At 36.9% G+C, this 72,089-nt stretch overlaps 2 protein-coding genes and 1 pseudogene across 3 annotated transcripts; 1 reads left to right on the forward strand and 2 right to left on the reverse strand.

The window, feature by feature from the left end:
- Nucleotides 1-29,206: 29,206 nt before the first annotated feature.
- LOC100661163 (mediator of RNA polymerase II transcription subunit 28-like) lies at nt 29,207-29,791 on the forward strand (annotated as a pseudogene).
- Nucleotides 29,792-37,081: 7,290 nt separating this feature from the next.
- On the reverse strand, nt 37,082-44,097 carry ODAM (odontogenic, ameloblast associated). Of its 2 annotated transcripts, XM_064286284.1 has the most exons (10): nt 44,047-44,097; nt 43,921-43,962; nt 43,312-43,359; nt 42,483-42,716; nt 41,831-41,878; nt 39,721-39,831; nt 38,808-38,855; nt 37,946-38,017; nt 37,353-37,514; nt 37,082-37,111 (listed from the first exon to the last, which is right to left on the reverse strand). In XM_064286284.1, the coding sequence occupies exons 1-10, from the start codon at nt 44,095-44,097 to the stop codon at nt 37,082-37,084; spliced, it is 846 nt and encodes a 281-aa protein (XP_064142354.1). The 2 variants fall into 2 exon arrangements, with proteins under 2 accessions (XP_064142354.1, XP_064142355.1); XM_064286285.1 differs by lacking the exon at nt 38,808-38,855.
- A 9,198-nt stretch (nt 44,098-53,295) lies between these two features.
- LOC100669582 (phosphatidylserine synthase 1-like) lies at nt 53,296-55,135 on the reverse strand. Its single transcript, XM_064286286.1, is given in 1 exon segment — nt 53,296-55,135. A coding segment is annotated over 1 exon segment (1,404 nt). The 5' UTR covers nt 54,700-55,135.
- Between the last annotated feature and the right edge of the window lie 16,954 nt (nt 55,136-72,089).

Genomic DNA, 72,089 nt, shown 5'->3' on the forward strand with positions numbered 1-72,089 from the left:
TAAGAATATAGACTGCCAAAAGAATGAACAAACCTATCTTGGAAGAAGTACAACCAAAACGCTCCTTAGAGGCAAGGAAAGCAAGATTACGTCTTAGGTTCTTTGGACATGTTATAAGGAGGGATCAGTCTCTAAAGAAGGACATCATACTTGATAAAGTAGAGGGTCAGGGAAAAAGAAGAAGACCTTCAATGAAATGGATTGACACAGTGGGTGCAACAATGGGCTTAAGCATAACAAAGATTGTGAGGATGGTGCAGGACTGGGCAGTATTTCATTCTGTTGTACACAGGGTCGCTATGAGTTGGAATGAACTCGACGGCACCTGACAACAACATAGTGTGTTCAGGGATATGCTAATTTTTTCAACTTTTTTAGATGAGTGGGTAGGGATTGTTCCATGGTCAATTCAGTTTAGGAAACTTAGTTGGGCTAAAAGAGTTTTTTTAAACTGGCAATTTCCAGAATGTTACCATATGTATGTGCCTTGAAAATTTCTAATAGAAATATTTCCAAGGAGAAATATTTATATTTTGGGCCACCTGGTGAGATTAGTGGAAACCCTGGTGGCGTAGTGGTTAAGTGCTACAGCTGCCAACCAAAAGGTCGGCAGTTTGGATCCACCAGGCACTCCTTGGAAACTCTATGGGGCAGTTCTACTCTGTCCTATAGGGTCTCTATGAGTCGGAATCGACTCGACAGCAGTGGGTTGGTTTGTGTTGGTGAGATTAGTGCTTTAGGAAACACACTTTGGAAAACAGCACTTAAAAGGATCCTGTACTCTTAAAAGGATCCTGTACTCATAAACTAATACTGTTGTAATGTATCTTATTCCCATAAATTAACATTAGATTGCAAAAGAAAATGATTTGATTGACAAGTTTATTGGTATCTGTCCCCCAAATCATAATAATAATCAAAGGTATCGGGACAATGACTGATGCTGTCTAAATTCACTGGGGGAATATTAACTAATTTTAATAGAATATAATTTGCCTCACAAATCTAGGACTTAAAACTAAATGAGAGGATTATGAATAAATAAATAAATAAGACGAACAGACTTGCTGGTGTGAAAGAAACTGGAGAATCCCTGAGAGTATGGCCCCTGGACACATCAGCTCAGTAATGAAGTCACTCCTGAGTTTCACCCTTCAGTCAAAGATTAGACAGGCCCATAAAACAAAATGAGACTAAATGGGCACACCAGTCCAGAAGCAAGGACTAGAAGGCAGGGGACAGGAAATCTGGTAATAGAGAACCTATAGTAGAGAAGGTGAGAGTGTTAACATGTTGTGGGGTTGGTAGCCAATGTTACAAAACAATACGTGCCCTAATTGTTTAATGACAAGCTAGTTTGTTCCATAAACCTTCATCTAAAGTACAATTTTTAAAAAAAGAGGACACCTTTTTTATTTTCTCAGAAAGTAACAATGACAGAATTTGAGGTAGAGTAAATGGAAGTTCTAGGCTAGGAGCTAAGGACATGTATTAAAGACTTAAAATAAAAAAAAAATAGAGAGGGAGACAAAAGGCAATCACTTGCAAAACTGGCCCTCCCCAATTCAAAGCAGCCAAGGTTTGTCTTTGGCCTTTCTTTAAGACCCTGATTTCCTACCTTCCTACCTCCCTCCACCTTGGTTTTCAATGACTGCCCTGTCTCAGACAGCCAAGTAAGCTTCAATTTGTCTGCTGTAAAGTTGGAAAATAATCCCTGTAAAATTAATCTACCTACCTTAAGGACTGTTTGGTCCACTTGCTGTCCTTTTCCATGGTCTTAACTGGATCATTGACTTTGATGCCAAAGAATGAATATTTAAATGTTTAGGGGATCTATAATCCCTGAAAATGGCCAAGAGAGACAGTGGTTTCAATAATTAGTCATGCCAGTGACTCATTAGGCCCTCCTTGATTTGTATCCAACTAATGGATGGATGGAAACACTGGTGGTGTATTGGTTAAGAGCTATGGCTGCTAACCAAAATGGTCAACAGTTTGAATCCACCAGGTGCTTCTTGGAAACCTTATGGGGCAGTTCTACTCTGTCCTTTAGGGTCACTATGAGTTGGAATCAACTTGATGGCAATGGGTTTGTTTTCTTTGGAATGGGTGAATGATGGCAGAATTTCCCTCCTTGATGCTATGGGTCTCAGCTATAAATAATTTAGACTTGAGATGCAGAAACATAATCTTTGTTCAAAGAGATTTTTTCTGATTTCCTGGTAATTAACCCATGGGACAAAGGCTGATATTGTGAGACAATGAAAGACTCATTGTGCAGTATAATCTTGTTGGGTGGCTTTAGTCATATGCTGCAAAAATTTATTTTTATCACCACCTGCTACCTTTTCCTCCTTCAGGAGTTTGTGTATAGACTATTCATTATAGGATTTATGGGAACTGATGGTCAGGACAAATTGTTCCTCACAAAGTTCACAAAGTCTTTGACTTGTACATTTACTCTACATAGAAGAGAATATACACTTGATAATAAATAGCCTCTGAACTTAGTTTTCCCATAGCTAATGCAAATGTTAAATCCTTTAGGACATAATTTGTTTTATGATGTTGGTATTTTCATAAGACAAAGATTTTGTTCATGGCTTGATATTTTATGGTCGCTAAAACTTCTATAGCAGAGTTGGGTAGCCACAAAACTACCCAACTGGTTGTGCTAATACTGCAAGTAAGTTTTTTTTTTTCTCAAAAGGAATCTTTTGCTAGTTACATGTTGAGATGGATGTGAGATATGAAGAACTCTTTTTTTGTTGAAATTTAAGAATTGGAAAGCCTCATTAATATATTCCATTCATTAGGCATTTATTGAGTGCTTTATATTCTGCTAAGTACAGAATAGTTATATCACTGTAATAATCCAAGAGCTTGCAATCTCAAGAAGAATACAGGAATGTAAATCAATTGCTTTACTTGAAGGCAAAGTGAAACTTGAGTACAAACTGGAATAAAACAAAATAATATAAAAAAACTGAAATAAAATAAGATTTTTTTAAGAAGAAAGTTTTTCATGAAGGTCACAACTTTCAACTTGGGTCTTGGAAGATAAATTGGGTTTTCATAGTGAAAAAGAGGAATGGATAGTCTGTGAAAGAAAACAGTATAAACAAAGGAACAGCCATGTGAGAGTGGAGGCCGGTTGTGGGAATGGCACAAGGCCTGGTGTTACTGAGCTGGGATGTAAAGCAAGCTGGGGATGGCGGGGAGGGATAGGAAAAAAAGAAAAGAAAGGTTCAGGTTAGTACGTGGGAGGTCTTGAATATCACGCAGAGGAAAATGGATTTTATATTGCAGGCAATAAGAAGCCTTCTAAGGCATTTGAACAAGTCAGAAAGGAAATTCAGTGTATGCTGACGGCTGTGTTGTCAGTGTGGCAGCCAGGTTAGAGGAGGAGGAGATGACTGGTAGTTACCTTTATTAGAGGGAGTTTGTTGTTTCCTCCTGAAATACAGTGAAAACCGATGGACTTCTAGTTTTTGGAATTACCATATTGGAACCTTGGACTCAGAATTACAGTTTATTTTAGTAGATATGCTGCTGGAACAGGCAAAACACAGGAAGTGGATACACCTTGTTTTGCATATCTTTTTTACCACTTACTTGATGCATGTCTAAAATGTCCACATGACTTTAATGACCTTCACTTTTTCCATATATGAAATGAGATTATAGAGATCCTATGAAGATTCAGTGATACAATGATTTGAAAACAAAAACTTTGTAACCTACAAACACGGTATGCATGCTATTTTTAAGATCTCTCCCAATCTAAGTTTTTTGATATTAAAGATAGTACTTTAGCGTTCTTGATATCCTTTTTCAACACATCAAGCTTAATATTCTGCTGTATGTGAAATACAGACTCAATTACACAAATCTTTTTCAGATTAAATTGAATCAACCTCTGATTCATGTTAATGCAATTGGTACAACTACACAGCAAAAGTTGTTAAACAGTCTTTCTTTCAAGGTAATTCTCAGGATGGTTGTTTTTGATCACCTGTACTTCCCATCAAGAAATGTATTTAAAATCTGGTAAACACATAGTTTGCATTTCTACTAATAATGCACATTTAGAAAATAGCAAATCAAGATCTTTCCTTTTATGTTTATTGAAGAAGCCCACTAAATGTATTGATAAGGAAATGCTAGATGCTAACTCAATTCAATTTATTTTTCTTTTATTAACAGGGACATTGGTTCTTCAAGGAAGTGGCTCACCAAGCAACTGAAACAATCAGCATTCAATTTTACAGTGACCTGAAATAAATGACAAGCATATGGTTATGAATCCCAATGGGCCATTTTCCTGGGAACTTGTTTTTTGTAATTTAAATATAAATACTGCCTCAAAAATATACCTAGTTCAAGAACTGGGACACATTTTCTACTCGAGAAGATGGAGTGGATATAGGAGGGAGGGTAAAGGCCTTCAGTAGTAGGTAATTAGCTGAAAGTCCTTTGTTTCTTAAACAATCTTCTGGTTCCTAATTGAGTCTTTAGTATAGTCTACAATCTCTCAATTCATTCAGTAATTGACAGACCATCTCTTTTGTTTTTGATATTATGAGATGATAGGAGCCTCTATTATAGTTGGAAAATGAATTCTTCAGGATTTTATTATAATGACACCCATAAACTATGTTCGAGGTGTTAATATTAATGAAAAACTAAATGATTTTCTAATAGGCTGAAGTCTACCCTTGACACGAGATTCACAAATATATCTATTATTACCTCTACCTTCCTTAAAGTTTTGCCTTAATAGCTCTCTGATTCAGATAAAAATGTTAGTTGTTGATAATAGTAGCAAATATTAAAAAGTTTTTTGTAAAAAAAAGAAAATCAACAAATAAAAAAAGTATTTGCTTCTGTGACATTAAAGCAAAATGAGAGATTTAAACTGCTTTGCTAGTTTGATCATGAAGGGGCAGATGCACGTACCTATGAATGGAGGCTCCAGTGTTTCCTACCAAGGAAAAACATTGAAACAAACGGGAACTTTATACATGGCAACATCTTTTATGGAAAGCTGCATTCCAACCCACACGACTATCATAAAAAAACACGTATTGTAAGTATTGTTTATACTTACCACTTCTTTCTCGTTTACTTTCCATTAGGACAAGGAGTTTCAGGGACAGACATAGGTATTGGAATAGGAAGAAAATAATATCCAGGCCATAAATATCTCTGTTACGGTAATGGCAGATATGCATCAAATGGATATTGGTAAGGAGGAACATAAAACTGTGGACGTGATTCATTACTTCCACTGACCTGTTGAAAGAAAGAAATTAAGAAGTCTTGTTAATCTTTACAAAAGTGAGATATAAAAATAAGCTTTTAACATGCATGGCTTCATTTTCAAGAAGAAGCTTTAACGAAACCAAACCTGTTGCTGTTGAGTCAATTCCGACTTGACTCATAGTGACCCTGTGGGACAGAGTAGAACTGCCTCACAGGGTTTCCAAGGAGTGGCTAGTGTATTCTAATTGCTGACGTTTTGATTAGCAGCAGAGGTTCTAAAACTATTCACCCTTTTTATGTGTACTAAGAATAGGGATTTGATTAAATTGAGCTGTTTTAGGAAATTACTTTTAGATATCCATGTCCCTGTACTTTTCTATTCATAGTCAAATTTGTCTGGTAATCACATCTTTAACTATAAGGCTAAAGAGGGCGATGAGGGACCATCAAATTTCTCCCCTCGGCTTTATTCAAGGTCTTTGCCAAATCATGTGTAGGAAACAGTCTGTTTCTGTCTCTGTCTTCTTTCTTTCCTCTTTCCCTCTCCATCGATTCATGTCCCTATCAATCTCTGCATCTATATACATGTATATAATTTGGCCTCAAATCCATACTTCCTTCCAACAACAAATCCTTAAACAAACCAACCCTCAAAAATTTTCTTCTCCATAACTGTTTTGGTTCATTGTTTTGACTCAAATGATCCTTTAGTGAGTTTGCCACTGGTTTCATCATCAGAGCTGCCCCACATCTCCTAATTCTTAAGTTTTAGTTATTTTTTTAGCTTCTTTGGAATAAACTTTATAGAGTTAAAGCAGATTTGAGGCATGAACAATTGCAAGCCTTTATTAAGCTATATGTTGTTGTTGAGTGGATTCTGACTCACAGCGACCCTATGGGACAGATTAGAACTGCCCCATGGTGTTTCCAAGAAGCACCTAGTGGCTTTGGTCTGCTAACCTTCCGGTTAGTACCTGAGTTCCTAACCACTGTGCCACTAGGGCTCCATTAAGGTAGATAGTTCTAGTAAAATCTATTATAACTCCCAATTCATCACAGAGTGATTCAAGTTTCAATATAGAGATGCTGAAATGATTACCCCCTACATAAGCAGAGCTCAAATCCCGGAAGTCGTTCCTCTATTAATTGAGTGATAACACCCAAACCTGTTTAGGAATTTCCCTAGATTTTGAGATAAACAAGTACCTTTAACTATGGTTATGAATATTTCACATGGAAGGATTCCATGCAAAGAAAGGAAAAGTAGCTTACACTTTGTTTTTCTTATTCCTGATCTTGAGCGACCTAAAGCTCAAACACAGAAATTAACTCAATTCAGGATGGTGAAAATGCATAAACTGAAGGATATATAGATATGCATGAACAAAATTAGACTATCCTCTAAATAATATTGTTTTAGGTTATTCTTTTTTTTTTTTTAAATCTGGGATATGATTGACCAGAAATTACTCAAGGAACTATATTCCTGAAAAGTATCAATATATACTATTCTAATTGACTCACATTCATTACTGCACCTAGGCTATGTGAATTGGACTATTTATTGAACTGTTGTTGTTTGTCTTAGTCATATAGTGCTGCCATAACCGAAATACCACAAGTGGATGGCTTTAACAAAGAAAAAATTATTTCCTCATGGTAAAGTAGCCTTGAAGTCCAAATTCAAGGCATCAGCTCCAGGGGAAGGCTTTCTCTGTCAGCTCTGAAAGAAGGTCCTTGTCCTCAATCTTCCCACGGTCGAGGAACTTCTCAGGCGGAGGGACCCCAGGTCCAAAGGGCACGCTCTGCTCCTGGTGCTGCTTTTTTGGTGGTATGAAGTCCTCCCCCCGCCCCCCTCCCCGCTTTCTTCCTTTTCCTTTGATCTCTTGAGAGATAAAAGGTAGTGCAGACCACACCCCAGGGAATTTACAATCCCATCCTAATCCTTTAAACATAAAATTACAATCACAAAATGAGGACAACCACTCAGTACTGGGAAGCATGGCCTAACCAAGTTGATACACATATTTCTGGGGGGGCATAATTCAATCCATGATGATGATGTTGTTGTTAGGTACAGTCGAGTCAGTACTGACTCATAGGGACCCTATGTAGAACAGAACGAAACACTGCCTGGCCCTGCTCCCGCCTCATGATCGTTGTTATACTTGAACCCATTATTGCAGCCATTGTGTCAATCCATCTCATTAAGGGTCTTCCTCTTTTTCACTGATCCTCTACTTCACCAAGTATGATGTCCTTCTCTAGGGACTGATCCCTTCTGATAACATGCCCAAAGTATGTGAGATGAAGTATCGCCATTATAGTTTCTAAGCAGCATTCTGGCTGCACTTCTTCCAAAACTAATTTGTTCATTCTTTTGGCAATCCATGGTATATTCAATATCCTTCGCCAACACCATAATTCAAAGGCATCAATTATTTTTCGGTCTTCCTTATTGATTGTCCATCTTTCACATGCATATGAGGAGATTGAAAATACCATGGCTTGGGTCAGGTGCACCTTAGGCCTCAAGCAAGTCATCTTTGCTTTTTAACACTTTAAAGAGGTCTTTTACAGCAGATTTGCCAAATGCAATTGAATAGTATATCATTTATAATGCTTCTAGAGTTTAATACTAAACAGGCAAGTGTTAGGCATGCTTGTAAAGTAGAATTGAATGTTTAAATAAAAACAAATCCAGGATTCATGAATTAGAACAAAATAGGTAAATATTATGTAAGGTAAAAATAAATACTTACAGGGAAACCAACAGTTATTGCAAAGATGGTAGTGATCAGAAGGAGAACTTTCATCTTTTTCTGAAATATATACTTCAGGTCAGAAGAAAGATCTAACAATAAGATAAATTCATAATATTGAGTACTAGTACAGAATATGTTACTAATAGCTCTTTGATCTTGGGCAAGTACTTCAAATCTGAGGGCCTCAGTCTATTTGTTAATGGAAAACATTTTTAAAGGTATTATCAAAGGCTATTTCCAATTTTACAGTTATATTACATCAATTCCTTTAAAAATAAGCACTAACACATTATTTAAGGACAATAATTCTCTGTACATGGTAATAAAAGTAAAGTCTCTAGAATGAAGTAATGCCTCTGTTTATTTGGAGAATGTTAATATGGGTATAAGCAGTTATTTAGTAATCTTGGAACGTTCAAAACATTTCATATAATGAAGTCCATGAAATTAATTTACTTGCCAGAATTATATGTATAGTTTCTGAGGCAACCTCAAACCCCATGATGTTTAAAAAACAATAACAAACAAAAAAACCGAACCCATAGCTATCCTATAGGGGAGTAGAACTGCCTCATAGGGTTTCCAAGAAGCGGCTAATGGATTCAAACTGCTGACCTTTTGGTTAGCATCCAAATGCATTTTAGACATTTAGAAAAGGACATTTCCAAAGTAGTTTGTTCTATATTAATTTCCACTGTAGAATCCTTAGTGTATCAATTTAATTTAGTTGTAAACATTTAATGTTTTGTGATATGCGTTTTTATAATGCATCACATTCAAAATAAATATTTGAGAAATATTTGAGGAAAGAAATGTTTGCTAAAATAAACATTGAAAAAACTGAGTTAATGAAAGACTTAACCAATGATTATATTATGTAGTAGAGAAATAGACAATAAAACAACACCTTTTTGAGTTAAAAAAATATTCAGTTAAGATTTATATTAGCCTTATATATCTTTAACTTTATTTTAGTTTTAACTCTCTTTGGTCTTCATCTTGATCTCATACCATAAGGATAGTTCATACCTCATTCATACAATCATTCAAAGGACTGCAACCTGAAATACCAAAGTTTTTTCTTTATTATTATTTTTTCTTCTTATTTTGTAGTCTTGAATATGAAGTGAGTCAGCAGCTGGGAATTATAAACCTACTAGTTTTTCAGAGATTTTGGTGGTACTACAATTCAATCTGGAGCCCTGGTGGGGCAGTGGTTAAGAGCTCAGCTGCTAACCAAAAGGTCAGCAGTTCAAATCCACCACCCGATCCTTATAAACTCTATGGGACAGTTCTGCTCTGTCCTATAGAGTTGCTGTGAGTCAGAATCTACTCTGTGTCAACGAGTAGAATTTAAACTGCACAATCATCCCCCAGTTTGGAATTTCCAATCATTATTGGATTTTGTTTTTGTTATGTCAGTTCAACAGAATAAATTGGGTAATCCAACATAATTCAGTACATGCTTGGCGTATTTGTGAAAATTATTCACTCCACTGTATCTCCCATTTCAGGAACAAGTGTTCTTTATAACAAAATCTATTGGCAATTAGGAAAATTGTCATCAAACACAGTTGTCCTGGTTGTCATTAATATAATAAGATGTGATTTTAAGTATTAAAGAGGAATTTTCTCTATAGGGTGCTATCGTTAGTCATTAATCCTCTTCTTTGTCATAGTGTGGATACAATAGATGCGCTAGAGACTATAAAGCAGAGGTTTGGGAGAGGCAATCAAGTTGGCACTGGGGATGGGTAGGGGACTTGAAGTTACATTCCATTTATTCATTAATTCTTTCATTTGTTTATTCAAAAATATTTCTTGATTGCTGAGTAACTGTCAAGTACTATTCTGGTTCTGAGTATATACAAAAACCTATTGCTGTCAAGTGGATTCCAACTAATAGGGACTCTGTAGGACAGAGTACAACTGCCCCATGGGGTTCTGAGGATTGGAATGGCTGACCTTTTGGTTAGCAGCCATATCTTTGAGCCACTGTGCCACCAGGGCTCCCTGGCTATACATTAAAAAACAAAACAAAATAAAACCAAACCTGTTGGCACTAAGTGGAAAGACCTTGTTTTCACAGAACTTCCTAAGGTCATGTTACAGATCTATACAGGACAAAGTGTTCTAAATATTATTTAATTTATAGTATTACATTGGAGGAAAATTGCTCATATCTAAAAATACTATCAATATTATTTTTGAAGGGGCTTTGAGGTGATTTTGGAGATTCTGGGGGAATTTTATCACCTCTTGATACTACCAATATATCTGCGATAAGGACTAATAGAAAGTGAAAGAAAAAAGTGTACCAATGTTTTGAAACCTACCTTTATTTTTTATCATATTGATCAAAAATTCTAACTGGATCAAAAATACCAAATGATGTTATGATTTGGACACAATATCACCTTAACATTATGGTCAAGTTTAGAATTATATAGGCAAATTGGCACTACAGGTAATTCACAGTTATGTGATATATTCATGTTCAAATACACACGCATACATAGCATACTTTCTATGTGTAAAGCATTGTGCTAGGTGCTGCCAGGGATATAATGTTCAAGCATGATTTCTGATATCCTGAAGCTATAAAGGCAAGACAGCTACAGATACGTTTCTAAGGCAAAGTGTGATAAATTCTACACATAAAAAACCCAGAAAAAAAAACTACACATAGAAGTTATAAAATGTTGAGAAAGCATAGAAGAAGAAAGAAATAAACTGAGGAGAAAAAAATTTCTGAGAGGGTAGAATTTAAGGAAGGTCTTTAAATAGGAAGAATTTCAACTGATTTCAAGGGTGTATCTAATACCACATCAATCAAAGAGAGAAATAAGCCATAACAAGCAAAGAGATCAATAAGTCACATCACAGATTCTTCCAGGTCATGTCTTGTGGTCTGAAGATAGTAAAATTACCACCTACATATTTTATTGTTCTGCTTCTTACACTGCAGTCCCTGTAGAGTACATCACTGTATGCTGGGGAATAACTGGAGTCTCTTTATAAACTAGATCTATCTTCTTGGAACATCAATTTACTCAAGAATTTGGGAGGGAAATTAAGTAATTTTATATTAAAATCAACATGATATAGACTGGGATGCAAATACTGCATATATTTTAGCATAAAACAAGAGCTCCAAATAAATTGGCACTTGATTTTTATACGTTAGAGAATTCCTAGGAGTGTGTATCCTCTGTCTTGCTGATGGGCAAGCCAGTTGCTATTGAGTCCGTTTTGACTTACCGCAGCCCCATTTTGTGTCAGAGTAGAACTGTGCTTCATATGATTTTCAGTGGCTGATTTTTTGGAAGTAGATCATCAAGCGTTACTCTGAGAAACCTCTGGGTGAACTCAAACTTCCAAACTTTCTGTTAGCAGCGGAGCACATTAACTGCTTGCACTACTTGGGGACTTCTTGATGACTTGATGTCCCTAATATTCAAAATGATGAGTCTGAGACTCTGTTATGGTCTCAATCTGCCACCTTACTAGCACCCCATGCCTACAAAGATAAATTCAACGTTTGGTCAGTCCAAAATACTGCACTTAACTATATAGCAGGATGGTGACATAAAGAAACATTTTTGAAAACAAATATATTTAAATAATTGTCTGATTATTAAATTTACAGATTCAAACAACCATTGTATGCTAGTCTCAATAATTTTAGTATTTAGGGTTTACACAAACATACTCACATATATGTAAATATATATATCATATATTATACATAAAAATTTCTTAATTGGTAAAATATATATATTTTAAAATATATATACGTGTGTATATATGTACAGGTGTGTATAATATATATGTGGGTATATAGATATATGTGTGTGTGTGCATTTTGTATGTGTGTATATTGGAATCGATATATATATATAATATATATACAACATATATATATGTGCAGTTTAGAATGATTTTTAAAAACCTTTCTTACCTCAGACTCTTCAGTTTACTCCTTCTCTCTGATGCTGTAATGAGAACAGTAGGTCAAATGGCTGTGGAGTATTACAGCTATTTTATACACTCAGAAGTGTAATGGAATGGAGATGCCTGTGGCTTGAAGACCTCTCCCATGGGATTACCAACACAATATCTTGAAACTGAGGAATAAACCAAAATGTGCAGTTTCATTGAAACAGACTGACTATGAAATTCCTCTGTTCGTGGTTTTCTTTCCAAATTTTGTATATCTTCACATTATGTTTTTATTTTTTCTTTAATACCTATAATTATTTTAAATTATTTCTTGGGTATACTACTGGAATTGATTGTAATCCATTGGAAAGCATGTTTGGTAGTGTTAAAATTTTAAGAAAATGGAAACTCTTAAAAAAGTTAAAGATAAGATCAAAATTTTTCCCTTGATTCTCTTTACAGCCCTTCTTTGATTTTAGTGATCAGGGCTAGAGCATCTCAGATCAATGGACAAATTTTTTTTTTTTTCAACAAACAAAAGTTTATTCACTCAAAGCCTAGTAGAAGTCTAAATTCAGGGTGTTAGCTCCAGGGGAAGGCTTTCTCTGTTGACTCTGGAGGAAGGTCCTTGTCATCAATCTCCCCCCTGGACTAGGAGCTTCTCCTCACAGGAATCCTGGGTCCAAAGGATGCGCTCTGCTCCTGGTGCTTCTTTCTTGGTGGCAGGAGGTCCCTCCACTCTCTGCTTGCTTCCGTTTCCTTTTATCTCTTGTAAGATAAAAGGTGATGCAGGCCACACTCTAGGGAAACTCAATTTACATTGGATAAGGGACGTGACCTTAGTAAGGGTGTTACAATTCCACCCTAATCCTCTTTAACATAAAATTACAATCACAAAATGGAGGATAACCCCACAATACTGGAAATCATGGCCTAACCAACTTTACACATATTTCTGGGGGACGCAATTCAATCCATGACATCTTTCTTCCCACCTTGTCCTCTATCTGCCGGGTTCCTTCCTCCCCTAGAATAAACAGCTTTGAAATATCACTTATATATACCATAAAGTCCTTCTATTTCAAGTGTACAATTCAATGTTTTTTAGTATATTTACAGAGCTGTGCAACCATCATCACATCTAATTTTAGAATATTTTTGTCACCCTAAAAAGAAACCTTGTCACTCTTCATTCCTTCTCGCTCTTCTCTCTGAAACCCTGGGCAACAACTGATCCTCTTCCTGTGTCTATAGATTTGCCTATTCTGGACATTTCATAGAAATGGTATCATGCAACATGTAGTGTTTTCACTTATCATAAGGTTTTTGGAGTTTGTCATGCTGCGGCATGTATCAATACTTCATTCATTTTTAATGCCAAACAACATCCCACTGTAAACCATCTTTTGTTTATCCATTTAATGCCAAACAGCATTCCATTGTGAACCATCTTTGTTTATCCATTCATCAACTGATGGACATCTGGATTGTTCCACTTTTGGGCTATTATAAATAATGCAGCCGTGAACTTTGTGTAGATACCTAGGAGAGGAATTTCTGGGTCATATGGTAACTCGGTGTTTAACTTGTTTAACATTTTGAGGAACTGCCAAACTGTTTCCCAAAGTGACTGCTCCATTTTGTATTCCCACTAGCAACGTAGGAGAATTCCAATTCCTCCACGTTCTCACCAACTCTAGTTATTTTCATTCTTTTTTCGTTAAAGCCATCCTGCTGAGTTTGAAGTGGTACCTCATTGTGGTTTTGATTTGCATTTCCCTAATGACTAATGATGTTGACCATCTTTTCATGTGCTTACTGGCCATATATGTATATCCTTTTTGGTGAAATGTCTGTTCAAGTCCTTTGCCCATTTTTTTTTTATTAACTTTTATTGAGCTTCAAGTGAACATTTACAAATAAGTCAGAGTGTCACATATAAGTTTATATACACCTTACTCCGTACTCCCACTTGCTCTCCCCCTAATGAGTCAGCCCTTCCAGTCTCTCCTTTGGTGACAATTTTGCCAGCTTCCAACTCTCTCTATCCTCCCATCCCCCCTCCAGACAGGAGATGCCAACACAGTCTCAAGTGTCCACCTGATATAAATAGCTCACTCTTCATCAACATCTCTCTCCTACCCACTGTCCAGTCCCTTTCATGTCTGATGAGTTGTCTTCGGGAATGGTTTCTGTCCTCGGCCAACAGAAGGTTTGGGGACCATGACCACCGGGATTCCTCTAGTCTCAGTCAGACCATTAAGTATGGTCTTTTTGTGAGACCTTGGGGTCTGCATCCCACTGATCTCCTGCTCCCTCATGGGTTCTCTGTTGTGCTCCCTGTCAGGGCAGTCATCGGTTGTGGCCAGGCACCAACTAGTTCTTCTGGTCTCAGGATGATGTAGGTCTCTGGTTCATGTGGCCCTTTCTGTCTCTCGGGCTCTAAGTTGTCATGTGACCTTGGTGTTCTTCATTCTCCTTTGATCCAGGTGGGTTGAGACCAATTGATGCATCTTAGATGGCTGCTTTTTAACATTTAAGACCCCAGATGCCACATTTCAAAGTGGGATGCAGAATGTTTTCATAATAGAATTATTTTGCCAATTGACTTAGAAGTCCCCTTAAACCATAGTCCTCAAATCCCCGCCCTTGCTCCGCTGACCTTTGAAGCATTCATTTTATCCCGGAAACTTCTTTGCTTTTGGTCCAGTCCAGTTGAGCTGACCTTCCATGTATTGAGTATTGTCCTTCCCTTCACCTAAAGCAATTCTTATCTACTAATTAATCACTAAAAAACCCCTCTCCCACCCTCCCTCCCTTCCCCCCTCGTAACCACAAAAGTATGTGTTCTTCTCAGTTTATACTATTTCTCAAGATCTTATAATAGTGGTCTTATACAATATTTGTCCTTTTGCCTCTGACTAATTTTGCTCAGCATAATGCCTTCCAGGTTCCTGCATGTTATGATATGTTTCACAGATTCGTCACTGTTCTTTATCGATGCGTAGTATTCCATTGTGTGAATATACCACAATTTATTTAACCATTCATCCGTTGATGGACACCTTGGTTGCTTCCAGCTTTTTGCTATTGTAAACAGAGCTGCAATAAACATGGGTGTGCATATATCTGTTCTTGTGAAGGCTCTTATTTCTCTAGGGTATATTCCGAGGAGTGGGATTTCTGGATTGTATGGTAGTTCTATTTCTAACTGTTTAAGATAACGCCAGATAGATTTCCAAAGTGGATGTACCATTTTACATTCCCACCAGCAGTGTATAAGAGTTCCAATCTCTCCGCAGCCTCTCCAACATTTATTATTTTGTGTTTTTTGAATTAATGCCAGCCTTGTTGGAGTGAGATGGAATCTCATCGTAGTTTTAATTTGCATTTCTCTAATGGCTAATGATCGAGAGCATTTTCTCATGTATCTGTTAGCTGCCTGAATATCTTCTCTAGTGAAGTGCCTGTTCATATCCTTTACCCACTTCTTGATTGCGTTGTTTGTCTTTTTGTGGTTGAGTTTTGACAGAATCATATAGATTTTAGAGATCAGGCGCTGGTCAGAGATGTCATAGCTGAAAATTCTTTCCCAGTCTGTAGGTGGTCTTTTTACTCTTTTGGTGAAGTCCTTAGATGAGCATAGGTGTTTGATTTTGAGGAGCTCCCAGTTATCTGGTTTCTCTTCATCATTTTTGGTAATGTTTTGTATTCTGTTTATGCCTTGTATTAGGGCTCCTAAGGTTCTCCCTATTTTTTCTTCCATGATCTTTATCGTTTTAGTCTTTATGTTTAGGTCTTTGATCCACTTGGAGTTAGTTTTTGTGCATGGTGTGAGGTATGGGTCCTGTTTCATTTTTTGCAGATGGATATCCAGTTATGCCAGCACCATTTGTTAAAAAGACTATCATTTCCCCATTAACTGACGCTGGGCCTTTGTCAAATATCAGCTGCTCATATGTGGATGGATTTATATCTGGGTTCTCAAATCTGTTCCATTGGTCTATGTGCCTGTTGTTGTACCAGTACCAGGCTGTTTTGACTACTGTGGCTGTATAATAGGTTCTGAAATCAGGTAGAGTGAGGCCTCCCACTTTTTTCTTCTTTTTCAGTAATGCTTTGCTTATCTGAGGCTTCTTTCCCTTCCATATGAAGTTGGTGATTTGTTTCTCTATCACGTTAAAAAATGACATTGGAATTTGGATCGGAAGTGCATTGTATGTATAGATGGCTTTTGGTAGAATAGACATTTTTACTATGTTAAGTCTTCCTATCCATGAGCAGGGTATGTTTTTCCACTTAAGTATGTCCTTTTTAATTTCTTGTAGTAGTGCTTTGTAGTTTTCTTTGTATAGGTCTTTTACATCTTTGGTAAGATTTATTCCTAAGTATTTTATCTTCTTGGGGGCTACTGTGAATGGTATTGATTTGGTGATTTCCTCTTCGATGTTCTTTTTGTTGATGTAGAGGAATCCAAGTGATTTTTGTATGTTTATCTTATAATCTGAGACTCTGCCAAACTCTTCTATTAGTTTCAGTAGTTTTCTGGAGGATTCCTTAGGGTTTTCTGTGTATAAGATCATGTCATCTGCAAATAGAGATAATTTTACTTCCTCCTCGCCAATCCGGATGCCCTTTATTTCTTTGTCTAGCCTAATTGCTCTGTCTAGGACCTCTAGCAAAATGTTGAATAAGAGCGGTGATAAAGGGCATCCTTGTCTGGTTCCCGTTGTCAAGGGAAATGCTTTCAGGCTCTCTCCATTTAGAGTGATGTTGGCTGTTGGCTTGTATAGACGCCCTTTATTAGGCTGAGGAATTTTCCTTCAATTCCTATTTTGGTGAGAGTTTTTATCATAAATGGGTGTTGGACTTTGTCAAATGCCTTTTCTGCATCAATTGATAAGATCATGTGGTTTTTGTCTTTTGTTTTATTTATATGGTTGATTACATTAATGGTTTTTCTAATATTAAACCGGCCTCGCATACCTGGTATAAATCCCACTTGGTCGTGGTGAATTATTTTTTTGATATGTTGTTGAATTCTATTGGCTGGAATTTTGTTGAGGATTTTTGCATCTATGTTCATGAAGGATATAGGTCTGTAATTTTCTTTTTTTGTGATGTCTTTACCTCAACGGACAAATTTTTGAGCCTCAAATCTTCTTGGCTACCTTATGGAACACTATATCCTGTCTTTAAGTTAAAGATGTATTGAATAAATCAAATTGTGTTTGTTTTAAGGGAATAATCATCAATTATTTAGCTAAAAACTAGGTAGGACCTTATAAAAATTCAAGAATCACTCTAAAGAGGGTTACACATTTTCTTTTCTATAGCCAAGCATCATAAAACTTGGGCTTTTAATTCTAATTTGAATGCCCTCAAGATTATTACATCCTTGAGTTCAATTTCTATTTCAACAGAGATGAAATAATCCAAATTATAGTCGTGCGGCAAAGTTCCTTCTTTTCATCTTATTCTTTCCAGGAATCAGTTTTCAAAGGAACTCAGAAAACTAATAAACAATAAAGTTTCTTGAGGATTTTAAGTGCTCAAACATGGACATTAGTGCTTTAATGTATTGCATCCTTAATACAATAAAAAATCCTAAGAGCTAAGTATTATTATCAAAATTACCCCTATTTTACAGACCGAGAAGTACAGAAAGTTATTAATGAGTCTATAATGCCCTAACTAGTACCCTGGCAGAGATGGTTTTGAACACCAGCAATTTGGTTCCAGAACCCACACTGTTAGCTAGTGCATTATGCTCACAGTAGAAGGTAGAAAAAAATCATTCCATGAGAAGAGGAAATATAAAACTTCTTTAGGTATAAATAATGTTCAACCTTATCTCACAGATTTAAAGTGTTTGAATCAGAAACTTAATTTATTAAACCTATTATGTTGTTGCATTATTGGTTTTCATTAATATCAGTCTGAGGTCTGAGAAGATCTCCCCAGAGTGAGAGATGACAAATGTGTATCAATTTGTGTTTATGAGTGTATAAAATACTGTTCATTGCTTTGCCTAACAACCTGCCTTTCGATCTCTTCTACTTATTTGAAATTTCTCTAACAAAACTTGCCATTTACCACTTAATTGGTAAAACCATAGATACTTTTCTGTCCTTATGTTCTTTGACTTTTTGTGACATTTTATTCTAACGACTACTCCAATCTGAAAACTGACTTTTCCGCATTTTTTGTTGTTAGGCGCTGTCCTTCCTTGGATTCTGTTAAACCATTTTATCCTGTTATTTTTCAGCTTTCTAATATCAACTCATTGTAACTGATGACTTCTCAGACTCCACTTGCTCTGAGTAATTTAATCTACTTCTGATTCCCTAACCTGTGCCTTCAGTTCAAGCTCTCCCTTCAGTTCTTAAGACTGTTCGCTCAATTACGTAGTCCATTTAAATGTGTCATGGGCACGTCAAACCCAACACATTCAGAACTTAAATTACTGTAATTACCTACAAATTTTCTTCTCATTTTGATTTAATCCCTCATCTTGGGAGGCGGGTGAGGGGAGGTCACCCAACCCATCAGTCATCCAAGCCAGGAATCTGAGATTCACTTTATACTTTCATTGTCCCATAACTTCTACATTAAATTTCCCCCTCTTCCATATTCCTCTAATCAATCTCTCTTCTATCTATCACTAAATTCACTGCCATTGAGTTGATTCTGACTCATAGTGACCATATAAAAAGAGTAGAACTACCCCATAGAGTTTCCAAGGCTGTAATCTTTAAGGAAACAGGCTGCCTCATCTTTCTCCTGTGGAACAGCTGGTGGGTTCAAACCACAGACCTGTCCATTAGGAGCCAAGTGCTTAACCACTGTGCCACTAAGGCTCCTTCTTATCTTCATTGTTGTTGTTAGGTGCCGTCAAGTCGATTCTGACTCATAGTGACCTGTGCACAACAGAATGAAACACTGCCCGGTCCTGCGCCACCCTCACAATTGTTGTTATGCTTGAGCCCATTGTTATGGCCATCATGTAAATCCAACTCATCCAGGGTCTTCCTCTTTCTCTTTTACACTGGCCCTCTACTTTACTGGATGAACTGGACTACTTTACCAAGCATGACGTCCTTCTCCAGGGACTGATCCTTTCTGATAACATGTCCAAAGTGTGTGAGACAAATCTCGCCATCCTTGCTTCTGAAGAGCATTCAGGCTCTACTTCTTCTAAGACATATTTGTTCATTCTTCTGGCAATCCATGGTAAGTTCCATATTATTTGCCAACACCATAATTCAAAGGTGTTGGTTCTTCTTTGGTCTTCCTTATTCATTGACCAGCTTTAGCATGCATATGAGGCAATTGAAAACACCATGGCTTGGGTCAGGTGCACCTTAGTCTTCAAGGTGACATCTTTGCTTTTTAATACTTTGAAGAGGTCTCTTGCAGAAGATTTGCCCAATATGTGTCAGTTGATTTCTTTAGTTCTGCTTCCACGGTTGTTGATTGTGGATCCAAGTAAAATGAAATCCTCGACAACTTCAGTCTTTTCTCTGTTAATCATGATGTTGCTTATTGGTACAGTTGTGAGGCTTTTTGCTTCCTTGTGTTGAGGTGTAATCCATACTGAAGCTGTAGTCTTTGATCTTCATCAGTAAGTGCTTCAAGTCATCTTCTCTGTCAGCAAGCAAGGTTGTGTCATCTGCATATCTCTGGTTGTTAATGAGTCTTCCTCCAACCCTGATGCCCTGTTCTTCTTACAGCCCAGGTTCTCATATTATTTACTCAGCATACAGATTGAATAGGTATGGCGAAAGGATACAACCCTGATGCACTCCTTTCCTGGCTAAACCATGCAGTGTCTTATCTCTTGGTTCTATTTGAACGACTGCCTCTTGATCTATGTACAGGTTCCTCAGGAGCGCAACTAAGTGCGTTCTCAAATTCCCGTTCTTTGTAATGTTATCCATAATTTTTCATGATCCATACAGCTGAATGTGTTGCATAGTCAATCTTCATTACCATCCCCTTAATTGAATGAATTATACCCATTAGCTGAATTGAATAAACAGTTTTATCTTATTCATGTATTTATCTTAAGAAGAAGAATCTTTGTTAGATCTGTCAGGTGCAGTCTCCTCTTACAGATTCTGTTTTTTTTTAAGTGAGTCTAAGTAAGTGAGGAAGAAAAATGTTTTAAAGAGTAATAATGAAAAAGAAAAGCTTCCACTAAAAGCCTCCAAATTTTCAGTTATACTTGAAATGACTCTTGTGATTCATTTTCAAGGTGAAGCTGCCAGCTCTGGGTTTGAATAAGAATATGGATTCTTTTTCTTCAGAAAAGTATTTTGTTAGAGAGATCCAACCCAATGCTAGCACGTCACTCCCATATAAAAGTGGATTCTAGTGGGAACTTTTTGCTTTGCTGATCTTTGATTTCCCTTTTTGATGGTCTGCCAAACCAAAAAGCCAATCTGTTGCCGTCGAGTCGATTCCGACTTATAGCGACCCTATAGGACAGAGTAGAACTGACCCATAGAGTTTCCAAGGAGTGTCTGTTGGATTTGAACTGCCGACCTTTAGGTTAGCAGCCGTAGCACTTAACCACTACACCACCAGGGTTTCCTTGATGGTCTACAGGTAGTTCTAATTAAGCTAGCTGGTTGCATAAAGCTGTGATTATCCTGTTATTGAATTTCCAGCTATGTTGAGGCTACAGAAATAATGTAGAATCAGGCATGGATACTCCCAAGCTAAATGAGGTAGAAAGAGTTCTAGATTTCACCATCATGTAGATCTGCAGTTAGATTTTTAGATCTTTCTCTTTGTTAGCTAGGAGTAGGTAAGTCAGACTCTCTGAGCCTCAATTTTCTCATCTGTAAGTGGAGATAAAGGTAGTTTTCTCTGGAATTGAGAATTAACTGAGATGACTCACGTAAAAGCACTCATCATGATGTCTGGCTTCATAGATGATGGTTTCAGCAGCATCGAAGCTATTAGCTTAGGACACACTTTGCTGGTGGCTTAGGTATACATACCTCTTCTTGCCATACACGCTAAGGGTTCCTCAGATAAGTAGGTTCCTCAGCTGATATAAAGTTAATATAGTAATTTGAACAAAACAGGTGCTTGAAATGTTAGTTGAATCTTAATACAAGTAGGGAAATTTTGAAGATAAAAATGATCAGAAGGGAATAATTATTTTTTTCTGATTGGTGTTATAAAATTTTCAGTCCTCTTAAGTTGAAATCTTTGATTGCTTTAATTCAACCTGACTCTCTCCCCTTATTCAACCCCACAAGGGTTGGCTAACAAGCTGAAGGTCTGGCTGAATCCGTTCAATAGGAGCTGCTGTGACTTTCTTGTGTTAATCTTAATTCAAATGGCTAGACTCTAACAAACAGAAAAGACCCTTGTCCAACAGTACAAACATAATAGATTTAAAAAATCTCCTTTGTAAAATCTTTACCACATGGTCATTCTTGAAAGGGCAAGGGTAATTCCAGGAAGAGCAAGCCAGGAAGTTTTTCCTGGGAAAGAGAGGTCCTGAGGGAGACGTAAGAGTGCCCTTCAGAGCTTGGATGGGCTGTTATATGAAAAAGGGCTTAGGTTTATTTTTGGTGACTCATAGGGCAGAATGAAAATATCAAGATATTTTAACTAATGTTTAAGGAAAAACTTTAAAAAAATTTGCACACACACACACTTTCAAGGAGAGTTTTGGTGACCACAGGTTGAGGGTCTACAGAGGGCATTTTCAATAGCAAATGGAATTGGTTAGACAATCTTTCTATATTCTTTCAGTTATAATACCCTCAGACTAGGTGGTAACAGGAATGAGAATGTTTACCTGAACAGGCTTAACAATGAGCTTCATAAAAAAGCCCATAATGCCATTACCTTTAAAGGATTAGAATTAGTGGCAGGAAAGTGCAAGCCGTAAGCCACACTATGGGAAGCTTTCCAGTGGTTTAACTTAATACTACTTCTGTAAAAGTTTCCACATATTGTGTCCTACAAAATTTGTTGAAATACAACACACAAATACCTTTAGGCAATTACCACTCTTCTGTGGATTGGAAACCATGAAAATTGATCTCATCTTTATTGGGCTTGCGTATATTTCAATACTAAGCAAGAATTTTTTTTTTTTAAGTCCGTGATGGACACAGACAAATTAATCTAAACCTTAAACCTCTCCAAAACCTCTCCAAACATTACCTATTCAACTAAAAGTGAGCTTAGTGGCCGTGCACTCCTGCAAGTTAATTAGATGCCTGTGTGTCAATGTCGTAGAATCTGAAAGATTGTCATTCCCCAATCTCCATGGCACATTTGGTTCTTAAATGCTAAAACAAAAAGTGGTGGTAGAGTGGTAGAGTGCTCATGCACTCAGTATCATCAAGCCAGAGCCAGAGTTGGAACAGCCCAATGTCCACTGTACTATCTACTGAAATGGGCCTGGCTAACGCTGGTACTAAGTATGTGCTTAATAAATGCTATTGAATGAGCAGATGAAGCACTTCAGAACCTGCTTAGGACATTTCCTGGTGCTCTTTATCATTTATACCATAACTTGAAGACTGAATGTCAACAGCTGAAGAGTTCTGTTTACTAACTTTCCATCACGCTCAAAATGTATCAATTTTACCAGCATATTTTGAATTTCACATAAAATTTTATTAATAGTCTTATATATTTCAGAGATTACAATATTTGCTGTGTATTATAAATAGCCTAAGTAGTCTATTCCAAAATTCTTTTCCCTCTGTAAATGTATAACCTCTTTTCCTAAGTTGAAGCTAATATTGTTTTAAGTAGATAACCTAGAAGGTTGAAGACCAACTTCTATGCACTATTACATTTTTTAGATATAACTGAAACATTTTATTTTATTTTTACCATACTTTACAGAATAAACTAGTTTCTCTTTAAAAAGTTAGCACACATATTGCTTTATGAAATCGGTTAACAATCCCATGACATGTCAACACTCTCCCTTCTCAACCTTGGGTTCCCTAATACCAGCTTTCCTGTTCCCTATTGCTTTCTAGTCATTGCCCTCTTAGTCTAGTTTTGTTTTATGGGTCTGTCGAATCTTTGGCTGAAGGGTGAATCTCAGGAGTGACATCATTACTGAGCTGATAGGGTGTTCAGGGTCCATACTCTCAGGGTTTCTCCAGTCTTTGTCAGGCCAACAAGCCTGGTCTTTCTTTTCGAGTTAGAATTTTGTTCTACATTTTTTTCCAGCTCTGTCAGGGACCCTCCATTGTGATCTCTGTCAGAGCAGTTAGTGCCGTGGCTGGGCACCATCTAGTTGACTCAGTCTAGTGGAGGCCATGGTAAATGTGGTCCATTAGTCTTTTGGACTAATATTTCCCTTGTATCTTTAGTTGTCTTCATTTTTCCTTGCTCCTGAAGGGGTGAGACCAGTGGAATATCCTAGATGGCCACTCACAGGATTTTAAGACTCCAGACGCTACTCACCAAAGTAGAATGTAGGATATTTTCTTTAAAAACTATGTTATGCCAATTGAGCTAGATGTTCCCTGAGACCATGGTCCCCACAGCCCTCAGCCCAGCAATTTTGTCCCTCAAGGAGTTTGGATGTGTCTATGGAGCTTCCATGACCTTGCCTTGTACAAGTTGTACTATAACCAAAACATTTTGATATAAAATATGGTTTACAGTACTGGTACCGTGCTGTATTATATGAAACTCTGTGGACAGTCTTTTTGTGATTCATCCTAAGTAGATATTTTCCCCTGATGCATGTTCCTCACACAGAGGTTACAAGCCTGATCTGCAGAGTTAGGCAGCCCACATCTAAGTCCAGCCCTTCCACTTACTAGCAGTTTCAACATGGAAAAATGTCTTAACCTTTTACAAACACCCATTTCTTCAGCACTAAAATGATAGCAAAAATATTTATGCCTATTTGCTTCATAGCTTTAGGAATATAAATAAAAATGATGTTGTATATATGGTAATGTGTTCAAGTCAAAAGTCTTGAACATGAACTTGAACTGTGGAATTCCATCAGATATGTAGATATTCATCTGGTCTTCTTCATGTTCTTGATCCAGAATTTCAAAGTTTTTTTTTCCTTCTTATTTTTACCTTTGTTCTACTTACAGTAAATCCAAGAGGATCCATATAATTAGAAAATGATCTCTTAGCTCTACATTTTTTAAGGTGATATTTTCAAAATGTTTATGTGCTATGAATGTAAGAGATGCTTACGTGCTATACTCACCCTGCCACCCTATGGAATGAACAATGCAATTATCCCTATTTTTCAGATGAGAAAATCGGGCTTAGAAAGGTATCTAAGATCTCAAATCTACTAAATTGTGTAACTGGAATTATTCTGAATTAGTTCCTAAATACAACACTGGGAACATGCATTAGGAGAAAACCCACTTAATGAATCATAAGATGTCCTAGAGATTTTAAATACTACATAATTTTTCGTTCCACCGCCTGTCTATCAGTATGTTGCACTGTGGTAGTGTGCATGTTTTATGATGCTGGAAGCTATGACACTGGTGTTTCAAATACCAGCAGGGTCACCCTTGGTGAACAGGGTTAGGCAGAGTTTCCAGACTAAGACTAGAAAGAAAACTTCTGATCTACTTCTGAAAACTAGTCATTGAAAACCCTATGGATCACAACACAATATTGTGTGGTATAGTGTTGGAAAAGTGTTTCATATCAAAAGAAGTTACATTCAAACCTGTTTAGACAAAAGGCTACAACATATAATAAAAAGGTAGTCTTAATTTTATAATCTTGAAATAACTATATATTCAAAAAATGATATATTTTGACAGGGGCAAGGGAATTTTTTAACATGCCACAAAAGTGTTTTATATAATAAAAAGACATAAGCCATCTTAGACACCAAATATTAAATATTGTTTCTTTGTCAAAATATATCAAATATGTAAAGTTCTTAATAGAATTTGATATGACATCCAAAGTATATTGGTAGAATTTTCAAATTTTATGATTTGTAGAGAATTAGCAAATAGGAATTCTCAGCCATAGGCCCTTGTCCTTTAAGTTATAAGATCAACGATGGGGCAAAGCAGGGTGTGTCCACAGGAGGCATAAACTCAAGGAGGTTATACCATTCCAAGAAGAGTGAGATTCACATTTATATGGCCTTTCCTTTATAGACATACCTCATCTGTAGGGTTTAGGAGCAGCAAAAACTGAATCAGGAAGTTCTGATGCCTGATACATCAGAGAAGGGAGTTTGGGGATATCAGAGACAGAAAATTCCATAAAGGAGGGCATCTCTGAGGTGGGAGCTTTAAAATCTGTGTGTGAGTTCTGCCCAAATCCCCAGATGATGACTGAAATAAGCATATGCAAGTCAAGATATCAAGAAGCCTGGGGAGGTGGGATTCAGCTGGAAAGCTAAAAGAACTGGGCAGAAATTTCAGCAGCTTTCTACTGCTGGGTAGACTGAGTTAGGAATTAGAGTTCTACCAACTTAGAAGGTCTTGATAAACACCCTGGACTTTCCACTGAAACATGGGAAGAGCAACTTCATAGGTATAAAGATCAGGTTAACAGCCTATTTTTTTCAAGCACTAATGGCGAGAGTGAAATGAATATATAAATAAAAGAATACATCTCCACAAGATTAATGTGATTTTCCAGTATATTAACTTATGTTAGCACAAAACACAACATTCTTTAGAGAAAGATAATTGAATCCAGGATCTCTACGGCATTTCATTTAAAATGCCAATATACAAAAAAATTACTAGATATACAAAAAATAAGGGACTGTGACATGTAGTCAAAAGTAAAATCAGTCCACAGAAACAGATTTGCAGATAATTTAGAAATCGAAACTAGTAGATAAGAACTTTAAAATAATTGGGATAAATATGTCAAAGAATTGACAGGAATATGATTAATACATTGAATGAAGAGTTAGGGAATTTCCAGAGAAAGATGAAAACTTAAAAAATTCAAATGGAAATTGAAGAATTAAAATTTAAAAAAGTATGAAGTTAAAAATTTATTAGAAGTAGATTGGCTATAATAGAAGAAAAGATTCATGAATTTGAGGAAAGTCAACAGCAATTTTCCAAACTGAAGCATTCAGAGAAGAAAAAAAAAAAAAACAAAGGGTCTACTAGCTGAGGAATAGCATCATGTAATCTGATAAACATTGTATGTTAGAAGGAGTCAAGGGAGAAAGTGAAATATGAAAGCAGTCAAAGAAATATTGATAAAAATTTTCCAAATTTGATCCAAAACAACCAACACATATATCCAAGAAGCTCAAGGTGCATGATGTAGAATGACTACAACTATAACCACACCTATATATGCTTAAGAGTCGACTCAATGGTAACTGGTTATTTTTTTGGGGGGGGATACATTTTTTATTTACACATACTATAGTCAAACTGCCTAACACCAAAAACACAGAGAAAGTCTTAAAAGCAGCTTGAGAAAAAAAAAAGACACATCACATATAAAACACAAACTAAACCCATTGCCATCGAGTCCGTTCCAATCCATAGTGACCCTATAGGACAGAGTGGAGCTGCCCCATAAAGGTTCCAAGACTGTAATCTTTGTGAAAGCAGACTACCACATCTTTCTCCCGTGGAGTGGCTGGTGGGTATGAACCACCAACCTTTCGATTAACAGTCAACCAGTTAACCCCTGTGCCACCAGAACATTAATATGAGTGAAAACTGACTTTTCATATGAACTACTGGAGGCCAGAAGATAATATAATGGCATCTTTAAAATGTAGGCAAAAAAAAAAGTCTGTCAACTTATCAACTTAGAATTCTATACACAGAAAAAATAATACATAAAATTTGGGCATAGTAAAAATATCTTTAGAGAAATAAAAACTGAGGGAATTCATAGCCATCAGACATAAACTAAATGAGTTTAAAGACATTTCTTGAAGTCAAAGGGCAATTTTACCAGACGAAAATTCAGATCTACAAGAAGGAAGGAAGGGCACTGAAATTGGTATATCTGTGAGTAAATGTAAGAGTGTTTTTTCTTTTTGTAAATTATTTAAAAGTTAATTGACACATGTAGAAGTAACATGTGAAAAGCAGAAGGACAGAAGGGGTATAAATGGTATTTATTGGTAATTATTGTAAAATAATTTTTTAAACTATGAAGTAGTATAATATTACTTTTGGGTAGACTGTGATAAGATAAGAATGCATATTTTAATCCTTAAAGAAAACACTGGCACAAAGAAATAGAGCTAGTAAGTCAATAGAGGTGATACCAAACCCACTGCCGTCGAGTCAATTCCGACTCATAGCGACCCTATAGGACAGAGTAGAACCGCTCCATAGAGTTTCCAAGGAGCGCCTGGTGGATTTGAACCGCCGACTTCTTAGTTAGCAGCTGCAGCACTTAACCACTATGCCACCAGAGTTTCCAATAGAGGTGATAGAAAGTAAGAATAACACGTTTAACTTAGAAGAAGAGAAGAAAGGGAGAACAAAGAACACAGGAGACAGAGAACAAATAGCAAGTGGCTAGACTTAACCTTTAAGTGCTATGGCTGCTAACCAAAGGTTTGGCAGTTCAAATCTGCCAGGTGCTCCTTGGAATCTCTATGGGGAAGTTCTACTCTGTTCAATAGGGTTGCTATGAGTCAGAATCGACTTGATGGCACTGGGTTTGGTTTTTTTTTTTTTGGTTACACTTCAATCATGTCAATAATTACATTGGATTTAAATGGATTAAACATCTGAAAGACAGAAATTGTGGTCTGGATAAAAAAGCAAGAACTAACTATATGGTGCTTACAAGAAACACACTTTACATTTAAAAAGACATAGGTTGAAAGTAAAAGTATGTTAAGAAGTACATCATACAAACAGTAAACATAAGAAAGCTGGTGTGTCTCCATTAATATTAAACAAAGTAGGGCCCAAAACTTGGCATATTAATGGAGATCACTAGGGCCATTTCATAATCATATAACAGTCAACACATTCCACATCCTCTTCTAAATCAAGAAAAAGTGAGTTCTAGATGTGCACATACCTAAAAGTCATTGGTCTAGCAAAATTCTATCATTTGATCTCCGGCATTGTTCCTATCACCAAGGCCATATTTTCCAACTACTGATCCTTCTTCTTTGTTTCCAACTTTCCCGTTCCAATCATCAGTAATTATCAATGCATCTTGATTGCATGTTCAATCAATTTCAGACTGCAGCAGCTGATAAAAATCTTCTATTTCTTCTTCTTTGGCCCTAGTGGTTGGTGCGTAAAACTAAATAATAGTTGTATTTCCTTTTACGTGGATCTACAATCAACAGCCATGGAAGTAGCAGTCAAGAAATCAAAAGACGTATTGCATTGGGTAAATCTGCCACACAAAAAAGAAAAAAGCCGCAAAGGACCTCTTTAAAGTGTTGAAGAGCAAAGATGTCACCTTGAAGGCTAAGGTGTACCTGACCCAAGCCATGGCATTTTCCATAGTACCGTATGCATACGAAAGCTGGACAATGAATAAGGAAGACTGAAGAAGAATTGACACCTTTGAATTGTGGTGTTGGCAAAGAATATTGAATATACCATGGACTGCCAAAAGAATGAACAAATCTGTCTTAGAATCTTAGAAGAAGTACAACCAAAATTCTCCTTAGAGGCAAGGATGGAGAGACTGTGCCTTACATACTTTGGACATGTTGTCAGAAGGGATCAGTCCCTGGAGGACATCATGCCTGACGGAGTACAGGGTCAGTGGAAAAGAGGAAGACCCTCAACGAGGTGGATTGACACAGTGGCTGCAACAATGAGCTCAAGCATAATAACGGTTGTAAGGATGGCTCAGGATGGGGCACTGTTTTGTTCTGTTGTACATAGGGTTGCTATGAGTGGGAACCAACTTGACTGTACCTAACAACAACAACACATACCTAAAACTAGAGTTTCAAATATACAGAGCAAAAATTGATGGAAGTAGGGGAGAAGCGACTAAATCAACAACCATAGCTGGAGATTTTAACATCTATTTTCACCTGACAGAAAAAATCATTTATAACATAAGAGAATTGAATGGAATTATCAAACAACTTGAATTAGGAGATATGTACAGAACAGAGCATCCTGCACTTCAGAATATACGTTTTTTTTTAAGTGCATGGGCAACATTCATCGAGGCAGCCTGTAGTTCAAGCCTTAAAATAATTATATACATATTTCAAAGAAATAAAATCTTGGGATCTCTTCCTAGCCATTGCATACATGGTGGCGTTGCTAGGTAGCATGTTCTCTGGACAGCCACAAGGGCCCCCGCCACCCCAGTGGGACTCCTGGGCCAGGCTTTGCTTCTTCAGGCCATGCCAGGAGATTAGAAGTCCTCTAACATTACATTGATGGATGAACTGGAGTCCACTTTTGTGACCTGCTTTGCTCCTCTGGTGAGTCAGGACTACATCAATGGCACCGATCAGGAAGAAATTTGAACTGGTGTTGATCAGTGTATCCAGAAGTTTCTGGATGTTGCAAGACAGAACGTTTTTTTCCTACAAAAAAAGATTGCATTTATCTGCCCAGAAACCAGAGCAAGTTATCAAAGAGGATGTCCTGGAACTAAGGAATGAACTGCAGCAGAAAGGTGCCCTGGTCCAGAAACATCTGATCAAGCTGTGGCATTGGCAGCAGGTGCTGGATGACATCAACATGCAGCACAAAAAGCCTGCCGACCTTCCTCAGGAGTCCTTGGCCTACCTGGAGCAGGCATCAGCCAACATCCCCATGCCAATGAAGCAGACCTGATTATCAGAGCAAAATGCCCATCAGCTGAAAAGATTGTCTTAGGCAAAAGCCTACCTGAGGACAGATGTTCAAAATACCCATTCTTGTGGACATGGCGTTTTGGAAGAACTCTTTGACAGAACATGAGATGATTTTTGTTTCTTGCTCTCACCTGAACTTTTCACCCTATTTTTACAAGCTTTTAATTTATAAAATGTCTGTATCTTTGATAAACCATGTAGATCTGTTTCGTCTTTGAGACTTAGTTTAGTGTGGTGCCAATTACAGATGCCTTTTCATGGTAATAAAAAAAAAATGAAATCATACAGAGTATGTTCTCTAATATTGTTATTGTTAGGTGCCATCAAACTGGTTCCAACTCATACTGACCTTATGTACAACAGAACAAAACACTACCTGGTCTTGCCTCATCCTCACAATCCTTGTTATGTTTGAGCCCATTGTTTCAGCCACTGCATCAATTCATCTTGTTGATGGTGTTCCTCTTTTTCACCGACCCTCTGCTTTACCAAGCATGATGTCCTTCTCCAGGGACTGGTCCCTCCTGATAACATGTCCAATGTATGTGAGATGAAGTCTCTCCATCCTTGCTTCTAAGAAGCATTCTGGCTGTACTTCTTCCAAGATTGATTTGTTCATTCTTTTGACAATCCATGGTATATTCAATATTCTTCATCAACACCGTAATTCAAAGGCATCAATTCTACTTCTGTCTTCCTTATTCATTTTCCGGCTTTTGCATGCATATGAAGTGATTGGAAAATGCCATGTCCTGAAGGTGACATCTTTGCTTTTTAACATTTAAAAAGATCTTTTGCAGCAGATTTGCCCAATGGAATGAGTCTTTTGATTTCTTGACTGCTGCTTCCATCGATGTTGATTGTGGATCCAAGTAAAATGCAATCCTTGACAATTTCAATCTTTTCTCCATTCATCATGATGTTGCTTATTGGTCCAGTTGTGAGGGTTTTTATTTTCTTTATGTTGAGGTGTAATCCATACTGAAGGCTGCAGCTTTTGATCTTCACCAGTAAGTGCTTCAAGTCCTCTTCGATTTCAACAAGCAAGATTGTGTCATTTGTGTATTGAAGGTTGTTAATGAGCCTTCTCCAATCCTGATGTCCCACTCTTTTTCATATATTCTAGCTTCTCAGATTATTTACTTAGCAGACGGATTGACTAAGTATGGTGAAAGGATACAACACTGGACACACACCTTTCCTGATTTTAAACCACACAGTATCCACTTGTTCTTTTTGAATGACTGCCTTTTGGTCTATGCACAGGTTCTGCATGAGCACAATTAAGCGTTCTGGAATTCCAATTTTCACAATGTTATTAATAATTTTTTTATGATCCATACAGTGAATACCTTTGCAAACTCAATAAATCATAGACACTGTTGTTGTGTTCGGTTGCTAACCAAAAGGCTGGCAGTTTGAATCTACCAGCCATTCTTTGGAAACCCTGTGGGGCAGTTCTAATTTGTCCATAGAGTCACTGAGTTGAAATCGACTGGATGACAGTGGATTTGGTTTTTGGTTTTTGAAACATCTTTCTGGTATTACCTGCTTTCAGCCAAGATCCATCTGACATCAGCAACGGTAACCCTTGTTGCAGGTCCTCTTCTGAATTTGGCTTGAATTTCTTGCTGTTCCTGTTCCACGTACTGCTGCAAATATTTTTTAATGATTTTCAGCAATATTTTAATTTTTTGTGATATTAATGATATTGTTTGATAATTTCCACATTCTGTTGGGTCGTCCTTCTTTAGAATTGGCACAAATATGACTCTCTTCCAGTTGATTGGCCAGGTATCTGTCTTCCAAATTTCTTGGCATAGACAGGTGGGCACTTCTAGTTTGGATCAGTTTGAAACATCTCATTTGGAATTCCGTCAATTCCTGGAGCCTTGTTTTTCACCAATGCCTTCAGTGTACCTTGGACTTATTCCTTCAGTATCGTTGGTTCCTGATCATATGCTACCTCTTGAAATGGACTAATGGTGACTAAAGCAATTATGGGAACTAGCAGATGAATTTAGTAAGATCATAGGATATAAGTTCAATGTACAAAGCATCAGTTGTATTTCTATACACTAACAAGAACAATTAAGAAATGAAATTTTAAAGATCAGATATTTAGAAATAAGTTTAGCAAAAATTGCCCTTCCTTTACATGGAAAATCATAAAGCATTTCTGAGATAAATTAAAGATCTTAGTAAATATATGACAAGACCATTAGTTAAAATAGTCAGTATTATTAAGACAACTTTAATTGATCTTCACTTTCAGTACCGTCCCAAAAAAACTACAGCAGGGTAGGAACTTAAAATTTACATGAAAATGCCAAAAATATAAAGTTTCAGTAATCAAGACTATGTATTAACGATGAGAAAGATACAAAAGTAGTTAAATGGGATAGACTAGAGAGTTAAAAAAAATAGATACACATACATAAAGTCAATTGATTTTCAAAAAGTTTCAAGGCAATTCAGTGAGGAAAAGACAGTCTTTCTAACAAGTGATGTTGGAACAGCAGTGTTTCTGTATGAAAAAAAAATTATTCTTGATTCCTAACCTCACATTCTATACAAAAATGAATGGCTACCGATCTAAATATAAAAGCTAAAACAGTAATGATTCTATAAGAAAACATAGGAGAAAATCTTCATTACTTTGGGGTAGATAAATTTTTTTTTGATAGGACGTGAGAAACATTAACTTAAAAAAAGATGAAAAATTGGACAACATCAAAAAAAAAAAACTCTTCAAAAAATGAAAAAGTAAGCTACAGACTGGGAAAAGTATTCATAATACATTTATTTGACAAAGTACTTTCACCAAGAATATATAAAGAGCTCTTACAACTCAATACTAAATCAACAAAAAACTTGAACATTATCTTTAAAAAAATCTACAAATATCCAATAAGCATAGAAAAAGATATAACATTATTAGTCATCAGGCAAAATGCAAAGTAAATCCATGAGATGTCTCTTCATACTCATTAAAATAGGTGAAATTAAAAAGACAGACAATTCTAAATATTGGCCAGGAGGTGGAGTAACTGGAATTCCTATACACTGCTGGTCAGAATATTAAATGCTACATTGGAAAACTATTTAATAGTTTCTTATATACCTACCCTATGATTTAGCTCTATTTCTTAGTATTTGCTCAGGAAAAATGAAAACCTATCTTTACAAAAAGTTTTATACAATAATGTTCCTAGCATCCATTAATACAGTATTAATAAAGAAACTGTGGTATATTCTTACAACGGAATATACTACTTAGACAATAACATAGATGTCATGGATTGAATTGTGTCCCCCAAAATATGTGTCAACTTGGTTAGGCCTTGATTCCCAGTATTGTGTGGTTGTCCTTCATTTTGTGATTGTAATTTTATGTTAAAGAAGATTAGGGTGAGATTGTAACGTCCTTACCAAGGTCACATCCCTGATTCAAGGTAAAGGGAGTTTCCCAGGAGCGTGGACTGCAGCACATTTTATCTTCAAGAGAGAAAAGAAAAGGGAAGCAAGCAGAGAGTGGAGACCTCATACCACCAAGAAGGAAGAACAGGAGAGCTTATCCTTTGGACCAGAGTCCCTGCATTTTGAAGCTCCTAGTCTGGGGGAAGATTGACGGCGAAGATTGATGAGAAGGCCAACAGAGGGAGAAATCCTTCGCCTGGGGCTGATGCCCTGAATTTGGACTTCTAGCCTACTAGACTGTGAGAGTATAAATTTCTGTGTTAAAGCCATCCACTTGTGGTATTTCCGTTATAGCAGCACTAGGTAACTAGGACAATAGATGAATCACAAAAGCATTATATTGACTAAAATAAGCAAGGCACAGAAGAGTACACATTGAATTATTTGATTCCTATTAAGTTCTGGAGCAGGCAAAACTAATATATGTTGATAGAAACTAAACAGTGTAGTTGCCTGGCATGACAGTGAGGATACATGACTGATGGGAAAAGGTTAGGAAGGAACTTGCTGAGAATGATAGAAATGTTCCGTATCATGATAGGTGTGGTATTTACAAGGTTATGTAGTACTTATCTACTTTATACTCATATATGTTTGATATTGCATTTATATAATTCCCATTTTTCCAAAGTATCTGTTATTATATCCCCTAGTATTATCAAGCTCTTGACTGGATTATAGCTTAATGCTTAGAGTTTTGTGGCTTTCCCTGAGTTCTGCTCTCTTTACTGTCGCCTCTTGGAAAAATATGTATGCTGTGCTCACCTCTCGAGCCTCTGAATACCCCCTTCCCCTCCTTCTTAACGCAGTGGTTAAGAGCTTGGCTGCCAATCAAAAGGTTGGCAGTTTGAATCCACCAGCCCCTCCTTGGAAACCCTAAGGGCAGCTCTACTCTGTCCTACAGGGTTTGTAGGAGTTAGAATCGACTCAGTGGCAACGGGTTTGGTCTCCTTAAAGAGAAAGTTGAGTTCTTGCTATGTTCCAGGTTGTAGTCTAAAAACTACAAGGTTGTAGTCTAAGCACTCAGCAATTCCTTTTCACAATGACTTTGTGAACTCTTGGGATTTTGGGACACCATGTTACTGAGCTTTATCAGATATCTAGTATATGGATCCCTCTGTCTCGTTCAATAGTAAGAGGTCCAGCAGATTACCTAGAGTTATATTCATTCAACACATAAACGTAAGGAAAAGGGATACAACGTAAGACAAAGGCAGGATAGGTAATTATTGGGTGACTCTTCCTTAAGGGTAAGTAGCAGATTACAGGTTCATAACATTACTAAATCTTGGGGCCATAAGGTGCTAGAACTGTGATCAAGTGTAAAGCTTAGATTACTGACCAAATTTGTTTGAAACCACCTAATATATATCCATTCATTCATTTTTTCTCTCATACACTCACATACACACACTCACTTGCACACATCAACATACACATATATATACACAAATAGATAAAGCATATTAAATATCAGTTTTCCTATTTTTTTTAGAATTTCAGCTGAAGGCCCAAAGCTGAGAAAATAAGTAGCAATAAATACTTCTATAGTCACAAGAGAATGGGGGTGGGGGAGGGAATTAATATTTTTCTCAGTACTTCGTATGAGTCAGGCATCTTACATGTGTTATTTCCTGTGGTCCTTATAGAAATTCTGAAAGGTAGGTATTGCTATCTCCATTTTATACCTGAGGAAACTGAGGCTCAGAGTTAAGTGACTAGCTGAAGGTTCGAAACTACATTCGAAATTAGATCTGATGAGATTTAAAATCTGTGCCCTTTTCTCTACAGGATACTTCATCTACAAACAGCATACAACCTTCTTTGGTTTGGGGCATCTATTCTTTAGGTGAGAACAGCCATCTCTTGTGTAGTTGTAAGGAGCCCTGGTTGCTCAGTGGTTAAAGCAATCAAAGGCTAACTGTAAGGTCTGCAGTTCGAAACCACCAGTGGCTCTGCAGGAGAAAAACATGGCAGTCTGCTTTTGTAGAGATTCACAGCCTTGGGAAATCCATGGGGTCACTATGTGTCAGAATCGACTCGATGGCAGTGGGTTGTATAGCTGTGCTATATATTAAAAAGGCAATAATAAACAAACCAAATCCTTTGACACAGAGTCAATTCCAACTCATGGCGACCCCATGTGTTTCAGAACAGAAGTGCTCATACGTTTTGCTTGGCTATAATCTTTACAGAAGCAGATTGCCAGGTCTTTCTTCCACAGTGCCACTTTAGGTTAGTAGTTGAATGCAAACCGTTGTACTACCCAAGGAACTGTTTTGTATTCAAGGGTTAACATCTTTTTGTATTATGTTTACTTTTGTCAGATACCCTAGTATATCTCATATATCATATTGGGAGCATGCACTGCCACCAAATAATTTTGATTCTCCTGAAGAGTGCATCAGAAGGAAGCTGGTAGAATAGGTCTGGGGGAAATAATGAGACAATATGTCAAAATTAGGTACACATTTTATTCCATTAGTCTCAACCACCATACTCATCATAAGTCCAATGACAGTATATCTTTATTGTCATAGAAGAAACCATTTTCCAGAGACATCATTTATTAATACAGTGATCCAATGATTCAATGATATTAGTTTTATTCTCAGTGTTGCTACTTTCCAGATTATGCTATGGTAGAATATTTAAAAAGAAATACAATTTGTAAAGACAGTACTTATTATGTGATTATATTATTTTTCTCTGACTTATTTAAAGAGTATAATACTATTTATAAGTAAAAAAGAAATTCAGGAGAAGGGCCAAGATATTTTGTCTATTTCAAATAACTGATATTAGCATTGAGGAAGCAAATAGCCTAAAATGGTATCTGAGGCACACAGCCACATCTTTTTCTCTGAAAAATAAAAGAGCATTTTAATATCGTTAGACTTTTGTGTAAAATTTTCTAGATATTTACTAAATTGCTTAATAAACAAATAAGAAGTTTTATGTTTACTGGTATTGATGCCACACAGAGTGAAGCTGACATTATACTGAAATCCCACTAATACTTCTGACTAAATAACTTGCATAAACCTACTTTGTACAAGGTATTACATTACAGAGGAGACTTTTCTAAAGAGATGACAATACTATTCACTTCTGGTTGTATTTTATAAACTTCTCTAATCTGAAGAAATCGAGCATTCATTTTCATAAGAAGAAGAAAGAGAAGAGATTCATAGGCAGCAGAGAGGAGATTTCTAGAACCTTTGCCTTTTAGTTTGCGTTTCAGGCCAAATCATCTGCTTTTCAGTCTGTGTGGATTCTTTATTTCTCGGTGCCATATCCACCCTGACCTTCTACTCTCACCTTAGCCCACAGCCAACCAAGTCCATTAAAACAGGTAATCAAGGTTATGTTTGAACATAAAGGATATGAAATTTGAAATTTCCATGCCTATATGTAATTTTTTAATCAGTTTGAGACTTTATTTCATTCTAATATAATACAGATGTATTGACATTATTGTAATTTCTAGCCTGCAAAGTGAAATTAACTTGGAGGCACTCTATAGAATGTCATATATATATATACCTAATATATTTACTATTTCTGTTGTCAGAGCTTACACCAAGCTTATGGTGTAGGCAGACATGGTTATCAAAAATTCATTTTGATTTTTTTTCAACCCCTGAAAGTCTATAATTATTATTAATTTTGGTAGGGAGGTATAGGCACTAACTTATTTTTTCATAATCACTTGGATGAGAATTCTTCACTAGTCATTCTGACTTTTTTTTTTCCCTTTTCAAATTAAGATATGTCATGATACCTAACAAGCATGTCTTTTGGTAAATACCTACCAAAAACTCTGAATGATCAGAATGTCTTATGGTTCCCTTAAGCTATCAGTCTTGGCCTAGAGAGAAAAGGACATTTATAAGAAGCTCTTATCAAATCAAAATTGAAAATATTCTCATTAACTGATTTGTAGTAAATGGTTGTTTGCTTCCTTATTCAGGGTTAAATCCATATATTTTACTATGTCATTAAGTCATTATTTCCATGACTAAGTCCTATACATTAAAGCACTAACTGTATCTTCATATTTTAATTTAGACAACAATTTCTCACAAAAAATAAACTTTTGATTACTCTACCTTTTCTTCCATGAACTCTGGGGTAATAGTTGGGTCTACAGCAGAAGTGAAAAAATGGGTTGTGCTGGGTTTTGGTGAAGTTGAAGGCCTGTAAATTCCTGCACTGGCATGCCTAAAGTTTGTCATTTCTTTTTGTAAATATGGCACCACTTCTCCTGCTGGCTATAGACAAGGAGAATGAAAAAAGAAAAAAAAAAGTTTGCAGGTTTAAGTACAAAGTAAAAATCGGGAAGAATATAAAGCAACAGGATTGAGATGGAAGGCAAACATTTTGTTTTACAAGAAAGGGCTTTCATTAGTTTTCTAGATAATAAGCTTTTAGTAAAACTATCGATATACTAGCAAACATGGTTCTCTTAATATGTGCTTTTTAATCAAGGGTGCCTAGAAGAATATATGGCACATAGCATTCCCTCAATAAATATTTGATGAACTGAATGAATTGAATCTTGACTGGCAAAATGTTACAGGGTAAAGAAGTAATAATTGTTGATGGAATCGTAAGTTTGTATTAAAATGAACAATAGCACTGGGACCTGTAAGTTCTCAGTTGTTGATTTCTGGTGCTAGCAAAGTGTTCCAAGGAATCTTACCAGGAGAGCAATTTCAGGGGCTGTGCCTACAAGAGGCTCAAAGGCTACTTGTTGCTGTCCTCCTGGTATAACCTGAAAAATCAGAAAATTAAAATAAAGGGTAAATTATTGATCTATAAAAATATGTTGTTTTACCACCCAGGTCAGTTAAACAGTCCCCAACTTCTTAAATTAATTTCTTAAAAACTAAAATAATTTAGATTTGAGAAAGAGAAAAGCAACTCCTGACATCCGGGAACTGGCCTGACCCAGCAACTGGCCTGCATTCCCTGCTAGGTCATGGTGTTCCTCTTGACAAACATAAACAATCCTACAGAACTCCAAATTAGACAAGGTTGTCCGGAACACAAAGATATGAAACAAAAAGCAAGACCTCTTCACAATCTTGTCTAAAGCAAGGTCACTGTGTATGCCACAAAATACCACATATCTTCACAGCCTGGCTAGTATGAGACAAAAATCACAGTTTTGTCTCACACCATTATTCTTGCCTTCTAAGTAAGAGTTGTTAAGATGCCCAATCATGAAACCACCCCCACTTCCTGAGACAACCGAATACAGAGCTAACTATCGCTTTCTTAAACTCTCCCCCAAATCACCTAACATGAGTCCAAATGCTATGATAAGTCATTTTAATACCTTCTTATTAAGGGTAAGGTCAACAATTATTACTTCTTTACCCTACAGTTCCCTGTGATGTGTGTTCTTCCTTGTTACAATGAGTGGATAAATCCATATTTGTTCAGCTGTATTTATGCTCCTGGTAGCCTTTGTCTGAAGGCCGCTGGCAGATTTAATAGATTATAATGAAAGTGGATTTAATGTTATGTTTTTTAGAAATGAAAAGTTTGCATTTACTTACAGGTTCTGCTTGTTGTGGAATATATTCAAATAGAGTATAAAGTGGTACCTGTCAGATTTTCAAAAAATGCGTTAGGTGACTTTTACCATAATTTTGCTATAAACAATTATTATAATTATGGATATTTTTATATTCTTTTAAATACTCCTTTTAAAGTTCAAATATTCCAGGTAGTAAAGTTAATTATTGTTAAGTGACCAAGAATCTTCTTAATACTGTATGATTTCTAGGTTAAAACTTTGTCTTTAAATTAACATGACTTAATTTGAATTGCTCCTACCAGTCATTTAGATATAATTTTCAGTGTTCTCTAATTTGGGTTGGCAAGTTTTAGAGTAGTGGTTAGACTATTAAAAAAAATTTTTCCATTATAACTAAAAGAATGCTAGTTATGTATGACCAAATAGAATTTATATTAGAGTTCTGAAAATCCATTGGAAATACACAAAAGTCAATATGTTATCTAATTATATCCCAGGATCTAGTGATCACAGGCACCTTTCATCACAATAGCAATTTTTTTCTTATGCTTAAAAAAAAAAACTATATCTATCATCTATCTAACCCATCTATCTAAGATATATACAAATACATATATATGTATATATGACAAGAAGGATACTCATAGATTTGAAAAGTGAGAAAAATCTGTGTTCCAAGGTGATTCAGATTTTGATCTCTGATTTTGTAGAAGGCCACTTACTGACTTTATTCCTTCAAAATCCAGCCTTGGGGCATTACCACATTAGTCTACACAAGTGAAAGAGAAAGCACCATATCCTCTATGACCATCAGTTCAAAGTGTTGAGTTTTTGCACTAAATATACTCAGCTATTCTTGTCTCTGAAAATGTATCTTATCTTCTCTAGTCTTAGACGAAACTAGTCAGAAGAAAATCAGACATTTACTGTACCTGCACCTCAATTTGCTGCTGTCCTGCTTGTTGAGGTAATTGTGTAGAGGTGACTGTTTGTAGAGCTTGCTCCCAGGGTAGGTAAACGTACAGTGGATAGTACTGAAGTGTCTGTTTGTAAAGGGGGAAGTATATAAGAGGTTCCTTTAGATAAGCCTAGGCTATTCTCTTAATGTTCATTAAATGTAAACAAAGACATGCACAAAGAAACCCTTCCTAAACTGTAGGAAAAACTTGCATCCCATATGATATTGGACTTGGTTGTTTTTAAGGTTACTTGGTCAAGCACACTTAGGAATTAATGGGATCAACTAAATTAATGAGGTAGGACATCTCAGAGACATTATATACAAATTACTTTGCAAATATCTAAGAGGAGGATAGGCTGTGTAGGATTTTCTGTTTTGTTTTTAAATGATCATGCTGCAGGACATGGTATTAGAAATCCTGCCACAAGGAATGGAATGTTAAGAATGCATTGCCTCTAATTATTACCCTTTTATTGAAATAATCTGTATGCGGTTTAGAACGTTTGGAAAATCTAGAAATAGAGAAGGAACAAATAAAATCAACTACAACCTCACCATTCACATTATCATGTATCAGCCTCTGCTTACACATCTTGTGTGTGTCTTTATCGAAAATTTGGATCATAGGATATACATATAGTTTTGAATGCTGTCCTGTTTTTTGCATCGTTAAATAAGAGGCTGTGTTAGATGAGAGTTAAAACAAAGCAAAACTATGGTTCAAGAAGGATTATGTTCTTAACCCTGGCTGAGAATCAAAATCACATATTTAGCATTTTAGAAGATGATCACATTTGTCATCTGTTGTTGTTGTCATATGGCGTCAAGTCCATTCCAAGTCATAGTGACGCTATAGCATGTACTCATATGGTTTTGATTCATTATGCCTGGGGTAAGGTCCAGGCATTTGTAATTTTCAAAATTAACCACAGAGATTATGAGGAAAGAAAGCCAGGGTGGAAAGCCACTGATTTAGTGATTAAAAGAGGAGTGGAGAATTACATTGCAACTCAGCTATTTAATTTCATTAAGAGAGGGTAGTCTCTTTAAGACACCATTTCCTGATCCTTAAAGTGAAGTAATCCCATGTGTCATGTTTGTGACTAGATATTTATAACAGAGAATGAGATAATGTCTAGAAGTAATTTTTGTTTTTTAGTAGGTATAGGGTAGGACAAAAATTGGTTAGGATTACAGTAGAGTGAAGTGTTGTAACTTTTTATCAAGAGGTCAATGCCTTTTGGTAAATAATATCATCCATCTATATTCCTGTTTTTTGAACCTAGGATATTACAAAAAAAAAAAAATTGGATCTGTGGTGGCACAATGGTTAAGACTTATGGCTGCTGTCAAAAGGGCGGTAGTTCGAATCTACCAGCTGCCCTTTGGAATATGGGATAGTTCTACTCAGTCCTATAGGGTCCCTGTGAGTTGGAATTAACTCTATGGCAGTGGGTTAACAGTTCATGATCCTTGTTTTCTGAACCTAGGATATTATAAAATTGACTACCAAATGCTTGAAGATTTTTTATACTAATATAGTGATTCTACTAGCTTGCATTAATTTTTCTTAGATTCTCTAATGGAAATCACTACCATTTGATAGTAAAATGCAGAATTTAATTGATAATATACAAGAACCTAGAAAAGTTTTAACCTGAATTTCATAACTGCCAGAAAATACGGGCAAACGCTCTCATGTCTAAATATTGTACAATGCCAGTTTAATCCATCTACCTCTAAAACAAAATTTAGGGTTGAGCAAACAGCCCATGGACTAATACTCTTGAGTTGTTTCCAAATGCCAACACTTTTGGTGCAGAGAAGGCATGACATAGGGCTTAGTGAGCTCCTCTATTTCCAACATAGCAATGCCTTGGAAGCCCAAGAGCCCTGGGGACTCCCTAGATGCGCTCAATTCAGGAACTGTTACTAGTGACTAACTAATGCTAGCCCAGCAATGATGGTACCCAGATAGTGATATCATTATATGGCTTTTATAGTCTTGTAATAGCAGTCAGGGCTGAAATATAAAATAAAACATTCAGAACCATCTCTCCAGTGGCATACTATTCATTTACCTGTGCCTGCTCTTGGGGCAATTTGAAGGAGACCACATAAGGCATCACCTGCCAAGAAAGGAATCATAAAAAAGTCATACTTGACCATCAGAATTTATGGGTTTCTTTTCATAGACCTATCCATAGAAATTTATCATCTGTATTACCAGACCTGACGACAATGAAAGGTCGTACACTATATGTACCATTGTTGATGCAAATTGCTTTTGCAGCTTAGATGAAATATCCTTAATGTTCTTCTCCAGAACATAAACACTTCTGATTTGTGGTTTGTGATCCAAGAATAGCTAACATGAACAGTATTTTTCATGTTAGGAATAAAAAAGATAAGGAAGTACTTGTGGGACAGTGGTTAAGTTCACGGTGAGGTCAGCGGTTCAAACCCAGAGGTCAGTGGTTAAGTGTACTCTGTGACTCCAAAGGAGAAAGATGTGGCTGTCTGCTTCTGTAAAGATTACAGCCTTGGAAACCCTATAGGGCAGTTTTACTCTGTACTGTAGGATTACTATGAGTCCGAATTGACTTAACAACATATTATGAGAAAAAAGTCTTTTTCGAAAACTCCTTTCTTACTTCATGTTTGTACTCACTTTAACAGTCAATGTATCTCTATCTCACTTCAGAACAAAAAGATAGAAAAGTCCCAACTTACGTGATTAGGGCCCTGTTGGGTCTGCAGTGGTATTTGAGCCTGTGAGGGGTCTAGCTGGGCCCACTGAGGTCCTTGGGCAAAATTGGCTTGTCCTGGGAAAGGTACCTGATTTGGGAACAGTCCAACAAATTGATCTAGGGTTGGCAAAGAGACCTGGGACAGTCCAGGAGCTTGAGCCTGCTGTCGATGTTGCAGGATCCCAGAGAAAGGAGGAGTCAATGAATTAAATGGGCCCTGGAAGGACACAAAGGAAAGAAAGTGTTTTCTTTCATGTCAAAAAGAACTTAAAAACCATCCCGAGCAACAAAGAGTCACAATGTAAGCAGTTTCTATATTTCTAGTTATGCTACATTATAAAAAAAGAAAAGCAAATTGATAGATTTTGAGCCATGCAAATAACAAGAAAAAAAAAAAAATAACAAAAGGCACAGCTAAATTCCCAATGCTTGTGAGAAATAGAGGGTAGAATGAGTGGATAAAAGAACACAGATTCTGCAGTTTCCAGACTGGTTTCAAAACTTGTTTCCCCCCCCCCCCCCCATTGGGCAGCTGGGCATGACTTTAGGTAAAACAGTTCATTGAATTATCTCACAGGGTTGTTGTGAGAATTACTGCCTGGCATATACAAAGTCCTCAATAAAGAAATGTTAATCAGATTCTAATTTCTCACTTTACTCTTCAGTCATAAGAATATGTGGGATAAATTCATAACTTTAATAATCAAGATTTCAAAATGGAATCAGAGAACATTTTCTTCTCATATAAATCCTCACACGAAATGAAGAGTAGAAAAAGATACCCCTTAAAATAATTACTGAGATAAAGGTACCTGAAACTGTAGTGGCAAAAGCCGAGCATTATTAAGATTCAGAAGTAGCTAGAAAGGGAAAGATGATACGAAAATAAGATTATGACACATGCTAACACTGTTAAGAACTATGTTTACCACAAATACAGCGCAAGTCATAACTGGTCGATCGGTTTCTTGTTACAAGTGAGACATTTTCTCATTAAGCTGACATAAAATTACAGTGATTAGAGGTTAGAGTTGAAAACAGACCTGGCATTTAACAACCTCTCCCCTGCTACGTTTGAGACTATATGACGTTAGCCCACTCCAGGGCTTTAGTCAGTCATTTTACGCTCTTAAACACCTATATACTACACTTGTACTAGCTGCTGCTAGAATGAAAAGATATAAAAGCTTTTGTTTCTTCTATAAAGAATGTACAATCAGAGGAGGAAGGCAAAACTAAAATTGTAGAAATGACCTTTATACAAAGCAAGCATGAAAATCGAAAATGTGTTTGGATATGTATAAAAGCTGGTAGATAGGAATCGAAGATAAATCAAGTGAAGGCTTTTTATCTCTTCCCCACCAGGTTTCCAAAAAAAAACCAAAAAAAAAGTAGAGATTGTTTTAAGTATTTCAACTAACCTCATTGCTGTTGCTTGCTGACACAAGGCGCTGTGGGACAAGCTAAAAATAAAACCAGAAGTGGTAAAAGATGGGTTTGTTATAGGTTTTATAGCATAAGATCAGTTGTAGCATGAAATCACTTACTGGGGCTGCCAGTGTGGCTCCAAGGAGCCCAAGGAGAATTATTACTTTCATTTTCAGATGAAATACCTAGAAAATAAGTTAATGTGATAATTAGCTTTAAAAAGATTCTCTACTAAAAAAATCTCTATAGTAATAAAATTAGTTGATACTGTTCAGAGGACTAATTTACTTATATTTTAGAATTTAAGTTAATTTAAATTTAATTTAGAATTTAAAATGAAAAAGACATTTTTAATCTCTAAATCAGAACTTATTGTTTTTCCCAGAACAGCTGTTTACTAAAAACCAAGTTGTTTGCCTGTCTTTTCAGCTTAACCAAATGACTCATTTAGAGACATACTGTACAGTTGAATAGGTTAGTGAATAAGATCAACTCATTCCTGGTGCTGCTCTACACTGATGGAGTGGGTCATTCAGGCAATGGGAGGCTCAAGATGGGGGTCAACCAACTGGATCCTTAATATGAAAGCAACTTAATGTCTATATTTAAAAAGTACTACAATAAAGATCTGACAACACCAGTCCAATACCAAATAATCTTAGAAGTCTAATACTGAATTAACATTTTTCTAATTTAGAGAAATAGATTAAAACATTAAATTGTTATATTTATTTATAGTGTAAACCGCCCACATATTTTATTGCTTGCCTTCTAGATATGAAAATTCCTGCCCCAGTTCAAATCACTGACCTAAATGAATGTTTAAAATTTAGGGTGACCTTAATAGTCTATCTTGCAGAGTTCATTGATTTTGGTTCTTAAAACCATGGAAGCAAAATCTGATCTCTTACCTTACTTCTTGGTCTATGAAGAGATATCTAGAACTGTGCAAGATCTGGGTTCTTTTTATCTTTCAGCTTCGCTTACTTTTTAAAACCCATCTTCAGAAAAAAAGGACCAATCATTTTTTCAAAGGGACTAGTGATTCAGTGGGTTTCAGACAGTGACTTAGCTAATAACCCCTTTCCTAATCATTTAGGCGGTATATGGATACCCACACTTTTAGTAATGTTATTAAATTATCCCCTGAGAAATGTTTTGTTGTGATCATTCCTCACCTCTGCCTTGGTGATGACTAACCCTTCTAGAGTGATTTTGTTCTACTCCATCTTTTAAATTCTTAAAATGAATACCTTAACATAGTAACTTTTAAGACCTTTATTAAATTGAAGGATAAAGGGTGACTATTTTTATTTCAAGAGTAAAATACAGAATTACTCAACATAAGGTGTAGATCTAAAAGACAAAATTTCAAAATCTAGTTAGGGAACAGTAAAGGTTCTTTAATTCTTCAACATTGGGTTGAGTAAATACTAGCTAATTTCATTTAGATTTGACCCTGAAAACATTAGTGGATCTCCCTCCACCTATAGAATGAAATCTTAAAAAGAATTACTAAATTTCTATGTCTAGGAAATGTGTATCTGCACGTAAGCATGCCAACTGTGAATGAATAATAAATATAAAGAAGGATGCTGTACAATTTTTAGTGATGAGTAAATGTTTTCTATTTCAAAAATTCCCTTTTGCTAAATATAATTTTAGCATTTAAATTACAATGAATTATTACTGTCTTTAAGTTGTCATTATTTAAATTACTGTCATAAAGGGATTTTTTTCCCCTCTTGCTTGTTCGTTGTTGTTAATATTGACCCCACTCTAATAGATAGCCCAGGATCACAAGGGTTGTGATAATGTTACCAATTCATTTCATTGTGGAATAATTCTTTTGGCTATTTTAATCTTAAAAAACTAATATTGGTCTTGTCATGCTGTTCAGAAGGGCAAAACTAGGTGAATTTGCTTTCCTTCATGGGATTAGACATTTCTTAGTAGCTTCATGATCATTAATGTTAAAATGACTATATTATTTGTCATTCATCTAGTCAAACAACACAAGATAAATATCATTTAAAATAAATAGATCTTTTTCTTACAAAAGAAGAGGAACTTGGATTTTATATCTGTTAGAAGGGAGTTTTCCCTGAGATTTATGAAAGCTGTGTTTTTAGTTTGTCCATAACAGTTAAACGACCCTTGATGTTGATGGCATTTTAAGAAAAGCTGGGTGGTTAATGTAACCATTTATTGCCTGGAAAATCCAGTAGACTGGCTGACTGGCTAAACTAGATAGATGTCTATATTGCCTGATTTTATACATTTAGTTATTTGTGACTAATGACCTTGGTCTAGTCTGAATACTGTTAACTTTTCTTCACCATAAATTCTCAGTCTCCTGAGATTTCCTACTGCATTTTCAGCTTCTTAGGTAGCTAACCTCACAGCTGAGCCAGAAAGGTGTTAGGGCCAAGCACTGAAAAAGTCAGGAACTATATTAAAGAGCCAAAAGAGTGTCAACTTAAAAATTATCCTGGTGATGAATAGTTGCATCTAGCTACCTTCCTCAAATCTGATGGTAGTTGGAAGATTTCAGTCATTGTTTTTTTTTCATTACTTGCGTATTCTAGAGAATAACAGTTGAAGCCCTCCAGGTGTACACGCTGAAGTGGAAAATAGTTGTCTATACCAGAAGAAATGACCTTCATGGTTGATAGCTTCCAACTGCGAGTGGAGGGCAAGTTATCTCTGGGTAGGAAAGGAAGTCACAAGAAGCTGCCCTTTAATTCTTATCACATTGTGCCAAATATACTTGTTTCCCCCATTCACCTGTGTTGAACTTACTCAGTTTTCTATTCCGGTGTCATTCACCCAGTAGGTATGCCACTGAGTTTTGTTAAGTAAATGTCTTCATTCAGGAAAGGTGGTATAAATCTAGACCAAGGTCAGCCTATATGTATTAAGGTGCAGGGACACAAGATGAGGAAATCCGGAACCAGATAATATCGCTATGACTTTTCTTTTAGATCAATTATCAGAATACCTGGTACCCATTTATTCAAAATAAAAGTACAAAAACATTTAAATGCCAAGTATGAGTAACTGTTGGATCACGTACCATTGAAAATACCCATATGTTTGCTCTGTCACAATAACATAAATGGTAAAAATTAAACAACAATGACTTCTAAATCAACCCTTTCAAAATATTATTTCCACTTTTTTTTTTTTTTTACTTCAACCTGAAAAATCAGCCAAGAGGCTTACTAAGGACCAGTCTGAAGTAGATTAACCTCCTGTGGATCCAGATAACTAAATCTGAGTCCTAAATCTCAGCTCTACTGACCGCTTATAATAATAGTTTTCTGGCATATGAGCTATAATTTTTCCCGGAATCCCTGGTTACCCACTAATGTAGGCAGGATACATATAACACCCCCACTTTTCAGTGAGAAAAATGAGGTACAGAAGGGTTAGTTAATTAATTAATTAAGGGAGCAAATAGCTTTTGCTTACAGTTCATATCCTTGCTAAGCATTGAGAACTTAACACTAGTAAAACAGACAAGGTTTCTGCCGCCATCAAAATTACAATTGTTTCCACTGTCAAAAAAGTATCAGAATTGTGGACAGAATTCAGGTCTTCTGATTCTTAATCCAGTAGGCTTTCCAAAGCACAAAGTACTAAGTATATAATATAAATAAGTGTATAATCTTAGATTATCAGATAATTTTACACCTTGGAAATCACTATCTTCCTCTGTATAAGGAGGAAAACAATCTTATAACATCTTTTAATTTAGTGCTGACTCTCCAATTCCAGTAGATTCTTAAATGCAAGGATAAGTTCACATTATTAAGGTAAAAATGTATGCGATTCTACATATTCTGTAAGATTAGTAAAGGAGTATTTTTCCAGAGGAAGACTAAGAAATATAAATTATTCTTCCCTGTAGGATAACAGGTACAAGCCACCTGCCACTGCTAAGCATTTGAAACTTAAATTTTCCACTATGATTTTTTTGGGGGGGAGGGGAAAATCTCTCAGTTTAGATATTTTAAGCCAACACAATTTCCCTATGAATATCTATCAATTTACAAGCAGAAAGTAAAAGATTGAAAACAAAGAGAACTTAACCCAGAACCCAGTGCCGTCGCAAGTTTAAAATTTTTACTACCCCATTACTACAGAAACTGAAGCACACACTTGTTTTTGAGGATATATTTAAATGTTTATTTGAAGTTTTATCTACAGCTTTGGGGAAATCTTTAGAGCAATTTCAACAGTGGAGGAAATTATAACAAAGGACCTAGAGGTCATTTTTGATAGTTACAACTTTCTCCTGTTAAATACAATGGACAATTTTACTGTATAACCAAGGTTTCTGAACACAAAAAGAATAGGAAAAAAAATCAAGTCTGTATTCTAGAGAGCATTCCTCAGAAAAATACTGCTGAAAAATTTTCCATTATATGTTTGTGAAATGCTACACATCACAGCGCTTTCTTAGAGCCCTGGTGGTCTAGTGGTTAAGAACTCGGCTGGAAAGTTCAGCAGTTCAAATTCACCAGCCAATCCTTGGGAATTCTGTAGGGCAGTTCTACTCCGTCCTATAGGATCGCTATGAGTTAGAACTGCCTCGACAGCAATAGGTTTTTTTTGGAATAGCACTTCCTTGGAAAATCACAGCTCATTAGTGTAATTAAGGCTTTGAGAAGCCTTGCAGTGAAGAAACCTGTTTAGTTTTATTTAACCTAGCATTTCCAAGATATATTTGAGCACCTAATCACTGTGTGTGTGTGTGTGTGTGTGTGTGAGACAGAGAGAGAAAGGGAGAGAGGAAGAAAGGAAGGGAAAACAGAAAAATAGTACTATGCCACAGAGAAATGAATCTCAACTCAAATGAGGGTAATAGGTTTTGTGACTAAAACTCACATCATTTGTAACCTGTACAGTAAATGCAGGGAATAAGTAGGCTCTCAATCAAACCTCTTTTTTTTTTTTTCTTATTTTCCCTCCTCACCCCTCCCCTTCCTCATAACTATCAAAATTTTTTTCTTTCTGTGTGTAAACCTTTTCATAACTTTTTAAAATAGTAGTCTCCTACTCTATTTGGCCTTTTGTGATTGACTTATTTCACTCAGTATAATGCCCTCCAGATTCATCCCTGTAGTGAGATGTTTCACAGAGCCATCATTGTTTTTTATCGTTGTATAATATTCCATTGTGAGTACGTATCATAGTTTTGTTTATCCATTCATCTGTTGATGTGTGCTTAGGCTGTTTCTATTTTTTGCTACCGTGAACAATGCTGCAGGGAACATGAGTGTGGATATGTCTATCCATGTGACAGTTCTTATTTCTCTAGAATATATTCCTCTGAGTGGGGTTGCTGGATTATACAGTATTTCTATTTCTAGCTTTTTAAGGAAGTGCCGTATCGTTTTCCAAAATGGTTGTACCATTTTACATCCCACGGGCAGTGCATAAGCGTTCCAGTCTCTCTGCAGCCTTTCCAACATTTTTTAAAAAATTTTTATTTGTGCCAGTAATGTCGGTGTGAGGTGGTATCTCACTGAAGTTTTGATTTGCATTTCTGTAATGGCTAGTGATTATGAGCATTTGGTCGTGTGTGTTAGATGTCTGAATGTCTTCTTTGGTGACGTGTCTGTTCATTTCCTTTGCCCATTTTTTAAATTGGGTTATTTATCTTTTTGTTGTAGAGGTGATGAATTTTCCTGTGGGTTTTAGAGGTTAGACCTTTGTTGGATTTGTCATAACCAAAAACTTTTCCCAGTCTGTAGATTCTTTTCTTACTCTTTTGGTGAAGTCTGGATGAGCGTGTTTAATTTTTAGAAGATCCCAGTTATCTAGCTTATCTTCTGGTGTTTGTGTATTTTAGTTATGGTTTGTATCTTATTTATGCTGTGTATTAGGAACTCTAGCGTTGACCCTATTTTTTCTTCTATGATCTTTATAGTTTTTGGTTTTATATTTAGGTCTTTGATCCATTTTCAATTATTTTTTGTGTATGATGTGAGGTGTGGGTCCTGTTTCATTTTTTGTTTTACAGATGAACATCCAGTTTTGCCGGTATCATTTGTTAAAAAGACTGTCTTTCCCTGTTTAGTGGACTTACGGGCTTTGTCAAAGATCAGGTGACCACAGATGAGTGGATTTACATCTGCGTGCTCAATTTTGTTCCATTGATCAAAGTGTCTTTCTTTATACCTGTGCCAAGCTGTTTTGACTACGATAGCTGTATAGTAGGTTCTGAGGTCAGGTGGTGTGAGTCCTTCCTACTTTACTCTTCTTCTTTAATAGTATTCTTTACTTTTCAGGGCCCTCTTTCCTTTCCAAATAAAATTAATGATTAGTTTTTCCATCTCTTTAAAGAATGCTGATGGTATATCGGTCAGGATTGGATTATATTTGCAGATTACTTTGGGTGCAATTGACATTTTCACAAGGTTGAGTCTACTTATCCATGACCATGGTATGTTTTTGTATTTATGTAGGTCTGTTTTGGTTTCTTGCAGTAGTGTTTTGTAGTTTTCTTTGTAAAGGTCTTTTACATCCCTCATTAGATTTATTTCTATATATTTTTTTTTTTTTAGGGGCAATTTTAAATGGTATTTCTTTCCTGATTTCCTTTTCATAGTTCTCTTTATTGGTGGATAGAAATCCAACTGATTTTCGTATGTTTATCTTATATCCTGCTATCTACTGAAAGTTTCTATTAGTTTCAGTATTTTTCTCGTGGAGTCGTTTGGGTTCTCTATGTATGTATCACATTTTCTACAAGTAGGGATAGTTTACTCCTTCCTTATCAGTTTGGATGCTCTTTATTTATTTCTCTTGCCTTATTGCTCTAGCTAGGACTTCCAGCACATTGTTAAATCAGAGTGACGATAAAGGGCATCCTCGTCTTGTTCATGTTCTCAGGCAGAATGTTTTCAGCCTCTCTCCATTAAGAATGATGTTGGCTGTTGGTTTTGTATAGATGCCCTTTATTATGTTAAAAAATTTCCCTTCACCTATTTTATTGAGCTTTTTTTAAATCACGAGTTGGTGTTCGACTTTATCGAATGTCTTTTCTTCGTCAATTGAGGTGATCATGTGATTCTTCTGTTTTATTTATGTGGTGGATTATGTTGGTTGATTTTCTAACTTTGAACCATCATTGCATATCTGATATGAATACCACTTAGTTGTGGTGTATTATTTTTTATTTATATGTTGCTGAATTCTGTAGGCTAGTGTTTTCACGTTTATATTCATGAGAGATATCGGTTTGTAATCTTTTTTTGTGTGTGGTGTCTTTGCCTGTTTTTGGTATTGGGTTATGCTGGCTTCATAGAATGAATTTGGAAGCATCCCTTCGTTTTTATGTTCTGAAATAGTTTGAGTAGTACGGGTACAAGTTCTTCTCTGAATATTTGGTAGAATTCTCCAGTGAAACCATCTGGGCCAGGGCTTCCTAAGTTTAATTCAGTCTTTTATTATTTGATATCATCTTGACTTCCTCTCCATTTGAAAGTCCTATACCTATACTGTTTATTCCCTCTTTTATTGTTCTGACTTTATTGTTATTTTTACAGATTGACCTCTCTGGTTCCCTGTTGTAATTGTTTTAGTTTTGTTTTATCCTTGAGAGTTCATTGCCTATGCTGGTATCTGGCTGATGCTATCCTGTGTCCTAGATTCATGTTGTTGTCTGATGCTGGTTCTCTAACCCAAAGACTCCCTTTAATAATTCTTATAAATTTGGTTGTTTTTTTACATGTTCCCTTATTTTCTGTTTATCTGAAAATGTCTAAATTTACTATCATATTTGAGCACAAGTTTTGCAGGATATATTATTCTTGGTTGGCAATTTTTTTCCTTCAAGGTTTTATGTGTGTCACTACATTGCCTTCTTGCCTGCATGGTTTCTGCCTTGTAATCAGAGCTTAGTCATATTGTTCCCCTTTGTATGTGACTTTTCATTTTTATTGAGCTGTTCTCAGGATTCTTTCTTTGTTTTTGTTTTTAGATAGTGTGATTATGGTATATCTTGGTGATTTTCTATTGGGATCTATCCTATATGGGGTTTTTTGAGCTTCTTGGTTGGTGAGCTTTCTGTCTTTCATAAAATTAGGAAAATTTTCTGTCAGTAAATCTTTAATGTTTTTTATGCTTTCTCTCCCTGTTCTGGAACTCTGATCACAGGTGAATTTTTGCTTTGGATTGTATCCCACATCGTTCTTGGGGTTTCTTCATTTTTCTTCATTCTTTTCTCTGATTTTTCCTCAAAGTGGTATCCAAAGATTTGTCTTCAATTTCACTGATCCTGTAATTCCATTTTCAAATTTGCTCTTAAACCTTTTATTGAGTTGTCCATTTCTGAAATCTTATTATTATTATTGACAGGCTTTAACATGAATTGTTTTATTTACAACAGGGATCCCTCAGAGGTGGTGAACTATAGGGTAAATCTTCTAGAGCATGGCACAGATGGAACATAATACTCATCAGCACCTCACATGTGACTAAAAGACAAAGTTAGCAACACACGGTGGAAGGGAAACAAGTCAAATGTACAAGGCACCTGGCTGTGGGAGCAGCTGCGGTGTTTGCAGACCCTGACAGGCTCACTTTGTGCCCTGTAGGTCAGTCTTGGACACGTGACATTCAGAATGGAACAAAGATGTTCATATCTGAAGCCCCGGATCCTATGCAGGTAACTAACCTTTTCTTAGACTGATTTACACCCTCCATGTAGTTTAAGGTTTTAAAAGGGGGCTGAGCTGGGATGCTAAACAGTAAGACAAAACCTCTCCCCCTCCCCCCGCCTTTTTTTTGAATCTAGAAGGGAATATGGTCATCCCTGAATATCAATTCCAGCGGTGGCTTCAGAAGGCTTGTAAGCACCCTAACTTAAAAACAAATAGTAAAAAAAAAAAAGAAGAAGAAGAAATGTGGCCTGAACTTAATTCACTCAAACGGAAAGGCAGATTCATAAAAATAAAAACTGGTTGCAGGTTCATTAACGGTACTGAAGATACCCTGTCTGAATGAGGACGTTTAAAATGCATTCACAGTGCACCTAAGTGCAAAGCTGCTCTTGGCAGCTGTAAGTAGCTACCCTTTCCTTCAAACACACTGTACTGCTACCAGTGACTGCATGCCAAGTGCTGAAGTTGGAAGAGACCCCACATTGGCACAGAACCCCAGGCCGTAATCTGTCTGGTGTGGCCAGGTCTGTGGCAAACAAGACTTAAGCTCTCACACAATGACCCTCTAAAGTCTCCTCTCCTCTTCCTGTTTGCTCTCTGCATTCTGACCTCCTAACAGGGAGGCCCAAATGAGTTCTGTTTCCCTTTCAGTTCTAGGCACTCTCTGAAACATTTTTGACTACCCAGGATCTTTCATTTCTTTCCAATTCTGTTGGTGACTTTAGATTTGGAATGTCGGTTCCTTCTTCTAGAAGAATGGCTTTTGCTGTTGTCTGAATGCTTGAGTGGGCTGTCTTCAGAACCTTTTGTGCCCTTCCCAAGAGGCCAGGAGATATCGGGACTGTAGGTGCCATCTTCACATTCTGAATAGGTCTTTTCTCGGTGACCATAGTGTTCTGCATACCACACCATGCTGTAAAAACACAAGAAAGTAGTGAAAGCCACACAAAGAAGCCAAAACACAACATAGAGTATTTGGGTCTTGGAGAAGAGATCTTGCCCAAATCTTATGCAAACTATAGCTTCCAGGAAACCAATGACCCCAAACACCCAGCACTCTGTTCTATGAGGTAAGTATTATACGTACTGTCTCACTGTGGGAGCCGTGATGCCACCAATAAAGAGAATTCTGCACCAACTTAGTGGATGGCTAGCTTGGAACATAAACATATGTTTCAAGAAGAAGGTACTCAACTCAGTCAGCTGTTGGATGATAGTGAAAGGGTATATCCCAGCCACTCTCTGAAATGAAGATTTGGGGTCAAACCACTGAACATAGGTCCAGCTAGCAGGGATGGACTGCAGGATGGCTCTTTGGATTTTCCCGGTGGTGGTGTGAATGTCCTTGAAGCTTGCCCAGTGGTAAGTCCTCATTTCTAAGAACCGGCAAACAACCATACCCAACCAGATGCCACCACCATTACATAGCAGGATGTCCAGAATGACTTGGTCCCACCAGCACTCAGCAAAATTTGACAGAAGATGCATGAAGAAAAGCTCAGTTAGCTCCCAGGTAATACTGATTGTCCAGCAGAGGCCATAACTATGGATCAGCAAGGGCTTCATGGCACAGCTCCAGAAATGCCCAAATGCAAAGATATCAAAGTGGCTGATAATCCTCTCCCAGGTGATAACGTGACAGTTCCTGGCATACTACATGATATCTGCTTCCCTGGTGGCATAGAGAAGATTTGGATCTAGCCAATACATTATGGATTTCACCTGCTTGAAATTCAGGAAGAGGAGGAAGACCAGGAACAGGAAACAGAGCACACTGAGTCCAAAAACCGTTCTCCATAAGGCTGGATGAGGCCTAGTAAATGGACCTTTGGGAAAACCTAATACACTGATGATAAGAAGGAAGAAAATAACAGTGAGGATGCCCTTCCAGATGTTGTCTTCTGGACCAGAATCATCCCTGGCGAAGGCGAAGTACATGAGCCTGAGAAAGGTGATGGTGTGTGGCCGGTAGAAGAAGTCGATAGTAATGTCCTCCACTTGCTGTTTGTTGATCACCTGGAAATGCATCTTGTAGTTCACATCAACTTTGCTCAGGGTCCTGCTCCCCACGCAGGACGCCATGACCTGCCTCCCCATCCTGCAGCTTTGGTGGTGGCTTCAGTGGACAAGTGGCTGGGCAGCTGGGCTGAAATCTTACTGTTTATCTTTTGAGTTTCTAATTGCTATTTTTGTATGATTTTTAGTTGTTTATTCATTTTGACATTTTGTTCCTATATTATTTTCCTGAATTCTTTCATTACTCTGTCTATGTTCTCCCTGATTTTTCTATTTTTTCCTTCTTTTTGTCTGCATTTTCCTTCGTCTCTTGGAGAGTGCTAAATATTAGAGTTTTGAATTCCCTACCAGGTAGTTTCAATGGCTCCTCTTCTACCGGGAGGTCATCTGGTATTTTATTTTGGTCACTTTCTGGAGCCATCCTGTTCTGTTTTTATTATGTTTTCATATTGTCTTCTGTCTCCAGAACACTCAGGAATTATTTTTCTTCATTTATAGTTGTTTGTTTCCTCCTGCCTTTTTGTTTGATTTTGTTGCATCTGGACAGGCAGCCTGCCGTATTTTGTCGCTTTCTTGTCTGTGGGCACGATATTTCTCACCAACTTGTCCAGGTAGGCATGGTTTCTCAATGGTGGTGCAGCAGGGCAGGTCCAGTAGGTGGGAGGAATGGGTGGGGGTGGATTGTTTGTGGCATGAACTGGGGCCAACTGGGAGGGACCAAGGGGAAGTGTAGGTCGAGGTCCGGGGGACCACGCTGGCACCACTTGGGTGTGCAAAACTCAGGGCTTGGTGCAGATAGGTAGGAGGGAAGGGAGAGGATGTGATATGTGGAGCTAAGTGGGTGAGAGAAAGAAGAGAGAGCAACAAAAGTAAAAAAATAAAAAGTAAATAAACTGACACCAAGGCAGGATTCGGCAGGTGAGGTGGAGCAGACCCAGTGAGGTCCTGTGCTGGTGGAACCTGCCTGTAGGGGTGGTGCAGACCCTGGAAGGCTGTGCACCAGTGGCTCTATATCTGAGTGGTATGGCATAGCCTATTAAGAAGGGGATGGAACTACACATGTGGCTAGTCGGGCAGGGGAAAGGAAAGAAAGGAAGAGAGAGAGAGAAGAAATAAGAAAAAATCCAAAGGCAAAACCAAGCAAACAAGAAACAAAACAAACAAAAAATGGTGCTGGAGGAGTCAGCTGGTAAGGGCAGGGTGGACCTGAACAGCAGTCGCTGGTGTCTCTTTGGCCAGCAACCATGGCCCCTTGGAAAGTGGTGAGACCTCATAGAGGAAAGAAGGTTGGGCAGTGGGAAAGCCTATATCCCCGGTTACTGGGTTCTCTGTCTTCTATTGGGAGCTCTGTGAAGTTGCTTTCCCATACTCTCCATCCGTGATCCTTGGTGGTCAAGCTCCAAGATGGTGAATCTGGGTAGCAGAGATCTGGCATCTTTCTGACTCAGACACCACAGTCCACTGGAAAGTGGTGAAGGCCTCATGTAGGTAAGAAGGGGTGGGGGAGTGTGTATCCCTGGTTAGCGAATGCTTTGTCTCCAGTTGGAAGCTCCATGAAGTTGCCTTCCCATGGTAGATGACCTCTACTCTCTAGCTCTCTTCATTCTCTGTTCTCTGTTTCTTATTCCATTCAGTGCTTGAACAAGTTCTTCATTTGATACTTAAGTTTCCAGGATTGTATCTATTTTACTTAGTTTTTCAGGTCTTTGCTGCAGAGAGATGGCACAGTACTTTTGTCTATAGTGGCATGTTGGCTCCTACCTCAATCAAATCTTTTCTATTTATTTAGGATGTTTTACTTTTTTCTCTGAGACTTTATTAAAGGAGCCACTTCTGTTTAATATTGTACACTAAAATTATTTATCACGTGTTCACCATGGCAATATATTCTAGCTTGTAGACTCTAGTTTTATTTTGTGAGTCTAACCCATTGCCATTGAGTCAATTCTGAATCATAGTGACCCTATAAGACAGAGTAGAACTGCCCTATAGGGTTTCCAGGGCTGTAATCTTCACAGAAGCAGATGCCATATCTTTCTCCCACAGAACGTATGGTAGGTTCAAACCACCAATCTTTGGGTTAGCAGTCTAGCACTTAACCACTGTGCCACCAGGGCTTCTTTATATGAGTCTATTATATTTAGAATTTGTAGGTGTCTGCATGTCTTAGAGAAGCAAAACTGGTAACATGTATGAATATATACAAAGAGATTTATATTAAGGAAACAGCTCACACGATTGTAGGGGTTGGAACGTCCCAAGTCCTTGGATCAGGATAGAGGCCTTTGCCAATTCACAGAGCAGTAGAAGCTGTTGAACCCAAGATGGGCAGGTCGGAGAGCAGGACTCCCGCTCGCAGGCTGTGACAGTTGAGGAATCTCCAAGGTTGGCAGGCAAGACTGCAAGATTTCTCCTGAGTTACATAGCTGCAGGGGCTGGTGAACCCAAGATAAGCAGGTAGGGAGTGGGATTCTTGCTTGCAGGCTGTGAAGATCGATGAGTCCCAAGATGGACAAGTAAGCTGCTAGCTCAAGTCCCAAGAACCAGAGGCCAGACAAGAGATAGCTGCTGGATCCAGAACAAGCCAACTACCTTTTGCAAGGTAAGCAGGAAGGAAGTAGAGGGTGAAAGGTGGAGAGATGAAGGCTGAGGGGGCAGTGAGCCGCCACAGGGCCCACCCCCACCAGTACCACTCAGCAGATTCCATCATGGGATTGATCACATATCAAATTTCAACAGGGAAGTGATCACATTATACAACTACCAAAAACACTGAGAACCATGGCGCAGCCAAGTTGACACACAATCTTAACCATCACAGTGGATATGTATTATGACTATAAAATATAATTTCCCTAAGTAGTGTTTTCAGAAGTAGAGGTTGTAAGTAAAATAAACCTTCTGCCTTTCACAAAAGCACCACAAAAGCACCTATATTTCATAGAAGTCAAGAAAGACCAGCATACAACTAAGCTGGGCTAGAACTATCAGCCTCTTGCTATTCCCTAAAGAATGGCTAGTAGAGAATTCAGTGGGAGGCCATCCTCTCACATATAACATGTGCCTGGGCCAGGCATAAATCAATATTTACCTTCTCTGAAATCACCCCTTTGGGCCCCTGACCTAAAATGATTTCTGTCTCTACTGACCCTCTTTAGTATTTACTTGTACCCTTTGCTCTTTGTGAATTTCAGACCTGCATTTTCATGGCCCAGTATCTCTGTTTCTTCTTTTTGAGCCTATAGCCAGTGTTTGGCCATTATTTGGTTTCTGTACCCTAACCTTTCCCTCCCATCCAACCACCACCCAAATACTCCATTTCAATCAAAATCTTATAATTTTAGTAACTTGATTTGACTTTGGTTTCTTTTCATGGAAGAGGAAGTACATGATGTACTATACAATCTTTGGCCATTTCCTTGCTTTCCTTTCCTTCTCAGACATCTAGCCAAGGCCATGCTATGGTCTTGTGACTGCCATGAAAATGTCCCAGTCAAGAGGAGTGGTACCCCTAGGTCAGTCTGCTTTGTTCCGCTCCCTCAGAATTCTGATTTTTTATTTTTTTCATTTTGTTACATTTGAAGTTTATCTCCTTAACTAGATTTTATGCTTTCTGATAGCAATTGTTTTGAGGTTGAATGTTACCTAGTACATTGCAAATACTGAAAGTCATGAAAGTCATGATAAAACACTATTTACAGGGGCGGATTAACTGGTAAGTAACCTTGTGTTTACTTAATCTGTGGTGGACAATTTCACCTGTTTTTCATCTGGCGAAATTGTACACCACAGATTAGTAAGCAAACACAAGTAAACCCGTGGATACTTTTCTTATTGAGTAATCCATCACTGCCTATTTATATTGTTTACTATAATTACTCTTCTTTTTAGAAACTTAGCCTGTCATGTAGGCATATTATAATGCATCAGAATTTTTAATGCAGACTTTCATATTCCAAACCAAAATCATCAATCTAGGTTGATTTAAATACTCTTCTGGGGTAGAATCTGTTACCATATTTCCCTCACGTATGTGAGGAATTTGGTAGAAAGGAGTAGACATTTCTAATTATGTGTGTTTATATTTGTTAAGTCTTAATCCATACTTCAGCAGTTTTAGAAATGACTGCATTTTTATGCTTGCTATATGAATAGCGAAAGAAGAAACTGATATTTGCTGCTTGCAAAAATCGGGCTATCACATCTGAACATTGAGGCAAGGACAAAAATGAGGTTGAAATTGGCAGATGGAGGATCATATAGAAACCATTAGGTATAAAGATTATGAAAAATAATGGTATGAATGGAAATTGTATGTAGGAGGTCACTCAATATAATAAACTCAGATTTTGAGGACAAGGGTGAAGAAAAGAGCTACATACCTCTCACCCTAGTCTGTCGTTCTGCTCCATTTTGAGAATATTTCTGTCTAAATTACTGGTGTTGGTTATTTGGTCATCATCTAGATTCATGTCACCCTGTCCTCTGCATTTTGTGATGGAGAAAGTCATATTTGATTTCTAACTCTTCTTTTTCAGAATTTTATATTAGTCTCTGTAGTAGATTCTGTCATATGCTAACCAGAGCCCCCTTCAGGAATGAAAGACTTATTATCCTAGCTGCTGGGAGTGCTGCCAGAAGTTAATCTCTTCAAGAAATGCTTCAGCTAAAAAACGATGCCTTGCCCAAGAGCACACCTCTTCCTGGGCCAGCTAACACCCTACAACTAACCTACTAAAACCCAGGCCTCTCTCAGTTCCAGATCCAGAACTCCCCATGGGAATGACTAAAACCTTTGTTGACTTCATAGCAGCTGAGATTCTTACTTTACCCATTCCTACTTCTTCTCTTTCCCTTCATGAGCGTTAATTCCAGGAGTACTTTATAAGTTTCCTGCATGCTAATTTCTACCCCAGATTCTGCTTTCTGGAGATCTCAATCTGAGACAGAGACCAAAGCTTCAGTCACGAAAATATTACCTCTGAGTAACATGAAGACCTGAGCATAGTTCATCAAGTGTTAATTATTTCTCTTCACTTAGCTGGCTCTGAATTACTATAGAATCCCATTGTTGTGCAGTCATTTCTGACACATAGTGACCCATAGGACAAAGTAGAACTGCCCCGTAGGGTTTCTAAGGAGCAGATGGTGGATTCAAACTGCTACCTATTGGCTAGCAGCAGAGCTTTTTTTGAATACTCTCCAATATTACCTGATACCACAGTTAAACAGAAAAACCTTAAGGTGTTACACATGGTGTTCGTGATTGCAGACTTTTGGTGGTAATTCTTTTTATAAAGATGTTTAGAAAACTTGCTCCACATTCTATCATTGCAAAACATTTCTGACAGAAAATATCCATGTTTCAGGGAAAGAGCAGAGATCTCTCCAGGGTAAGAAAAAAAAAGAAGCACCTAGAAATTTTGCAAAAAATTCACAGAAATTTAAGCACTGCATACATTTGTGGAGCACCAAGTTAGGACCAGGATAAACCAGAGCTATAGAAATTGAATTTCCAAAAACCATCACTTCCACAGCTTATTGCATGTATTTGTTGCCTATTTCAAACTACTTCCTCATCTCAAAGAGGGACCATATAGAATAGAGGTTAAGACCATGAATCTGGAGTCATTCTGCCACGGCTCTAATCCCAACCCTGCCAACTACAAGCTTCTTGAATTGTGGGCAAGTTTTAAAACTCTCTGAGGCTTAGTTTTTCCTTCTGAAAATGGGGGTAACTTCACAGGGCTGTTGACATGCTTACTGCTCAGGTCATATGATAAACTCAGTGTTAGTTATGTTAGTTGTTAGACTGCAAGCACTTTGAGCATCCCCAGAACTTGGCAAAGGTAGGTGCTGATTATTTGCTGAATGAATACATGAATAAAGCATAATACACAGAAGCATCTATCTTGATAGAGCGCGGCATGGCAAATTTGATGGCTTTTGGAGTCCCTGGGTGGTGCAAATGATTAACCTGATAGACTGTTAATGGAAAAATTGGAGGTTTGAGTCTATCCAGAGATGCCTCGGAAGAAAGGCCTGGCAGTCTATTTCCAAAAAATCAGCTATTGAAATCCTATGGAACACAGCTCTTCTCTGACACACATGCGGTCTCTAGGAGTTGAAATCCTCTCAGCAGCAACTGGTGGTACAGTAGAACTGAGTTAAAAACAAACAGCCACTGTAATGTTAGAAGTAGGTTCACAGAACACTAGGGTAGAGGAAGGCTCCTAGGCCAAAATTGAGTAAGGGCATATATTATCAATTAATCAGTTCTTTTATTAAAAATATTATTGACAAAAATTGAAAAATATTAATTGCAAAGTACTATTAAGGAGAACCCATTGCTTTTCCAACCATTCGTTTCCTCAAATTCTATCATTTCTTCAGGCAGTACAGTGATGTGCTGGTAAACCAGCACTCTGATAAGCAAATAAATAAATAAAGCCCTTGATTTATAGTATTTCCAAAATTCCATAATGTAAATCCTCCCACCCTGGCCAATTTCAAGCTATAAATGGCTTAACAACAGGCTTGTAAAATTCCTAAACATTTACCTATTGGCTCTCAAGAGGCAGTAATAGCTGACTCCAATGTACTAATGGCTTCAGAAAATAGGTATTGCCTGAATCACTCAAATAAGATCACTTGGTTGCCATGGTCATAAATATTTTACATGATGTATATTACATGATACAGTAATACTAATGATCATGATTTATGTTGAGGGCATAGATATTTAAAGATGTGGGAAACTAAAGTTTGTTTAGTGCCATATGGCTTGTACTAGGCTATGCTTTCTAAGTACATGTTCTCAATTAATCATAAAAATCTGCAGGTTATCATTATCATCAATAAGGTGGTGTCTCAGTCATCTAGTGCTGCTATAACAGGAGTACAACAAGTGGATGGCTTTAACAAGAGAAATTGATTTCCTCACAGTAAAGTAGGCTAAAAGTCCAAATTCAAGACTTCAGCTCCAGGGGAAGGATTTCTCTCTCGTCAGCCTTCTCATCAATCTTCCCCCAGACTAGGAGCTTCTCTGTGCAGGGACCCCAAGTCCACAGGATGTGCTCTGCTCCTGGCACTGCTTTCTTGGTGGTATGAGGTCTCCCCTCTCTGCTCCCTTCCTTTTCCTTTTTATCTCTTGAGAGATAAATGGTGGTGCAGGCCACACCCCAGGGAAACTCTCTTTAGATTGGATTAGGGATGTGACTTGGTAAGGGTGTTACAGTCCCACCTTAGTCCTCTTTAACATAAAACTACAATCACAAAATGGAGGACAACCACAGAATTCTGGGAATCATGGCCCAGCCAAATTGATACACACATTTTTGGGGGAACATAATTCAATCCATGACAGATGGTAAATAATTTGCCCAAGGTGGCATAGTATTTTAGTGGTGCAGTTCAAATTTGAATCTGAGTCTATTTCCAAAGTACACGTTTCTTTTAATACCATACTTTATGGAATTACACAGGACCAAGATATTGGATAATTTTCCATGCCTGTTTGAAATATGTTAAATAAATTGTATGACACTCTTGAATATTCCTTTCAAATCATTTGTTAAAGATTCCCCTGATCTCTTGAATAACATAATCTCTGACAATATTCTGTTATATTCAGTGTCTCTCCATTTTTCTGGAGTTTCTAAAGTTTGTCTCTATCTGGCCATTTGGAAGTTTTCTAAGAGATATCTCCTAAGACAGACAATTTATTTCTGCTTTTTCTAAAACCTTTAGGAAACTCCTTCTGAGAAGGAAATATATCCAGGACTGTTGTTCCAAATCTGTGAAGCACCCTCAGTGAAGACTGCCAACCATAAAGGTCACCTAACGACAGTGCTTTTTTGTTCTGGTCATATTTCAGTGAAGGAAGTTTATTTTTCTTTATTCCTTTCCCAAGACTGTCTTCCACCTGAAAAAACAATCACTTAAAGCAACAGAAGTCAAGAATTAATAAACTGGTGCTAAGACAACTTTCCTCATCAGGACTGCTTTCAGAAGTGTAAAACACTGTGAAAACACTGACATCGTGTCTTCATAAAGCATCTGCTTCAGTGTATATTTTAGATTCTGTCTCCAGAATTCATTTGTAAATTACCGGTCAATTTCTGTTTTTATTAAATAAGAATTTCATGAGATTTCTGATAAATGGTAATATTGCTTACAATGAATTCTACTTTCTTAAATTCATGACTACATTGGACACATCAAATATTTAAAAGTATTAGTACAGTTACATTCCAGAGCACAGTCTTGCTCTCACATTCTCACTTTCTCCATACATAGCTATGTATACATACCTGCAGACATTTAATAACATGCTTCTGTAAAACATCACAGTGCGTATCACTGAAAGACAGTGATGATATTATTAAAATAAAAATAATGTATCATTTATTTAGCATGTAGTTTGTGCCAGGTATTATACCAATTGCTTTATTTATATGTTAGCTGAATTGTATGAATCCTCATTACAACCTTGAGTTTTAGATATCGATATTCTCATTTTACAGGAGAGTAACATATGGCTCACCGAGATTAAAAATTCTTCCCAAGGTTACGTGGTTCCTGAGCCCCCTAATCAAGGCCCATACAGCTCCAAAGTCATCTTTTTAACAACCAACTATACTGCAACACATAATTGTCAAAGACCTATTTTATAACCTTAATGTTTGCATTTTCATACTTTTTTTTATCCCACTTAGTGAGTTGAATGGTTCTTTCGCCTGGGTTTGATGGTTATGAACCTACATTTCTACAAATGTATTTTTCTTACTTTGTATTCTGTTGTACCATTCATACATAAGAGTTGAAAAAATTCATCCTTTATTGATAATTCATTCTTAAAATATTCCTTTCTGTTGTGACACCTTCTTTACAATATCCTGAAAAATCTTACTTTCTTATGCTTTTATTTCCAAGGCAAAAATTTTATAAAAATGTTTCTCGAAGATATAAAAAATCAATTAAAAGTTGTACAAAATAGATTCTAACCAAGAAGGTATAAATGGATGAAAAGTATTACCAAGAAGGATTTCTTAACTTGGCAACTAATCTCTGTAAAGCAGACTAAAGTTGTACATGAGTAAATATTGTGTAATGATTTGCAAAATGTCTGAGCCTAAAATTGAGTAATGAGGCTGGGTTTTTACATAAGATTCTCTGTCTAAGCCTGGACTTTGAATAAGTGTTAGGTTGGTCTGAAATGACTCTTAACAACCAAGGCAAATGAAACAATTTGTGGGAAACGATTGTGAACCAGCATGGCCTATGTGATCACAAGAATTCCTCAATCAGCATCAGCCTAACTACCTAGGACACTCTTTCTTCAGTAATTACTCATTCTGGTTTCTCTGGAAGGTAAAATTTACTGCTAATTATTTGCCCCAGTGAAGCTTGCTGATTGAGTTTTCTTATTGCTGAAACAAGCAATTTGCATTTGTTTGGTGCCCTCATGCAAATTTTAAGCCCAGGATGTCTTTGAAAATTGGAAAAACCACGTACAAATTCTGGGCAAAACTTTGGAAGAAGCTTTTAATACTACCCCATAAAAATATGTTCATAGATGAAGCAAATGGTTTGCACTTGTCTGCTAACCAAAAAGTTGGTGATTCGAACACACTCTGCAGTGCAAAGAAAGGCTCGGCAATCTGCTTCCACAAATACTGCAGCCAAGAAAACTCTATGAGCAGTTTTACTCTGCAACAGATGGAGTCCCCATAAGCCAGAATCAACTTGATGGCACAAAGTATATAAAAAATGTCTTTGAAGAAAGAGAGAGTCACTTAGGTTGGGTGGTAGAAATGAAATTCCCAGTTCTATATTTCATAAGCATTTTGGAGAATTGACTTTTAGGTTCGAAGATTAGATGAGCCTTTAGACAAAAATTCTGTTTGCAAACCCAGAAACAATTTCCTGTTCAGAAATAAATGATTGTGAAGACCTTGCCTAGGGCTAATTGAGTGCAGTTACGAGAATGTGTTTTAGAAATCTCCAGCAGTTTCAATGTACTAAAAATTCTTGGTAAAAAAAATTTCTAGAAAACAGGGACATTGATCTCTTCTTTTAAATGTCAAAATGCTGCAGAATTCAAGGAAAGAGTCCGTCCAATGATTCGTGCCGGGTGGGGTAGGTGGAATGGTCATGGAAGTGTAACCACCATGTAGCACCAGGCCAAGCGAAGGCCCAACACTTTGCCAAAAACTGTAGCTGCTCATGAAGTATGATTTCTGAAGTACTTCAAAATTTGTGGATCTCAAACCATCACCCACACAAGTGACAAAACCTGAAGTTTTTAATTTGTCAGTGCTGTTTGGGTAAAAACATTGTGAAGAGAAGACCCTGTTAAAACTCAGAGTAGGGTAATTCCCAATAATTGATGATAATTCATATTAATGCACAACTGTAATAATTTGTACATAAATTGTTTACTAGATATACCTACTTTTATTGTGTAGATAGTATGTTGATAACACTGCTTTTCTACCAAAAAGCTTTGGGTTTGAATCCCATCTAAGGCACCTAGGAGCCATTTAACTTTGGAAAGGTTAATTAAGTTTTTTGAATCCATTCCCTTCCCAGTAAAATTAGGGAAATTATGTACTTATCTTTAGATAATATATGGGAAGTAAATGCCACTAAATGAGAAAATGCATAGCTTACCATATCATAATTCTCAATAAAGCTCCTTAAGAAAAACTTGCCATACCCTGAGTCCCCAGTGAGAAGTCTATAAGAGAATCGGGAGAGTTGGGGGGAAAAAAAAAATCTCCAAAATGATTCACATATATATGACCCTTCTCCTCAACTGAAAATCACCAGGCTACATGAAAAAAAAAAAAAAAAAAGGTTACTTAGAAAAACGATAGCTTTATGAGTGAAGAATGGAAAACTACTGCCCATAGGCCTATTGCCCTGCTATCCTGCATTTTTTACTTCTTCCAAACATCTCTGGTATATTGTTGAAAGTTTGATACTCATGGTTTATTCTTTTGCTAAATCTTAGTATCACCCATTAAAATGCAGGTGGCATTATTCCCTTAACTCAATGTTATTTATTTAGTACTATCACCACCCATTTGTCAATGGTGACTTGTGTTCATGCTGAACATATTTCAGTGGAGCTTTCAGACTAAGAAGGACTAGGAAGAAAGGACCAGCAATCTACTTACAAAAAGCAGCCAAGAAAACCCGATGAATCCCGAAGGTCCATTCCACAGCCAATAGTTGGGATGATGCAGGACTGGGCAGTGTTTTATTCTCTTATGCATGAAGTCATTGCAGTCATCATGAATTCGGTGCCAACTTGACAGAGTTAACAACAGTAGCAATGATCCAAAGATACTATACTCAGAGTACTTATGTCTAACATATGAGAATTACACGTGAAAAAAATGTGTGGTACAGTTTTATCAGGATATGTGGATCAAGGATGAAGTTACCTAAAACAACTTTATAGAGCAAAGAGCTCCTTAGTTCATCCCTGAAGAAAGAGTAGGAGTCCACCAGGCTGACATAAAGCAGAATGAAAAAATCCAAACAGAATGCACATCATGTGCGGACTCGTGGGGAATAAGATAGCTTGATACTTTGGGAGAGTAATTACTGATTCAAGATCGTTGGAATGTGGGGTATCTGTGGGAAACTGATGCAGGAGGGAAGAGGTATTAATGGCAGGCAGTCAGAGGTTATAGCATAGATTTTCCTAATCCAAATAAATATAGTAGGACCTTATCTTGTTGGCTTCTGATGTTTATCAATTAAGCAAGGGATGCGAGTGTGTGTGTGTGTTGTGCATGAGAGAGAGAAAGATAGGAAGAGAGAGAGGAGAGGAAAGAAGGAAAAGAGACAACGAATGTGGTTGGTGATATAATTGCAGAGTTCTATTTTCTTCCTATTTGCCTTTTTTTTTTTTTTTGCACAAACAAGTCTTTTGCATAAAAAATGGATAATGTATTCTTAATGTAAGGAAAATGAATGAAATATGACATTAGACATGAGTCTTCTTAAAAGCCCCGTTGCTCTAGAGTAGATTCAAACTCATAGAGTCCCTATAGGACAGAATAGAACTGCCCTGTAGGATTTCCAAGGCTGTAATCTTTATGAAAGCAGACTGCCATATCTTTCTTCCGTGGAGCAGTGGGGTCAAACTGTTGACCTTTCAGTTAGCAGTCATGTACTTAACCACTGTGCCACCAGGGCTCCTAAGTTTTACTATTCCCTGTTGGATCCGATTGTTTTGGGTATCTTACATAATGTTTTTAGTGCCTAATTAAAGGAATTACAATTTTATCTTAAGTGCCAGTCACAACTGATTGCATGTAGTTACTTACAGTGTTTTGCTGAGATGGATTTTAAGGTTACATCAATCAGTGATGACTGCGAAAGGCATGGGTTGGGCACCATGACAAGGTGTAACTACCTGTCAGCTATAAAGCAGGTTAGAGAGGTTTACAAACACATACAGGATTTGCTTGAGCATCACCACATGAGGGCACTGTCTCTATCAAATAGGCCAATACTTGGTGTTTTATTTTCTTCTTCACTGTAATTCCTTTTCTTTTTGATTCTAATTAAAAACATAAACTGTTATTTATTATGCAGCATTCTAAATTATCCAGACATGCTAAATCTATGCCATAGAAAATACTCCAAACAACTCACTGTACATAACCCAAGCTTCATCTTGTTGTTAGGTGCTGTGAGTCAATTTTTGGCTTACAGTGACCCTGTGTGACAAAGTAGAACTGACCCATATGGTTTTCTAGGCTGTAATTTTTATAGGAGCAGATAGCCAGGTCTTTCTCCTGCAGAGTCACTGGGTGGATTTGAACCACCAACCTTTCAGTTAGCAGCTGATCACTTAACTACAGTGCTACTAAGCTTAATCTTAGCCAACAAGTTATATTGAAGACATTTGAGAGGCTACAGATGCTCAGTGACTACAAAAAATGGGCTGAAGCAGAACAACGATCATGAGGATGGCGCAGGGCTGGCAGTTTCATTCTGTTGTACATGGGGTCACTATGAGTCAGAACCACCTTGACAGCATCTAACAACAACGGTAAACAGATGCTCAGGTTAAGGGACAAATTATACTTGGTGGATTTGTGGTTACAGTGGTCACTGGTAATCATCAGTGTGGATGGTTGGTAGTTTTTCTGTAAGTAAAATAAGAAGGTATAAATACCTTTCAGAATTTATTTAAACTACTTTGATTGAAGGGGCTCTGTGTCTATTGAAATCTAACTATGAAGTCTAATATGTAATGGGTATGTGTCATTTGTTTTTCACTGTTTGCTAAGTAATGCTAATATATAGGACTACCTGAGTTATGGGGCAACACAATAGTATATTTTGCAGTGAGAATAATAATATATTTTGCAGTTTAAATCTAGACATAAATATATATATATATTTTTTTTAGTGTGGCAGGCTTTCAGAATGTTAAATGCTAGAAAAAAAATTCAATGTCAATTCAGTAGCTTACAAAATGATCCCCTAAGCCCAAAGACAATATTAGGAGGAATAGCCAACTTCCGTAGGAGTTCTAGTAAGAAGGGCACAGACTAATAGGTCACAACAAAGGACAAGCTCACCCAGGCATATGCCAAAGACTAAAGTTTAGTACAAGAAAAATAAGCCTGATGGCAGAAGCCAAAGACACATTCACAAACAAGAACAGAGACACCTTGACTACCAACCAGGGAAAAGCCAAAGGAAACAAGGACATGAGGAAAAGTCAGGAAACTGGAATTTATCCAAAATAAACCACCAGCGGATTACTCAAAGTAGTTCGTGGACAATAGTGACCTTGTTGGTATTCTGAAGCCAAAAGGACAGACAGATCAGAGGACAGCCACCTGTGTATATACCCAAAGGTATGATTGAGCAATATGTATTGTCATCTATATACTAAAAAAAAAATTGGTTTTGAGTCAATTCTGACTCATACCAACCTTATAGGACAGAGCAGAACTGCCCTATAGGGTTTCCAAGGAGTGGCTGGTGGATTTGAGCTGCTGACCTTTTGGTTAGCAGCCAAACTCTTAAACCTCAGCTACCAGGGCTCCTCATTATAGGGCTTGTCAATTGCAAAGGTCAGGTGATTTTCCATCTGTGAGTTTTACTTATTACCTGTTCATTGATGGCAGAAATTTCCCCAGAAGAGTTGATTTCATTTCAGTTAGAGCTTTTGAACTGTGTTCAAATGCAATCTTTTTATATTAGAACTTTGAGCTCTGTTTTAGTGTTGCCTTTTCTCATGGAAAAAAAAAAAAAAAAGCTTAAACTTTTACCTAGATAAATAAATGCCAATGATAGAACCTCATCAGGTTAGAGCTGGAAGCACAGACCACCCCCAGAAAGAAGTGGTTTGTAAAAGGCCCTTCATATTCTTAAGCTACCTTGGTGAGACCAGGTGTAGACAGGAATAGAACAGGAAGGGAGTTAACATATGGCAGAGTAGAAGGGAACAGGGCTATGAGCTTAAGGACATTAAAAAAAACTTTTGACTATTTCATAATTATTACTGGACCTGGTATCATTGAAAGTTGTCCTCTGTGTATTGTTATTTTCTTGGCCCTTTGGATTGCTGGAGTTAAAGAGATAAGGGAATTTTCTTACTAAATTAGACATATAAAGGCCAAGTACTTAGATTACTGTGTCTAGCTTTTTAATTTGAACTGTGCGGCAGATTTATAGGAAACCTCAGGGAAACAATTAAGAGAATTCACTGTCTGGGAAACTGATTTCTGTATATAGGTTAAAGGATTGAGGTCTTTTGGCTCATGTACAGTAGGAATACTAAATACCACAACAATACATTCTAAGCACATGAAATTACATTGCTGATGGAAAAGTGACAGCTTTTACTTCCTGTCCATATCGTCCTTTTTCCAGGGCATAAGCATGAAAGCTGCCCTTGAGATTTTGCTAGAGCCGCCACTAAAGGTTCTGTTTCCTTTCTTCAGGCGGAATTTGTGATAGAAATAGACCTTACAGTGAGGCTGCATTGATTGTAATTAGACATTGTGAAGAAGTACTTTCCATATATTTTTATGTGAAAATTCATTTGCTTCCATGAATCTTTAATAAGATGATTGGAGAGAGGTGAAGACATCAATCTTGAATCTTTTTCTTTGTTTGCATCCTCCTGCTTTTCCATTCCATTTGTTAGAGTGGATCAACTTTGCATAATTATCTGGTGATTTTCGTCAAAATTCAAATGTGTTAACCACAGTCTGGTGGAGTAATAGTTAAATGCTATGGCTGCTAACCAAAAGGTTGGCAGTTCAAATCCACCAGGCGCTCCTTAGAAACTCCACAGGGCAGTTCTACTCTGTCCCATAGGGTCGCTATGAGTCGGAATTGACTTGAGGCAATGGGTTTTTTTTTTTTGGAACCACAGTCTCTCCTCTGTGCTTTGCTATCAGATACCACTCATTTATTTGCTGAAATAATTAGTTCACCTAACGTTACTATAATTTAAAAATTAATTATGGTCAGATTTTCACCATCATCTCAGACTTTACCTCTTCCTTTCCTGTTAGAAAAGTTGTTATTCCCATTCTCCTTTGACCTTTTGTAGAGGTGAAAGTTGAGGTACAATCAAGCATAGTACACGGAAGGGAGATAGAGGTTGAAATAAGTATAGTCATTTGTCTGTGTGTATGAGTGTGTATGTATGCATGTTTGAAAGGAAGAATGTTACCAAAATCAAATATAACTAAGCCTTGTTCAAACTTCATCCCGTGATTCTGCCTTACGTCAACCCAGGCACTAGGACAGCAATACCATATAAATTGGGTATTTTTAAGTAAACTGAAAAAAAAATTTTAACTTGAAGACCTATAAAGAGTAGCCTAGTTTTTCTCCCATATCCTCTGAGGATTTTAACCAATTTTAAACGAACAACAAAACATTTTTTATAAGTATGCCCCAAAGTGAGAGGAAAAAGTCATCATGTTGGATTGAATTGAAATGACAGATAAAAAATAGATGGAGAGAAAAGAATGGATAGGACTTGGTTCCTGGTGGAATGAAGGAGAAAAGGTAAAATGCAAGTCAAACTCCTTTCTCACCTTGATATTGATCAACGGTTGCCCTGCCCTCCACTGAGATATGAAATATAGTTTGGACACAAGAGAGTGGGAAGAGGGTCAGGACTGATGGCTCCATCTCCTCCTGCTACTTCCTGTACACTTTCAAGAAGAAGCTTTAGGAACTCGAAAAACAACAATAAAAAGAAAACAATGTGCACAGTCCATTTATGAAGTACATCAAGAAGGTTTATGGTCATCATCACATATTTTAAGTTCTAACAATAATCATTTACATAAATTTTATTCCCTGAAGAAGAACTGAAGAAAACCAAAATACACAATCATTACTTTTGTAATTAAACTGTCTGAAAAATAGAAAGCAAAACAGAGAGACATTTTAATACATAATAAGAAATAAAATTTTAAGAAGAAACAAGACCATTTTAGACAGATTTCATTGACTTCTCCATCTGTATCTGTAAAAAAACAAATAATATTACGTTGGTATTTTAAAAATGTGTACCAGACTCATGAAAGAAAAATGAGTTTGTATGGCTTTATAATTTCAACATTTACTTTTTGGCTGCATCTTAATTTTTCTTGAAATAAGCTCCTGAGAGGCCATGACCTTTTAAAGTGAAAGAATTATCATATGCATATACATTGAAAAAAATACAGCATTTTTCTTTTGTGTTTCAAGCACTGGAAAGAATTTAGGGTCTTTTGTGTTTCAGTCCTTTATATATGTGTTTTTCATCTACTTTTTTTGAGAGATATTTCCTGAGAGGCTTATTTTTTAAATCACTGTAAATTAATATAATTACATTAATAGATTAAATACAAATGCCACTAATTTAACACAATTTATAACCTTTCCTTTTTGTGTAGTAAAAATAATCAAAAGAAAAAAGAATATAGTGATTGTCAGGAAGTAGTTACTGAATTTTTGGCTTTTAAGTTACTTGGTAATATATATAGTCAGAATAACTATCATCACTGCTATAATTCTGTATTCGAATTATGTACTGTTCATGATGTTAACTCAGTGAAATTTTTTTGATTTGTCAGAAAGCCAAATCCTTGCTTTTTTTTTGATGAGTTAATAGTTGCAAGTAAAGTTTTAACTGGATTTTGGAAGGATGAAGGAATAAAGACAGAGCAATGGTGGTCAGATTGCCTGATCTCTCTCGATTGCCTTGCTACACAAGACCAGTACCATCAGTATCATCAGGGATTTTGTTAGAAACACGGACCCTCAGGCTCCACTGAAGATTGCACATCCGCTGAACTGGAAGCTGCAATGTAACAGTTATAATTTATGAACGAGTGATGGCTTATGTCCTCTTAAATGTCTTAATACTAATTTTAATGATAACAAGAATTTTTGAGTGCTTCCTTTATGCTAAATTCTTTTCA

Source organism: Loxodonta africana, chromosome 5, assembly GCF_030014295.1.
Source record: "Loxodonta africana isolate mLoxAfr1 chromosome 5, mLoxAfr1.hap2, whole genome shotgun sequence".
Classification (NCBI taxonomy): Eukaryota; Metazoa; Chordata; class Mammalia; order Proboscidea; family Elephantidae; genus Loxodonta; species Loxodonta africana.

Coding starts and splice junctions, on each gene's coding strand:
- ODAM (XM_064286284.1), bottom strand. CDS start 44,097: ATGAAAGTAATAATTCTCCTTGGGCTCCTTGGAGCCACACTGGCAGCC. Junction 37,515..37,945: donor CCCCTGAAATTGCTCTCCTG/GTAAGATTCCTT, acceptor CCTTGTCTATAG/CCAGCAGGAGAAGTGGTGCC. Junction 37,112..37,352: donor CAGAGTTCATGGAAGAAAAG/GTAGAGTAATCA, acceptor TTTTCTCTCTAG/GCCAAGACTGATAGCTTAAG.